Here is a 72089-nt window from a genome sequence, read left to right as displayed (position 1 = left end):
AGAAGACTACAGGAAATAGAAGAACAGATTAGTAAGCTGAAAGACAGACTAATGGAAAGCAACCAAATGGAACAAGAAAAAGAAAAATAAATAAAAGAAAGTGAGAATAGGTCAAGGGAACTCAGTAACACAATTAAGCATAATAACATTGGCTTTATAGGAATCCCAGAAGGAGAAGAGAGAGAAAAGGGGGCAGGAAATTTATTTGAAGAATAGTTGAAAACTTCCCAAATCAGGGAAAAGAAACAGAAATCCAGATCCAGGAGACATAGAGAGCCCCCCTACCAACATTTCAACCAAAAGGAGGTCCATACAAAAACACATAATAATTAAAATGGCAAAATGTAGTGATAAAGAGAATTTTAAAAGCAGAAAGAGAAAACAGTTACATACAAGGGAAACCCCTAAGGCTATCTGCTGATTTTTTTTCAGTAGAAACTTTGCAGACCAGAAGAGAGTGGCATGATATATTCAAGGTGCTGGGGTGGGGGCGGGGGGACTATAACCAGGAATACTCTATCCAGCAGGGCTATTACTCAGAATAGGACAGATAGAGTTTCCCAGACAAACAAAAGTTGAAGGAATTCATCAACATTAAACAAGGCTTACAAGAAATGTTAAAGCAGATTCTTGGAGTGGAAAGGAAAGACCATAATCATGAGTGAAATATTAAGACAGGAAAAAATTTCAAAGGCACATATAAAAATAATAAAAGTAGTAGATTAAACACTTATAAAACCAGTACAGAGGCCAATAAAGCAATAAAATCAAGTATATCTATTAAAAAAAAATCAGTCAACCGAGTCACAAAATAAAAGGATGTAAAGTATGACATCATATACCTAAACTTAGGGTGGTGAAGGGAGTAAAAATTGAGGGTTTTTAGAATGGGCTCAAACTTAGGCAACCATCAACTTAACATAGACTGTTACATGCACAAGATTTTATATATAAACCTAATGGTAACCACAAACCAAAATATGTAATAAATATGCCAAAAATAATAAGAAAGGAATCTAAGCATATCACTAAAGAAAGTTATCAAACCACAAGGGAAGAGAGTGGAAAAGAAAGGAACAGTGAAGAATTATAAAAACAACTGTAAAACAAGTAACAAATGGCAATAAGTACATCCCTATCAATTACTTTGAATGTAAATGGACTAAATGTCCCAACCAAAAGACGTAGGGTGACTGAATGGATGAGAGAAAGAGAGAGAAAGAAAGAAAGGAAGGAAGGAAGAAAGGAAGGAAAACAGACAAGACTCACCTATATGTTGCCTATAAGACATTCATTCCAGACCTAACGATATATGTAGATTTGAAGTGAAGGGATGGAAAAGCATTTATCATGCAAATGGAAGTGAAAAGAAAGCTGGAGTAACAATACCTACATCAGACAAAATAGACTTTAAAGAATGACTAACAAAAGACAAATAAGGACACTATATAATCATAAAGGGAGCAATCCAACAAGAGGATACAATTGTAATTATTTATGCACTCAACATAGGAACACCCAAATTCATAAAGCAACAATTAACAAAATTAAAGAAGAAATCAAAAATAATAAAATAATAGTAGAAGACATTAACACTCCACTTACATTAATGGATAGATCATCTAAACAAAGTCAAAAAGGAATCAGTAGCTTTGAAAGACACATTAGCCCAAATGAATCTAACAGATATATTCAGAACATTTCCTCCTAAAACATCAAAACACACATTCTTTTCAAGTGCACATGGAACATTCGCCAGATTGGAAATCATATTAAGCATCTTTTCTGACCACAATGCTATGAAACTAGAATTGACTGCAAGAAAAAATCTGGAAAGAGCATAAATGGAGGTTAAATAATAATGCTGCTAAACAATGAATGGCTCAACCAAGAAATCAAAGAGAAAATAAAATAATACATGGAGAAAAATGAAAATGCAAACACGATGTTGCAAAAATCTTTGGGATGCAGCAAAAGCTGTTTTAAGAGGGAAGATTATAGCAACACATGCATACCTTAAGAAGCAATAAAAGTCTCAAATAAAACAACCTAACCTTACAGCTAAAGGAGCTTGAAAAGACCAACACACAAAGCCCAAAACTGGGTGCCTGGTGGCTCAGTTGATTAAGCATCTGCCTTCAACTCTGGTCGTGATCCTGGGGTCTTGGGATTGAGTCTCTTGTTGGGCTTCCTGTTCCACAAGGAGTCTGCTTCTCCCTCTACCCCTCCTCCCACTCATTCTCTCAAAATCTCTTTCTCTCTCTCTCTCTCTCCAATAAATACATAAAATCTTTAAAAAGCAAAAACAAAACAAAAAGGCCCCAAACCACTAAAAGATAGCAAATAATGAAGATTAGAGCAGAAATAAATGAAATAGAAACTCTAAAAAAAAAAAATAGAACAAACCATGAAACCAGGAGGTGGTTCTCTGAAAAGACTAACAAAATTAACACGCCTTTGGCCAGATTCATCAAAGAGAAAGAGGACTCAAATAAACAAAATCAGAAATGAAACAGGGGAAATAACAACCAATACAACAGAAAATACAAAGGATTATAAAAGAATTATGAAAAATTGTGTATCAACAAACTGGACAACCTAGAAGAAATTTGAATAGACCAATTATTAGTAATGAAATTGAACCAGTAATCAAAACTCCTAACAAACAAAAGTCTAGGACTAGACAGCTTCACAGATGAATTCCACCAAACATTTAAAGAAGAGGTAATACCTATTTTTATCAAACTATTCCAAAAATAGCAGAGGAAGGAAAACTTCCAAATTCATTCTACAAGGCCTACGTTACTCTGATACTAAAACCAGTTAAAGATGATACACGGAAAGAAAACTCCAGCCAATATCTCTAATGAATAAAGATGTAAAAATCTTCAACAAAATATTAGCAAACTGATTCCAAAGCTACATTTTAAAAAATCATCCACCATAATCAAGTGGGATTTATTCCTGAAGCAAGGATGCTTAATATTTGTGTTTCAGTCAACGTGATACATCACATCAATAAAAGAAAAGATTAAAAAAAACATACAATCATTTCAATTGATGCAGAAAAAGCATTTAACAAAGGACAAACATCCACTCATGGTAAAAACTCTCAACAAAGTAGGTTTAAAGAGAACATACCTCAACATAATAAAGGCCATAAAAAAAAAAAAACACAACTAACATTATACTCAATGATAAAAAAAAAATTGAGAACTTTTTCTCTAAGACCAGGAACAGGACAAGGACGTCCATTCTCACCACTTTTATTCAAAATAGTCATAGGAAGTCCTAGCCACAGGATTCAGACAAAATAAACCCATGCTTACATGGTCAATTAATCTATGTCAAAGGAGGCACAAATATGCAATGGGAAATGCAGTCTCTTCAACAAATGGTCTTAGGAAAACCAGACAGCTACATGCAAAAGAATGAAAGTGAACCACTTTCATATACCATATCCAAACTGGTAAGGTAGAAGTAAAGCTTCACTACTTGCAAATGTCTAACACTTATATAGAAAACCCTAAAAGCTCTGCCAAAAAAACTACTACAACTGATCAATAAATTTGGTAAGGTTTCAGGATATAAAATCAGCATACAGAAATCTGTTGCATTTCTATACACTAGTAATGAAGAAGCAGAAAGAGAAATGAAGAAAACAATCCCATTTACAATTGCATTGAAAATAATAAGATACCTAGGAATAAACTTAACCAAAGTAGTGAAAGACCTATATTCAGAAAATTATAAAATATTGATGAAAGAATTAACACCACAAACAAATGGGAAAATATGATGCCAATGGATTGGAAGAACAAATATTGTTGAAATGGCTATACTACCCAAAGCAATTGACAGATTCAAAACAATTCCTATCATAATACTAACAGTATTTTTTGCAGAACTAGAACAAATAGTCTTAAAATTGTATGGAACCACAATATACCCTGAATAGCAAAAGTTATCTTGAGAAAAAGGAATAAAACTGGAGGTATCACAATCCCAGATTTCAAAATATACTACAAAGGTATAGTAATCAAGACAGTATGGTACTGGCACAAAAATAGACACCTAGATCAATGGAACATAATAAAGAGCCCCAAAATAAACCCATGCTTACATGGTCAATTAATCTATGGCAAAGGAGGCACAAATATGCAATGGGAAATGCAGTCTCTTCAACAAATGGTCTTAGGAAAATCAGACAGCTACATGCAAAAGAATGAATGTGAACCACTTTCATATACCATACACAAAAGTAAACTCAAAATAGATAAAGACCTAAATGTTATACCTGAAGCCATAAAATCCCTAGAATAAAACAGGCACTAGTCTCTGTGACATCAGCCATAAACATATTTTTCTAGATATGTCTCCTTTGGCAGGGGAAACAAAAGCAAAAATAAACTATTGGGACCACATCAGAATAAAAGGTTTTACATAGCAAGGGAAACCATCAACAAAACAGAAAGGCAACCTATGAAATGGGAAAAGATATGTGCAAATAATATTTCTGATACAGGGTTAATATCCAAAATATATAAAGAACATACATAATTCAACTAAAAAAAATCCAATTTAAAAAATGGGCAGAAAACATGAGCAAACATTTCTCAAAAAAGATATACAGATAAATGGTCAACAGGCACATGAAAAGATGCTCAACATCACTCAACATCATGGAAATGCAGATAAAAACCAATGAGACATCACCTCACACCTCTCAGAATGGCTAAAATCGAAACCAAAAGAAACAATAGGTGTTGGAAAAGACGTAGAGAAAAACATCATGCACTGTTGGTAGGAATGCAAACTGGTGCAGTCACTGTAGAAACAGTTCTCAAAAAATTAAAAATAGAATTCTAATTTTATCCAGTAATTCAACCACTGTGTGTTTACCCAAAGAAAACAAAAACACTAAGTCAAAAAGATATATGCACGCCTATGTTTATTGCAGCCCACAAGGCTAACTTTTACTTCCCTCTCTTTCCTTTGCCTGGCCATCTTCACTAGCTAAAATTACGTTAAACCACAGGCTGAGTGTAGTTAGAGAATTTCATGGCCCATACTTGATCTAAGTAAGACTTATGTATGTTTTTTCGTTCTACAGTCTCCTAGCCAAAGAACTCTGCGCCAAATCTCTATCCTCAGTACACAGCTTTTAGCCTATCTTCATTACATACTCAAAGAAGTTGACCTGCACTGTCCCAGCTCTCTAATCACCTGATCACAGATAGATAAATATTCTTAATGTCACCACTACTTAGGGATTGTTCACTTTGAGAACAAGAGTGATCACAAAAGCAAGAAACAACCTGACATCCCCAAAACCTCTGATGTATCTCATACTCTAACACCTGCCATCCTAGAAACATCCTCATTATACTTGCTAACAGGGTCCAAAGGCAAACTTTTACTATGCTGGAGAAGAAGTTTCAGAATATTGTGAAAATGTCTATGCTACCTAAAGCAATCTACACATTTAATGCAATCGCTATCAAAATCCCATCCATTTTTTCAAAGAAATGGAACAAATAATCCTAAAATTTATATGGAACCAGAAAAGACCTCGAATAGCCAAAGGAATATTGAAAAAGAAAGCCAAAGTTGGTGGCATCACAATTCCGGTCTTCAAGCTCAATTACAAAGCTGTCATCATCAAGGCAGCATCAAGGTTTACCTTTCTTTTGTTTTTTAAGGTGATCACATTAGAATTTTTTTAAATTCAATTAGCCAACATGTAGTACATCATTAGTTTCAGATGTAGTGCTCAATAATTCATCAGTTATATATAACACCCAGTGTTCATCAATCTTGTGCCCTCCTTAATTCCCATCACACAGTCATCCCATCCCCTCACCCATCTTCCCTTCAGCAACCCTTAGTTAGTTTCCTAGAGTTAAGAGTCTCTCATGATTTGTCTCCCTCTTTTATTTCTTCCCATTTGGTTTTCTCTCTTTTCTCTTATGACCCTCTGCACTATTTCTTACATTCCACATTTGAGTGAAACCATATGATAATTGTCTTTCTCTGATTGACTTATTTCACTTAGCATAATACCCACATCCACAATGATGTAAATGGTAGGTATTCATCCTTTCTGATGGCTGAGTAATATTCCACTGTATATATAAACCACATCCTTTTCCATTAATTTCTCAAAGGGCATATTGGATCCTTCCACAGTTTAGCTATTATGGACATTGCTGCTATGAACACTGGGGTGTAGGTGCCTCTTCGTTTCACTATATCTGTATCTTTGGGTGAATATCCAGTAGTGCAATTGCTGGGTCATAGGATAGCTCTATTTTTAACTTCTTGAGGAATCCCCATGCTGTTTTTGAGTGGCTGTATCAACTTGCATTCCCACCCACAGTGTACAACATTTGTTGTTTCCTGTCTTGTTGATTTTAGCCATTCTAACTGGTGTAAGGTGGTATCACATAGAGCTTTTGATTTGTATTTCCCTAATACCAAGTGATGTTGAACATTTTTTCATATATCTGTTGCCTATTTGTATGTCTTCTTTGAAGAAATGTCTGTTCATGTCTTCTGCCCATTTCTTGACTGGATTATTTGTTTTTTTATTTTAAGTTTGATAAGATCTTTATAGATCTTAGATATCAGCCCTTTATCTGATTTGTCATTTGAAAATATCTTCTCCCATTCCCTAGATTGCCTTTTAGCTTTCTTGACTGTTTCCTAGGCTATCTGGAAGAAGTGATTCATTCTTGGAAACTTATAAAACTGCAAAAATGGAAACAGGAAGAAATATAAAATATGAACAGACCAATAGTCAGAAAGAAAATTGAAGTAGTAATCAAAAACTTCCAAAAAAAAAAAAAAAGAGTCCAGGGCCTGATGGCTTCCCAGGGGAACTCTACCAAACATTTAAAGAAGAAATAGTACCTGGATGACTGGGTGGCTCAGTTGACTAAGTATCTGTCTTTGGCTCAGGTCATTGTTCTGGGGTCCTGGGATCAAGCCCCGTGTTGGGATCCCTGATCAGTGAGGAACCTGCTTCTCCCTCTCCCCACCTCCCACTCATACTGTCTTGTTATTTCTGTCTCTGTCTCTGTCTCTCTCTCTCTCTTAATCCTAAAACCACACAAAGACCCCATCAAAAAGGAGAATTACAGACCAATATCCTTGATGAACACGGATGCAAAAATACTCAACAAGATCCTAGCCAATAGGATCCAACAGTACAATAAAAGACTTATTCACCATGACCAAATAGGATTTATTCCTGGAGTACAAGGGTGGCTCAACATTCACAAATAAATCAATGTGATAGATCTCACTAACAAGAGAAAAGACAAGAACCATATGATCCTCTCAAATTGATGCAGAAAAAGCATTTGACAAAGTACAGCATCCTTTCTTGGTTAAAACTGTTCAAAGTGTAGGGATAGAGAGAGCATACTCAATTTTATAAAAGCCATCTATGAAAATCTCCCAGCAAATACCACTCTCAATGGGGAAAAACTGAGAGCTTTTTCCCTAAGGTCAGGAATACAACAGGAATGCCCACTCTCACCACTGTTTTTTAACATAGTACTAGAAGTCCAAGCCTCAGCAAGCAGACAACAAAAGGAAATAAATGTTATTCAAATTGGCAAAGAGGACTCTCTTCTTCACAGACGACATGATACTTTATGTGGAAAACCCAAAGTCCAAGCCTCAGCAATCAGAAGTCCAAGCCTCAGCAATCAGACAACAAAAAGAAATAAAAGGTATTCAAATTGGCAAAGAGGACTCTCTCTTCATAGATAACATGATACTTTATGTGGAAAACACAAAAGATCCTACCCCCAAATTATGAGAACTCATACAGCAATTCAGCAACATGTCAGGATACAAAATCAATGCACAGAAATCAGTTGCATTTCTATATACTAACAATAAGACTGAGGAAAGAGAAATTAAGGAATCAATCCCTTTACAATTGTACCAAGAACCATAAGATATCTAGGAATAAACCTAACCAAAGAGGTAAAGGCCCTGTGCTCTAAAAACTACAGAAAACTTATGAAAGAAATTGAGGAAGACATAAAGAGATGGTAAGACATTCCATGCTCATGGATTGGAAGAACAACTATTGTTAAAATGTTTATGCTACCCAGAGCAATCCCTAGAAAAATAATCATCAGCATTTTTCACAGAGCTGGAACAAATAATCCTAAAATTTGTATGGAACCAGAAAAGACCCTGCATAGCCAGAGGAATATTGAAAAAGAAAACCAAAGCTTGGGGCATCACGATGCCTGATTTTAAGCTATATTACAAAGCTGTGATCAGCCTTAATTTCCAATAATCATTTCCTTCTAAGAAACTGTCTACTATGGCTGTCAGCTTCTTTTTAGAATAAAAATGCCCATACCCACTCCCTGCCAATTCTCACTTATTGCACAAATGACCAGCCATGGAATACCCTCTGTCCCTAATATTGAAAAATCCTTCCTCTTTTGAAATGCCCTAAAATTCCTCATTTGTCCCCTTGCAGCCAACCAAGGATTGCCAAATATACCCAAAGAATTATAATTACAATTTGCTAGTGTTCTCTGGTTCTAAAATCTCACTTCAGAAAGCTTACCAATCAGACACTTAAAATTTTCTTTTTATGACATAAAAATTACTCTACTTTCTAAAATTTTTGAACCCATGCCAAAACAAAATGACAGTAGATGTGTTTCCTTGTCACAAGTTTATTAATAAACAGTCATTCTTAATTTTGTCTTGGACTTAGTTTTATCTTTAAAATTTCATTTATTAGAAGCATAGTTTTCTCAGAAGTGTATCATAGGCTTGAAAGTTCCCTAACATAACACCATAACTGTTCAAATGTCTCCTAGAGACGACTTGAAGAGCCCAGTGTACATTTAAATCAGATGCTCAATTTATTAACACTTTGTAGGAGTTGATAGAGAGGAACCCTCAAAGGATGGTAGCTGAAATCTTTTGTTCTCTGGACCCAAGTTCCAACCTCTCCCATTCAAACTCTCTGCTCTTTGACCCTTAATCTACCATCAAACAAGATAGGGTCAGTTCCATCTAGATTTCAAAATACTCATCCTTCACTTCCCTCTTCTTCATCTATCAGTGAAAAAATGTTGTAAGGTTGGAATAAATCAGACACTTGGATTTTTTAGAGAAGAATGACAGAATTAGGCATTTATGGTCCTTGGACATGTTCCTATAATAAGAAACTGCAAAAGATTTTAGAGAACCACATCATGAGAGGTCCCATGATAGCATTCTGGTGTTGAGATCCACTTCTGGAGCTAGTCAGAGAAGATCTCTCATGATAAGGGAATAAATAAATTCAATGAATAAACTTCCTCATTTAGATAAGGAATACCCTTCTTCCTTCCAAAGAAAAGCTATTCTTTTTAAGGATACTGCATAAAAAAGCAACAGGTATTTTTATCCCTGTCTAAGTTTTCCTATATAATTTAGGTCAAAGGCTAATTTGCAGTAAAAACAGCTTTAAGGAAAAAAAAAAAAGAAAGAAAGAAAACAATAGACATTCACCTTTCTCTCATGTAATGGTTCAACCAGACTATGTCATTCAGGGATGTGAGTTCTTTCCTATTGCTCTGACAAACTCCAAGAGTTGTCCTCATCTGCAGAGTTGAAGCTCAGTCATAGCCCCTTCCATTACCAAATCAGAGGAAAGAGAGAAAGGAGTCTAGGACCAGTTATTTGTTCTTTGTTCACATTTCATCTGTTCACATTCCATTTATGAGAATTTAATCACCAAGTCACACTTAGCTGCAAAGAAGACTAGGTAGTAAAATTTCTAGATGGACAGCTATGTGTTCATGATGAAGGAAAGAACAGAGCTGGAGTAAAAGCCAGGAGCTTGCCACTGTCTCTCTGGCCACCTAATTCCTGTTGGTACCTACAATCTAGACAGAACATATGCCCTTGAGGCACAACTCAGGATCCCAGCTGTACATCTAGCTCAAAGTCCAGAATCTCCAGGGGATATGCAGTTCAATGACCCATAAACTAAAAGAAACTACTCTGCCCTCCATACACTCACAAGTGGTGGAGATGGTGAGAAACAACACCAAAAAACTCCCATTTAGAAAATGAAGGATTGAGAAACACACAAAAATCAGAATTCTATATTGTCAGGAAAATCTGTCAAAAAATTGGAAATGGGCAAAAGAGATTACTGGTTGTCTTCCCAGTGGGAGTGGTTTAGTGTGCCCTCCTCAGATCATCAGATTCTATAACTGTGTACACCTTGGACTATCTTTGACTAAGCTTTGTACATCTCTGTAGAGACAGAACTTAAATTATACAAAGCGGAGAAGAATGCAAATGTTTCCCATCCATATCAATGAAAATTTTCAGTCTGTGGCAATGAAAATGAATTTTGTCTCTGTATAAAACATAAATCTCTGCCAGACAATTATAAGTTTGACCCATGTGATGTTTTACAGGTTCTCTCATAATGAATTAAATACACCTTTAATGTGTGCTCATTTTACATGTGTATGAGTGTCATTACTTTAACCCTTTTGAAAGTTATACTTTAACGATAGTGAAATCTTATGCTTATCCTGGAATATGTTCTTTGCTTTGACCTGTTGTATATGTTGGAAGGTGCTCCTTTGCGGTGTCCTTCCTGGTCCTAGTTTGGCCCTGGGAGCTCCTTCCTGCTCTTCATACTCAGTACCCACACTGGAAGTGGGTGTTAGAGTGTGTACTCTCCTCAGCGCTGTAGGGTTTTCATGTACTCACTACTGGTTCACATTAGGGGAGCCCCAAGGCTTATCTAGATGGGTATTGTGGTTTCTTTGGCAGTAATATTCCCTTGGGAATTTTTATGCTTTTTCTGTTGGCTTCTAATCTGCTCTCTGTCTTGGTAAACTTTACCAATGTTATTTCCTAAAGCTAATGTTGACACTTGTCTTTTATTTACTGGCTTCCTTGCTCTGTCCAAACATTCCTCCTTCAGTTTACTGGGGGCTATATTGAAGCCTCCAGTATTTCTGAGACAATGGGCTTGAGTTGGGAAGCTGGGACCTTTTACTTAGCTAATAAAGACACTGAGCAAATTTTGCCTTCAAACGTTTGAATTTGGGAGAATTTGTCTTTCCCACATAAAGTCTATTTACTTCCATCTATGATTGTAAATTACTAGTGTTTGCCTGAGCTCATGTCATTTTTATAGTACTTAATATAAAGCAGCAAGAAACAGGGGTACCTGGGTAGCTCAGTCAGTTATGCATCCGACTCTTGATTTTAGCTCAGGTCATGATCTTACAGTTGTGAAATTAAACCCCATGTAGACCCCCCTGTAGAGCCCCAGAGGCAGGCCCCACTCAGCAGGAAGTCTGTTCTCTCCCTTTCCCTCTATGCCTCCCCCACTCTCTCTCACTAAAAATACATAAAAAAATCTTTTAATAAATAATAAAAATAAAAGCAGCAAGGAACAGCCAACACCCTGACTCTTGGCAGTGGAACAGAAGAGTTTCACCAAATGATCACAGTGGGTCAAACATCACCTGTCTCCAGTTTTTCAAAAATAATCTATTCTTCAACATCCACTGCTCAACTCTTAAACCAATGTCATATATCTTAGATTTCTAGTATTAATTTCAGTAAAAAGTACTTCTAGTATTAATTTCAGTAAAAAGAAAAGACTAGGCTGACATAATTTTTTAATGTAGTATCTTTTGTAAGATTTTATTTATTTTTTGACAGAGAGAGATCAAAAGTAGATAGAGAGGCAGCCAGAGAGAGGGGGAGAAGCAGGCTCCCCACTGAGCAGAGAGCTTGATGTGGGGCTTGATTCCAGGACCCTGAGATCATGACCTGAGCTGAAGGCAGAGGCTTAACCCACTGATCTACCCAGGCACCCTTTTAATGTAGTATCTTTTTTATTTCAAATTTATTTATCTTTTTAACTTCAGTGTTCCAGAATTCATTGTTTGTGCACCACGCCCAGTGCTCCATACAGTACATGCCCTCCATAATACCCACCACCAGGCTTACCCAACCTCCTACCCCCTGCTCCTTCAAAACCCTCAGATTGTTTCTCAGAGTCCACAGTCTCTCATGGGTCATCTCCCCTTCCAATTTCCCCCAACTCCCTTCTTCTCTCCATCTCCCCATGTCCTCCATGTTATTTGTTCTGCTCCACAAATAAGTGAAACCATACAATGATTGACTCTCTCTGCTTGACTTATTTCACTCATCATAATCTCTTCCAGTCCCGTCCATGTTGATGCAAAAGTTGGGTATTCATCCTTTCCGATGGAGGCATAATACTCCATTGTATATATGGACCATATCTTCCTTATCCATTAATGAGTTGAAAGCCATCTTGGTTCTTTCCACAGTTTGGTGACTGTGGCCATTGCTGCTATGAACATTGGGGTACAGATGGCCCTTATTTTCACTACATCTGCATCCAGTAGTGCAATTGAAGGGTCATTGGGAAGCTCTAATTTTAGTTTCTTAACCCACTGAGCCACCCAGGCGCCCCTCTAATTTTAGTTTCTTAAGGAATCTCCACACTCTTTTCCAAAGTGGCTGCACCAACTTACATTCCCTTGAACAGTGTAAGAGGGTTCCCCTTTCTCCACATCCTCTCCAACACATGTTGTTTACTGTCTTATTAATTTTGGCCATTCTAACTGGTGTGAGGTGCTATCTCAATGTGGTTTTGAATTGAATCTCCCTGATGGCTAGTGATGATGAACATTTTTTCATATGTCTGTTAGCCATTTGTATGTCTTCATTGGAGAAGTGTCTGTTCATGTCTTCTGCCATTTTTTAAAGACTTTTATTTATTTATTTGACAGAGAGAGATCACAAGTAGGCAGAGAGGCAGGCAGAGAGAGAGGAAGGGAAGCAGGCTTCCCAACAAGCAGAGAGCCTGGTGTGGGGCTTGATCCCAGGACCTTGGGATCATGATCCAAGCTGAAGGCAGAGGCTTTAATCCACTGAGACACCCCGGTGCCCATTCTGCCCATTTTTTGACATGATTATCTGTTTTGTGTGTGTTGAGTTTGAGGAGTTCTTTATAGATCTTGGATATGAGCCCTTTGTCTGTACTGTCATTTGCAAAGGGAAATTAGAGAATCGATTCCATTTACTATAGCACCAAGAACCATAAGATACCTGGGAATAAACCTAACCAAAGAGGTAAAGGATCTATACTCAAGGAACTACAGAATACTCATGCAAGAAATTGAAGAAGATACAAAAAGATGGAAGACCATTCCATGCTCATGGATTGGAAGAATAAACATTGTTAAAATCTCTACACTACCTAGAGAAATCTATACTTTCAATGGCATTCCGATCAAAATTCTGCCAGGATTTTTCAAAGAGCTAGAGCAAACAATCCTTAAATCTGTATGGAATCAGAAGAGACCCTGAATTGTTAAGGAAATGTTGAAAAAGAAAAACAAAACTGGAGGCATCACATTGCCTTATTTCAAGCTTTACTACAAAGTTGTGATCACCAAGACACCATGGTACTGGCACAAAAACAGATACATAGACCAGTGGAACAGACTAGAGAGCCCAGATATGGACCCTCAACTTTATGGTCAACTAATCTTCAACAAAGCAGGAAAAAACATACAGTGGGAAAAGACAGTCTCTTCAATAAATGGTGCCGGGAAAATTGGACAGCTATGTGTAAAAGAATGAAACTCAAATATTCTCTAACACCATACACAAAGATAAACTCAAAATGGATAAAAGAACTAAATGTGAGGCAGGAATCCATCAGAATCCTAGAGGAGAACATAGGCAGCAACCTCTTCAACATCCGCCACAGCAACTTCTTTCAAGATATGTCTCCAAAGGCAAAGGAAACAAAAGCAAAAATGAACTTTGGGGACTTTATCAAGATCAAAAGCTTCTGCACAGCAAAGGAAACAGTCAACAAAACAGAGGCAACCTGGGAATGGGAGAAGATATTTGCAAATGACAGTAAAGACAAAGGGCTGGTATCCAAAATCTATTTAATGTAGTATCTTAAAGAAGATAATGGTCTGGCCATTCATGTGGTATGGCAGCTTTGTTTCCTCAGGACATTTAGAGTCCCAGATGCATTTTATTTTGTGTTTGCAGAAATTTTTTTTGTAAAGGGTCAAATATCAAATATTTAAGCTTTGCAGGCCATATAGTTTCTGTTACAACTATGGAATCCTGCTGCAAAAGCAACCACAAACAGTAAGTTTTAAAAAATGAGCACAGCTATGTTCCTATAAAACTTATTTATGGATACTGGAAATTGGAATTTTATATAATTTTTTCATGTCATGAAATTTTATTCTTCTTTTGAGTTTTTTCAACCATTTAAAAATATAAAAATAATTTTAAAAAACAGAACCAGATATGTCATATGGGCTGCAGTTTGCAGACCCTTGTGTGTGAGGGTTGTCTTCATCTGCATGGTTGAAAGTAAGTCATAGGCTTGTCTATGACCATTGCATATGACAGCAAAAGAAGAAGTCCAGACAGCCAAAAAAATAAATAAATAAATAAAATAAAATAAAATTAAATTAAAATCTTGCCATTTGCAATAACAGGGATGGAACTAGATCACTCATACGTGGAACTTAAGAATCAAAACAGAGAATCATAGGAGAAGGGAGGGAAAACTAAAACAAGATGAAATCAGAGAGGGAGATAAACCATAAGAGACCCTTAATCATAGGAAACAAACTGAGGGTTGCTAGAAGGGAGAAGGGTGAGGGTTTGGGGTAACTGGGTGATGGACACTAAGGAGGGCATGTGATGTAATGAGCACTGGGTATTAAATAAAACTGATGAATCACTGAACTCTACCTCTGAAACTAATAATATACTAGATGCTAATTAATTGAATTTAAATTTTAAAAAAAAGGATTCCAGAGGAAGAAATTAGTTTTAACCAATTTCTGTTTTAATTTCTTTTTGTTCATCTTCCATTGTTAAGAACTTGGTCACGTGGCCAAGTTTCTTTACATCACTGCAAAGAAAGCTGGAAAACAGAGTTAAAACTGGCTTTCTAAATAGAACTACCCTATGACCCAGCAATTGCACTGCTGGGTATTTACCCTAAAGATACAAACGTAGTGATCCGAAGGGGCACGTGCACCTGAATGTTTATAGCAGCAATGTCTACAATAGCCAAACTATGGGAAGAACCTAGATGTCCATCAACAGACGAATGGATAAAGAAGATGTGGTATATATACACAATGGAATACTATGCAGCCATCAAAAGAAATGAAATCTTGCCATTTGCGACGACGTGGATGGAACTAGAGGGTATCATGCTTAGCGAAATCAGTCAATCGGAGAAAGACAACTATCATATGATCTCCTTAATATGAGGGAGAGGAGATGCAACATGGGGGGGTTAAGGGGGTAGGAGAAGAATAAATGAAACAAGATGGGATTGGGAGGGAGACAAACCATAAGTGACTCTTAATCTCACAAAACAAACTGAGGGTTGATGGGGGGAGGGGGTTTGGGAGAGGGTGGGTGGGGTTATGGATATTGGGGAGGGTATGTGCTATGGTGAGTGCTGTGAAGTGTGTAAACCTGGCGATTCACAGACCTGTACCCCTGGGGATAAAAATATATGTTTATAAAAAATAAAATTTAAATTCTGCAAATAAATAAATAAATATAAATAAATGTTCTAAAAAAAAAAACTGGCTTTCTACATGCTCCCTGAAGAAGGGGAGAACATATGACAAAGAACTATCTGTTACACACACCTAAGACTAGTTTTGAGGAACCTCATTAGGGGTAATAGCCTGATGTACTTCATATAAAGGTGCCTGAGCCACTACTTTAATTCTACAGCTTCCTGCATCTAACTTTGCTTTAATGTCTCTTCCATACAGCTGCATGAGATGAAATGTTTTCCACTTCTCTATGCCATTCTTCTAACAATCCATGTCCATCTAGAGAGAAACTACAGAATTGTTCTTGGCTCCAGTCTAAGAGTCTACCATACACATGATGCAATGCTAATACTATGAAGGCTGATAAATTTTTAGTGCCCTAGATGAGCTCTCGTATGTAACACTTACAACTATATAGCCATTATATAGTAACTATAGGATAGTCAATAATAGTGGCTCATGTGTGTCCCACTTTAGTAAACTGCTTTAGCATCTCAAGTACAGCTAGATTTTTTCCAACCTACCACCCACTAGAGGTCTTATCCCCTCCCCAACAACCATAGAAAAGTATCATACTGTCCAATCAATGGCTGAGATAGTGGTGAAGATGGAGCAAAATCCTCTAAAGCTACAACCAGAACATCCATTGCTGATGCCCTGAGTTCAGGTAATGGGAAGTTGCCAGAACCCACAAATACAGTATCTGAGGGAAATCTCAAAAGTTTTTGGTCAATTACAGCCTTAAGAACAGTTTTAAGATCATTTTCAGCTACTGAAAGTTTACTATAGTATAACTAAAATTCCAGTCTTGTCCAATCCAATGAGAGAGGGCTTGATCCTTGGCCATTTAATGTCAGGGCTGACTACATGCACTCCCTGGCTCACCACTTACAACTACACTTACAGTGCTCCACTCTGTCATCCAATGATCCAAGAACTCTCTCATGAATTATGTGCCCACCACCTCCCAGAGGTTCTCTTACTACCTTTATAAAAGTGAGCTTGGAAAACACAGATCCCCAAGCATCTCCCCATCCCATTACCAACTTCCCCAACCTTTCTCACTCCACTCCTCCTGTCAGATTCTAATTTAGTTGGAAAGTGGCAGAGCCCAGAATTCTGAATTTTCAATAAGCCCCTGAGTGATTCTTTTTCAAAAAAGATTTTATTTGACAGAGAGAGAGACAGCGAGAGAGAGAGAACACAAGCAGGGGGAGTGGGACAGGGAGAAGCTGGCTTCCCACTGAGCAGGTAGTCTGATGTGGGGATTGATCCCAGGACCCTGGGATCATGACCTGAACCAAAGGCAGACAATTAATGACTGAGCCACCCAGGCGCCCCAAGCCTCTAAATGATTCTAATGAAAATGGCCTACAGATTGTTTGGAAAAAACATTGCTTCAAGGTATCTCTAAATAATATCTAACCAAGAAACACATCCTTTATTCCTTGGTTTCTGTACAAAATTATTTACACTCTCCAACACCCCCATTATTCAAATAACCCATATGACTTCTTCCTTGATTAAACAACCTCTCCTTCCCTCTCCCAAGCTTCTGGAATGAGTGGGTCATCATTAACTCCTCTAGACCTCTAAACTTTGCTCCACACTTTGTGGCTTTACCAAACTCTGACTTTATTGCAACCTGGCTACCCACTGAAGATACTAGTTTCCCTATAGCTCTCCCAAGTAAAAACTGTAGATCTTCCTATATTTCACTTACCCTGCAATTGGAAAATGAGGTTGGTATCCTCCTTTCTCCCAAAACCATGTCCACACCATTACTCTAGCACCTTCTTTCTTTTTTTTTGTATAAAGATTTTATTGATTTATTTGGCAGAGAGAGTTTACAAGTAGGCAGAGAGGCAGGCAGAGAGAGAGGGTGAAGCAGGCTTCCTGCTGAGCAGAGAGCCCAACACAGGGCTCTATCCCAGGACCCTGAGATCATGACTTGAGCCAAAGGCAGAGGCCTAACCTATGAGCCACCCCACTCCAGCACCTTCTCACAAATGTTCCTGCCTCCTTGAGACTCATGCAATTTGGCTATACATTTTATCTGTAAGCATACTCTACATCCGCCTTTTCTGCCACTGTCATGTACCAACCTCCTTCAGTGCCAATGGCACCCAGCTTGAAATATTCCTTTAATTCCAAATGCTGCTATCATCCTGAATTCTCTTGTTCTTGACTTTATCTCTTCCACCACTTCAGCTACCACTCTGCAGAAACTCCCTGGAACTTGTCATCACCTGGAAGCTCTCTATCTCTGAGACGCTAACTCAGACATCTCACTCTCAGCACACAAGCTCCCAGCTTTCCAGCCCACTCACTAATGACTCTTACTTCATGGGTTCTTCAACTTCCAGGGCAACTCCAGTCCATAAAACCCTCGACTTCATCTATCAGCTGCTTCATTTCATTAGTTCTGCCTTTATCCTCTTCAGTACAATCTCATCTCTACTCTTTATAGTGTTCTAACATCTCTTGCTCCACAGATCTCTCACTGCATCCACATCCAAATACTCCCATCCTGGATGAACCAAACAATTCTTCTCCCTTGTCTTTGTACTCTAAGTTTTAAATGTCGATAGAAACAAATCTCATTAACAGTGTAGATTGGTCCAGATATGTAGTTACCAACTTCAAAGGGGCCTAAATCACTTATCAGCAAGGCTACAATGCTTCTCTATCCTCCATAACAAGTATATTTAAGTATACTTCCTTATCCAAAAACCCTCAATCCTTCTACATCTCCCCCTTCTCAGCACAGGACTTCTTACTTCTCTAGAAAAACAAACAGATAAACCCTCCTATACCTGGATCAATACTTTCCCCCTATTGCCACACCCATTTGCAAAGGAAAACATGTTTCACTCTTCACAGGGTAGCCAGGCTGTGCAGCCAAAGTTAAAAAGTGGATAAGTGTCACTCAGGGAAGATATCAGTGTGTAACCTGACATTGGTGAGAACAGACAATGTGCAGGTTCAAGTGGTACAGCATTTCCTTATAGCAAGAGCAGAGAGTGCACAAGATCCAGCCCCTTGCAATGCATTGGTCCCTATTGGTCAGCACATCCAACCTTCAGCCAATATGGGCACTATGACTGCATATAACCCACTCTGTGTTACAATAAAAGGACCCTGAATCCTCCTTTCTGGGGTCTGAAATACAGAACACTTTGAGCATCTTTGAGGGTCATTAATGTACAAATGTAAGCAGAACAAACGAGCATACTTCTGACTCAGAACAGGGAAGATATTTCCTCACAAGGCAATAGGCTCATTACAGGCTGTTTAGAGTTCTCTCTTTGTAAGGAAATACTCCAGGCAAAAGACCATTCTTATATCTAGCTCATGCAACGGGTTACAAATTGTGCATGACTGTCTTTCCCAACAAAAATCATCGTATCTTCCACCCAAGGCCAATCATCTTATTCTGAACCAAAAACCTCCTTCAATCCCCACATCAACCTATAGATACTGCTCAATTTCCCCCCCTTCAATTAACTACTGTCGTTTCCTAATATTCTATTTATCTTTACCCCACTTCAATCTTGCTTCTACAACAAACACCATAAAATAATCTAGGTCAGTTTCAGCAAAGACTTCTCATCACTAAAATCAAAGAAGGCGTCTCTGTTATATCTTGACTGAACACTGTGCACATCCGACATTCTTGACCACTCTCTCTCTCCCCTGAGTTCCTTCTCCCTTTAGTGTCCATGTCACCACACTATCCCAATTTTATTCACTGGCAATACCCTGTTTTCTCCACTAGCATTCTCAACTCCACATGTCTCTTACATTTAAAGTACCCCAAGGTTCTGTCCTTTCCTCCTTGTAGAGCACAGGCAACTCTATTGCTTCTAGTATCCTCCCATTGATACAGTATTCCAAAAATATTTTATGAGCATCCTCTATGGGACAGGTGATATAGAAGGTGGCAGAATTCAGTGGCAGGACCACTTCACTCTATGACTCCAGAAGGTACCTTTCACCTAGAATGCTATGAAAGGCAGTAGCACTGTTTAGTGGTTCTCAGAGAGTGGTTCTCTGGTGGTCTGGAGCTGCCCAGACAGCCACCACTGTCATGGTTTGGGGTACAAGCAGGAGTTTCTGCGTCCCCAGGGACCGCGACTGGGAACGTGCTCTGCCAGCAGCCAAGGGGGAATTTCTGTGCTCTGGAGCACCCAGAGGGGAGCAGACTGAGGCTTCTCTCTGAGAGGGAGGTCTGGGTGCAGTTGGCTTTCCTCTAAGCCTCCAAACACCATCAAAAGTTGTCAAGGCAAAAAACAAACAAACAAACAAACAAACAAACCTCCAGAGAACAAAAGCCTAAAAAACCAGTTTCCTCAGAGCCCACCCCCTTGATGGGGGTGGGAGGACTTAACTCAGGGAACAATGCCTGAAAACCCACGTGGCAGGCCTCTCCCCCAGAAAGCAAACCGGAGGGGGAAAAAAAAAAGACAAGAAACCAACCACTACTACTTCATAGATACAACTTTTATTTTTAATTCATTCCCAACTATTCTGGCTCATTTTTTAATAGATAATTTTTTAACCTATTTACCATCACAGTGAGATATCCAGTACATCAAATTCCATAATAACCTTTCAACCTGAATTTTTTGATACATATACCTGTGTTTTTCTTTTGCTTTTCTATTTTTTAATTTTTTTTAAAATTTTAGTTTAGTTTAGTTTATTCTTTTTTTATTTTTATTTTTTAATATTCATATAGAGTTAAACTTCAAGGTAATCCCCTTTCCACAATCAATGCTACCCCTGTAGGTAAACCAATTTTTAATCCCCCTTTATCTTAGGAAAGTTGAGTCGGTTAACAAAGATATCAAGATACATCCAGGAAGAATCAAAATAACCTTCCTCGCCCACACTGAAAATTTATAACCACTCTCCCATCTTTTTCTTCTGCCAGTGTTTCTGTGCATTTGTTTTTGTTGTGGTACTATATAAATCTTATACTTGGGGTTCTTTTTGATGAGGTTCTTTTTTTGCATATATATATATATATATATATATATATATATATATATATTGCTTTTATATATATTTTTTTTCTTTTCTCTTATCATCTACTTTTATCAGCATTTTGTTTGTCTGTTTTTGTTTGTATACTTCATAAATCTTACCTTAGGGCCCATTTGGGCTGGCCCTTCTCTTTTATTTTAACTTTCTTTTTTTTCCTGTCTCTCTCTCTCACTTTTTTCTTTTGTCTCTCTTTCTTTTTTCTCTCATTTGTGTGGGGACTCTTGATTGCTCAAAAGCATTCCAGGGTGCACCTTGCCTGCACCACAGTTGATACATTCAGCTACATCCATTCAGCCATCTCTCACCAAAATGACTAGGAGGTGGAATGTCCAACAGAAGAAAAATTCAGAGGCTGGGCCTTCTGCAACAGAGATAATGGCTATCGACATAGACAATATGTCAGAAGGGGAATTCAGACTAACAATTATCCGGGCAATAGCTAAGTTGGAGAAAGCCATGGATGACAAAATGGAATTGATTAGGGCAGAACTGAAAGCCACCAGGGATGATGTTCACAATGTTCTCAATGAGTTCCAATCTAATCTAAATTCTCTAAAAGCTAGGGTAACTTAGACAGAAGATAGATTTAGTGATTTGGAGGACAAACAGATAGAGAGAAAGGATCAGGAGGAAGCCTGGAACAAACAGCTTAGAAGCCACGAAAACAGAATTAGGGAAATAAATGACACCATGAAATGTTCCAACGTCAGAATTATTTGAATCCCTGGGGGGTGGGGGGGAAGAAGACAAGAAGATATAGTAGAAAAAATTCTCCATGAAAATTTTTCCAATCTTGCAAATGGAACCCGCATTCATGTACTAGAGGCAGAAGAGTCTACCCCCAAGATTATAGAATCTAGAAGGTCCTCAAGATACCTAATAGTAAGAATGAGGAATCATATTTGTAGACAGGATCTCTTGAAAGCAGCTAGGACAAAGAAGCTCCTTACCAGAGGAAAGCCCATCAGAATAATGGCAGACGTGTCCACAGAAATCTGGCAAGCCAGAAAGGGCTGGCAAGATGTATTCAGGACACTAAATGAGAAGAACATGCAGCCAAGAATACTTTATCCAGCAAGACTGACATTCAAAATGGATGGAGAGATAAAGAGTTTCCAAGACCGGCAAGGCTTAAAAGACTATGCAACCACCAAGCCGGCACTGCAGGAAATATTAAGGGGGGTTCTATAAAAGAGGAAAAATCCTAAGAATAGCATTGAATAGAAATATATGGAGACAATCTACAGAAAGAACTACTTCAAAGGTAACATGATGTCAATAAAAAAGTATCTATCAATAATCACTCTCAATGTGAATGGCCTAAATGTGCCCATAAAATGACACAGGGTTGCAGATTGGATAAAATGACAGGACCCATCCATATGTTGTCTACAAGAGACCCATTTCGAACCTAAGGATACACCCAGATTGAAAGTGAAAGGATGGAGAAGCATCTTTCATGCCAATGGGCCTCAAAAGAAGGCTGGGGTAGCAATTCTCATATCAGATAAATTAGATTTTAAACTAAAGACTGTAGTCAGAGATACAGAAGGACACTAAATAATTCTTAAAGGGGCTATCCACCAAGATGATCTAACAATTGTAAATATTTATGACCCCAAAATGGGAGCAGCCAATTACATAAGAAAACTGTGAAGCAAGATAAAGAGTCATATTGATATGAATACACTAATAGTAGGAGATCTTAACATGCCTCTCTCAGTAATAGACAGATCATCCAAGCAGAAAATCAATAAAGAAACAAGAGCATTGAATGACACATTGGACCAGATGGACCTCATAGATATATACAGGACATTCCACCCTAAAACAACAGAATAGTCATGCTTCTCAAGTGCACATGGAACCTTCTCAAGAATAGACCACATACTGGGTCACAAATCAGGGGTCAACCAATACCAAAAGACTGAGATTATTCCCTGCATATTCTCAGATCACAATGCTTTGAAACGAGCTCAATCACAAGGAAAAGTTTGGAGGAACTCAAACACCTGGAGGCTAAAGACCACCTTGCTTAAGAATGCTTGGATCAACCAGGAGATCAAAGAAGAACTTAAACAATTCATGGAAACCAATGAGAATGAAGACACTTTGGTCCAAAACCTATGGGATACAGCAAAGCCAGTCCTAAGGGGGAAATACATAGCCATCCAAGCCTCCCTCAAAAAAAAAAAAAACTGAAAAATGCGGAATACACCAGCTGTCTCTACACCTTAAAGAACTGGATAATCAACAACAAATTAAACCAACTCTACACACTAGAAGGGAAATAATCAAGATTAGAGCAGAGATTAATGAGATAGAGACTAGAGATACAGTAAAACATATCAATGAAACTAGAAGCTGGTTTTTTGAAAGAATCAATAAGATCGATAAGCCACTGGCCACACTGATCCAAAAGAAAAGAGAGAAAGCTCAAATTAATAAAATTATGAATGAAAAGGGAGAGATCACAACTAACACCAAGGAAATAGAAACAATCATCAGAAGTTATCATCAACAGTTATATGCCAGTAAGTTAAGCAACCTAGATGAAATGGATGCATTCCTGGAAAACTATAAACTCCCATAATTGAAGCAGGAAGAAATTGACAACCTGAATAGACCAATATCTAGTACAAGATTGAAGCAGTGATCAAAAAACTCCCAAAAAGCAAGAGCCCAGGACCTGATGGATTCCCTGGGGAATCCTACCAAACTTTCAAAGAAGAAATAACACCTATTCTCCTGAAGCTGTTTAAAAAAATTGAAGCAGAAGGAAAACTTCCAGACTCTTTTCATGAAGCCAGCATTAGCCTGATCCCCAAACCAGGCAAAGACCCCACCAAAAAAGGAGAATTTCAGACCAATAACACTGATGAATATGGATGCTTAGATTCTCAACAAGATCCTAGCAAATAGGATCCAACAGCACATTAAAAAGATTATCCACCATGACCAGGTGGGATTCATCCCTGGGTTACAAGGATGGTTCAACATTCCCAAATCAATCAATGTGATAGAACAAATCAATAAGAGAAGAGAGAAGAACCACATGGTCCCCTCAATTGATGCAGAAAAAGCATTTGACAAAATCCAGCATCCATTCCTGATTAAAATGCTTCAAAGTATAGGGATAGAGGGAACATTCCTGAACTTCATCAAATCTATCTATGAAAAACCCATAGCAAATATCATCCTCAATGGGAAAAAGCTCACAGCCTTCCCATTGAGATCAGGAACACGACAAGGATGCCCACTCTCACCACTCTTGTTCAACATAACATTAGAAGTCCTAGCAACAGCAATCAGACAATAAAGAGAAATTAAAGGTATCCAAATTGGCAATGAAGAAGTCAAACTCTATCTCTTCATGGATGACATGATACTTTATATGGAAAACCCAAAATAATCCACCCTCAAACTACTAGAACTCATACAGCTATTCAGTAATGTGGCAGGATACAATGTCAATGTACAGAAATCAGTTGCTTTCTTATACACTAACAATGAAAATACAGAAAGGGAAATTAGAGAATCAATTCCATTTACTATAGCACCAAGAACCATAAGATACCTGGGGATAAAACTAACCAAAGAGGTAAAGGATCTGTACTCGAGGAACTACAGAACACTCATGAAAGAAATTGAAGAAGACACAAAAACATGGAGGACCATTCCATGCTCTTGGATCGGAAGAATAAACACTGTTAAAATGTCTATACTGCCTAGAGCAATCTATACTTTTAATGCCATTCTGATCAAAATTCCACTGGTATTTTTAAAGAGCTGGAGCAAATAATCTTAAAATTTGTATGGAATCAGAAGAGACCCCAAATTGCTAAGGGAATGTTGAAAAAGAAAAACAAAACTGGAGGCATCACGTTACCTGATTTCAAGCTTTACTACAAAGCTGTGATCACCAAGAGAGCATGGTACTGGCATAAGAACAGAAGCATAGACCAATGGAACAGAGTAGAGACCCCAGATATGGACCCTCAACTCTATGGTCAAATAATCTTCAACAAAGCAGGAAAAAATATACAGTGGAAAAAAGACAGTCTCTTCAATAAATGGTGCTGGGAAAATTGGACAGCTATATGTAGAAGAATGAAACTTGAACATTCTCTTACACCGTACACAAAGACAAACTCGAAATGGATAAAAGACCTCAACGTGAGACAGGAATCCATCAGAATCCTAGAGGAGAACGTAGGCAGTAACCTCTTTGACATCAGACACAGCAACTTCTTTCAAGATATGTCTCCAAAGGCAAAGGAAACAAAAGCAAAAATGAACTTTTGGGACTTCATCAAGATCAAAAGCTTCTGCACAGCAAAGGAAACAGTCAACAAAACAAACAGGCAACCCACGGAATGGGAGAAGATATTTGCAAATGACAGTACAGACAAAGGGCTGATATCCAGGATCTATAAAGAACTTCTCAAACTCAACACACACAAAACAGATAATCATGTCAAAAAATGGGCAGAAGACATGAACAGACACTTCTCCAATGAAGACATACAAATGGCTATCAGACACATGAAAAAATGTTCATCATCACTAGTCATCAGGGAGATTCAAATTAAAACCACATTGAGATACCACCTTACACCAGTTAGAATGGCCAAAATTAGCAAGACAGGAAACAACGTGTGTTGGAGAGGATGTGGAGAAGGGGGAACCCTCTTGCACTGTTGGTGGGAATGCAAGTTGGTGCAGCCACTTTGGAAAACAGTGTGGAGATTCCTTAAGAAACTAAAAATAGAGCTTCCCTATGGCCCTGCAATTGCACTACTGGGTATTTACGCCAAAGATAGAGAGGTAGTGAAAAGAAGGGCCATCTGTACCCCAATGTTCATAGCAGCAATGGCCACGGTCACCAAACTGTGGAAAGAACCAAGATGCCCTTCAACAGACAAATGGATAAGGAAGATGTGGTCCATATACACTATGGAGTATTATGCCTCCATCAGAAAGGATGAATACCCAACTTTTGTAGCAACATGGTTGGGACTGGAAGAGATAATGCTGAGTGAAATAAGTCAAGCAGAGAGAGTCAATTATCATATGATTTCACTTATTTGTGGAGCATAACAAATAACATGGAAGACATAGGGAGATGGAGAGGAGAAGGGAGTTGAGGGAAATTGGAAGGAGAGATGAACCATGAGAGACTATGGACTCTGAAAAACAATCTGAGGGTTTTGAAGGGGCTGGGGGTGGGAGGTTGGGGGAGCCAGGTGGTGGGTATTATGGAGTGCACATATTGCATGGAGCACTGGGTGTGGAGCATAAACAATGAATTCCATTATGCTGAAAAGAAATTTAAAAAAAAAAGAGCAGAGTTTCCGGGAGAGAAACAGCATGTGCCAACCACTGAGGTAGGACGGAGCATGGTATATTGGAAGGTCTGATAGAAGGCTACTGTGCTGAAGTGAAGGAGTGGGAGAGAAAGTGGTGTGACATGAACATGTAGGGACAGGCACGGGCTACATCATATAGACTCTCAAAGGCCACTTGAAGCATTTTACTCAACCTTGAGTTTTACTCTGGATTCCTAGGGAAATCACTGAAAGACTTTAAGTGGACAGAAATACAATAAAATCTGCACTTTAAAAAGTTTATTTGGGCTGCAGCGTGATCACAGTAGATATAGGGAGGCTGGTTTCAAGGCCAAAAAGGAGAATTATAGAGACTTACAGGCTGTTGGCAGTAGCTAGAGAGAAGCAAATATTTTCAAGATATAATTTTAGGAGGGCTCTTGTAAGAATGTTCTGTTCTAACCAACTGCCTATGCATTAGTACCTTTTCCTAAAAGGAGGAAACATGGGAGAAACATGTTACGGAAAGCAGCACAGTTCATGTTTGGACCTGCTGAATTTGAGATGTCTGAAGAGCATCACAGGAGAGAGAGACTGAGCGGCAGTTAGCTGTATGTTGTTTTGAGTTTAGAGATATGTTATTCTTCCCAGAAGGGATTAGTCCTTCTCAAAACACTCTTTTCCTCTGTTGTCCTCACCATTGCCTGTTCTTCCCCAGTTGTCCTCTTATCCATATATCTTGGACCCTGTTAGTCACTGGCGGTGGTGGGTTGAACAGTATCCCCTAAAATCTATTCTACACAGAACCTATGTATGTGACCTTATTTGTAAACAGGGTCTTTGCAGATATAATCAAGTTAAGAAAAAGTCATACTGGATTAAGGTAGGTTCTAAATCTAATAACCAATGTCCATATATGTAAAATGAGACACAGAGGAAAGAAGACCACATGGAGACAGAGGCAAAAATTGGATGCTCACAGCTACCAGCCACAGAATGCCACAGATTGCAAGCAACCAGCAGAAGCTAGAAAGAGCAAGGAAAAATTCTTTTCTAAAGCCCTGAGAGTTGATATCTTGATTTTGGAGCTCCAGCCTCCAGAACTGAGAGGGAATAATCTTCTGTTGTTTTCAGCCACCCTGTTGGTGGTAATTTGTTATGGAACTACCAGGAAATCAATACCTTGATTTACCCTTGGCTCCTCCCTCTCCACATGAATCCATCACAGATCTCTATTCTATCCATCCAGTGCTCTCAGATCCATTTGTTTCCCCCATTCCCACTCCCATCATCTCACACAAACCTCTGTCTTCTGTCATCTTGTTACTATTAAAAAACAACAACAAACGAACAAAAAAAAAAAAAAAAAAAACCACTTAACTGGCTCAATGGGTTTATTTTTGCCCTTCTTCAAACTTACTCAGTAGCCAGAGTGACCTTAAAAAAACAAATATGGACACAGCACTCTCTTGAATAAAATACATCTGGCATAATAAGGATTAAGTTCACCATCTTCACTATGGAAAACAAACTCTTCCATGATCCCACCAGCCTACACCCAAAGTCAACACTCGGCTCCCTGTTCATTATTCTTTCAACTCCAGCCATATTGGATTTCTTTAGGCTCCTCAACCTTGCCATGTTTTCTTACCTCTTCCTACTAACCTTCTATTGCTCACATACTTTTAGTTATGTATTTAATGCATAAACTCCAAGAGAGCACGGACTACATCTACCATCTAGGATATCCTCTGTGCCTAACATGTACCTAAGAAATACAAAGTAAAGTAAAACTTTTTGAAATAAGTAAAAAGTAAACACTTTTTAAAATAATGCCACAGAACGCAATCAAATTTCTTCAAGTTACATTAGACTAAATCTGATCAGATCAATTTTTCCAGAAATCCAAGTTTTAACTCAGGACATATTTTAATGGAAATAATGTATGAAAAATTTAATCACCACTTATAACAGTGTTTCTAGGGGGATAAATATCAAGTTTCATTCAACCAGCTTAAAAAAAAATGAACTTTTGAGAATTAGGAACTGTCTCTACTCCAAACATGCTCAGTCATTATCACCGGATCTTGTCATTAAGCCAAATCCTCAAGCTAAATATTCACTCAAGCCTGCCCTGAGAATGCCAAGTAGAAATGTAAGTCTTAACTCTTTCTGAAAGAGGGTGCTACTACCCTGGAGAGTTTGAAGACAGGAAAGAAGGACAAGGGAAACAAAGTCAATATTTCTCAGCCTGACTGGGGATTGCACTGCTCCATTTCCCCTTCCTGCCATTTGGTCAAGTGTTTCACACAAACACTAACATCAGCTGGTAGCTTGGAAGAGAAGTTCATCTCTATAAATAAACATGATCATGGTTCTTCTCTTTTCTTTCTCTGCCACCATCCTATTACTTGCCCAAAACACCAAGAGAAACTAATGCAAATCCTGTTCTACATTCACAACCGGGTCATTCAATACACTTGTGATAACAAAGCCCACCATTCCATACTCTGGTATTCTGCTATATGTAAAACTAATAGGAGCACTGTCATTCCTTTTAAATTCACAATAGTACCACCCAAATCTAACCTCCTCCTATGATCCTAACTCAATACAGGTATGCGTCATTTTATTGCACTTCACTTTGCTTCATAGATAGCTGCATTTTTTATAAATTGAAGGTCTATCACAACTCTGCATCAAGCAAGTCTGTTGGCATCATTTTTCCAACAGCATTTGCTCACTTCATGTCTCTGTGTCACATTTTGGTAATTCTCATAGTACTTCAAACTTTCATTATTATTATATTTATTATGGTGACCTGTGATCAGGGATCTTTGATGTTACTATTGTAATTGTTTTGGGGGTGTTACAAACTGCAGGCATACAAGACAGCAAACTTAATAAATGGTATGTGTTCTGACTGATCCACTGACCGGCTATTCTCCTCCTCTCCTCCTGTGTTCAAGCCTCCCTATTTCCTGAGACACAACAATATTGAAATTAGGCCAATTAATAACCCTACAATGGCTCCTAAGTGATCAAGTAAAAGGAAGAGTCACATGTCTCCATTTTAAATCAGAAGCTAGAAATGATTAAGCTTCATGAGGAAGGCCTATCAACAGGTGAGACAGACTGAAAGCTAGGCCTCTAGTGTCAAACAGTTAGCAGAGTTTTGAATCCAATGGAAAAGTTCTTAAGGAAATTAAAAGTGTTACTCCAGTGAGCACATAAATAAGATATCAAAACAGCCTTATTGATGATGTGGAAAAAGTGTGAGTGGTCTGGATACAAGATCGAACCAGCCACTACATTCTCTTAAGCCAAAGCCCAATCCAGAGTGAGAGCCACCCCTCTTCAATTCTGTGAAGGCTGAGAGAAGTGAAGAAGCTGCCAAAGAAAATTTGGAAGCTGGCAGAGTTTGGTCCATGAGGTTTGAGGAAAGAAGCCATCTCCATAATAGAAAAATACAAGGTGAAGCAGCAAAGTGCTGATGGAGAAGCTGCAGTGAGCTTTCCAGAAGCTCTGGCTCAGATACTTCATGAAGGTGGCTACACTAACCAACAGATTTTCAGTGTAGATGAAACAGCCTTCTATTGGAAAAAGACTAGGACTTTCATCTAGGACTTTCAGAGCTGGAGAGAAGTCAATGCCTGGCTTCAAAGCTTCAGTGGACAGGCTGACTCTCCTGCTGGGTTTAATGCAGCTGGTGACATTAAGTTGAAGCCAATGTTCACTTATCATTCAAAAATCCTACAGCCCTTAAGAATTATGCTAATCTGCTCTGTCTGTGCTCTGTAAATGTAGTAACAAGGCCTGAATGACAGCACATCTGTTTATGATACGGCTTACTGAATATTTTAAGCCCACTGTTGAGACTTACTGCTCAGAAAAAAAAGATGCCCTTCAGAATATAACTACTCATTGACAGGGCACCTGGTCAGCCAAGAGCTCTGATGGAGATGGACAATGAGATTCATGTTGTTTTCATGTCTGCTAATAAAACATCCACTCTGTAGACCATAGAGCAAGGATTAATTTGACTTCCAGTCTTATTATTTAAGAAATACATTTCATAAGGCTACAGCTGGCACAGATGGTGTTTCTTCTGATGGCTCTGGGTGACTCAACTGAAACCTTCTGGAAAGGATTCACCATTCTAATGTACACTCATAACTCATGAGAAGAGGTCAAATATTAACATTACCTGTTTTCCAAACAGCAGTTTGGAAAAAGTGTATTCCAACCCTCATGGATGACTTTGAGAGATTCAAGAATTCAGTGGGGGAAATAATTGCAGATATGGTGGAAATAGCAAGAAAACTAAAGTTAGAAGTAGAGCCTGTAAAATCAACAACACAAGAAACAATAGGTGTTGGTGAAGGTGTGGAGGAAAAGGAACACTGGTACACTGTTGGTGAGAATGCAAACTGGTTCAGCCATGTGGAAAATGGTATGGAGGTTCCTAAAAAGTTAAAAATACAACTATCTTATGGTCCAGCAATTGCATTATTTGGATATTTGCCCAGAGAATACAAGCACACTAATTCGAAGGGACACATGCACCCTTATGTTTACAACAACATTATTTACAATAGCCAAGATATGGAAACAACACAAATGTCCATCTACTAAAGAATGGATAAAGTAGATGAGATATATACAAATATATATACATCCAGTGTGTGTGTGCATATACCCACACACACAATGGAATACTATTCACCCTTTAAAAAATGAAATCTTGCCACTTACAGTGACATGTATAGAGCTAGAGAGTAAATGCTAATTGAAATAAGTCAGTCACTGGGTGCTTGGGTGGCTCAGTTAGTTGAGCATCTGCCTTTGTAGCAGATCATGATCCCAGAGTCCTGGGATCGAACCCCGCATCGGGCTCTCTGCTCATTGGGGAGCTTACTTCTGCCACTCCTTGTGCTCTCTCATGCTCTGTCAACTAAATAAAAATAAAGTCTTTTCAAAAAAGAAATCAGAGAAAGACAAATACCACATGATTTCACTCATACATAGAATTTAAGAAACAAAACGAACAAGGAAAGAGGAAAAACTAAGAGAGGCAAAGCAAGAATAGACTTTTTCCTTTTTTAATTATACAGAATAAACTGATAGTTCCCAAGGAGAGGTGGATGGGGGGATGGATGAAATAGGTGATGGGGATTAAGGAGTGCACTTTTCATGATGAGCACTGGGTAATGTACAGAATTGTTGAATCACTATATTGTTCACCTGATACTAATAAAATGCTATATGTCAACTAACTGGAATCAAAGTAAAAACTTAAAAAAAAAATGGAGCCTGAAGCTGTGGCTGAATTGCTGCAATGCCATGATAAAGCTAATGGATGAGAAGTCTCTCATGGATGAGCAAAGAAAGTGGTTTCTTGAGAAGGAATCTACTCCTGGTGAAGATGCCATGAAGACTATTGAAATAACAACTAAGGATTAAGAATACTATGTCTACTTAGTTGATAAAGCAGCATCAGGGTTTGAGTGGATTGACTTCAATTCTGAAAGAAGTTCTACTGCTTATTTACTGTGGGTAAAATGCTATCTATCTACCCATTTACTGTGGGTAAAATGCTATCCAATAGCATCACATGCCACAGAGAAATCCTCATGAAAGGAAGAGTCAATCAATGCAGCAAACTTCCTTGTCTTATTTTTAAAAGTTGCCACAGTCACCCCAACCTTCAGCAACCACCACCCTGATCAGTTAGCCACTACCCATAACGAGGCAAGACCCTCCACCAGCAAAAATGTTAGGACTCATTGAAAGCTCAGATGATGACTAGCATTTTGTAGCAATAAAGTATTTCTTTAATTAAGGAATGTACATATATAAAATTATGTACATAATTATATAATTATTATACAATATATAATTATAAATATATACAAATATATAATTATACAATATAATATGTTATTGTATATTAGTTATGTTATATATTATATAATTGTTATCTATATTATATATTATACAACATAACATGTTATATATATATTACATAACAATATAATTATATAATTATACAATATAACAACGTTATTGTGTGATGTTGTTATATATTATCATATATAATATATAGTAATTATATATTATTATATATTATATAATTATATGATTACAGCATGTTATATTATGCATAATATAGAATTAAATATATAATGCCATTACACACTTCATAAACTACAGCATAGTGTAAGCATCACTTTTATATACATTGGGGAACAAAAAAATTCATTCAAGTCACTTTGTTGTGATATTTACTTTACCCACCCAACTTAGCCATTACTGTTGGGATAAGAACTAAAATCTTGACTAGAGCCTACAAAAATCAGTCTGATTTTTTTTTTTTAAAGATTTTATTTATTTATTTGACAGAGAGAAATCACAAGTAAGCAGAGAGGCAGGCAGAGAGAGGAGGAAGCAGGCTCCCTGCTGAGCAGAAAGCCCGATGTGGGGCTCGAACCCACGACCTGGGATCATGACCTGAGCCGAAGGCAGCGGCTTAACCCACTGAGCCACCCAGGCACCCCAAATCAGTCTGATTTGATCCATCTCCCTAGCTGCGTCTCTTCCCACTCAACTCTTCAATTTCTAGCCTCCCGTCATTTCCTTGAAAATACCATGTTTCCTTATCTAGGAAACCACTGCATATTCTGTTTCTGCTAATGGAAGTGCTCTCTCTTTCATCCACTCTACATTTGCCTACTTCTACTCAGCTTTTTTTTTTTTTTTAAGATTCATTTGAGAGAGTGAGAGACAGCAGGAAAGGGGAGGAACAGAGTGAGGGGGAGGGAGAAACTTAAGCAGACTACACACTGAGTGCAGAGCCTGACCTGTGGCTTGATCTCCCAACCCTGAGATCAGACCTAAACGGAGACCAAGAGTAAGACACTTAAGTGACTACCCCACCCAGGCACCCCTCTACTCAACCTTTAGATCTCAGTGGAAACATCACTTCCTGAGAAGACTGTCTCCCTTCAGTCTCCTTCTGAGACATCACTGAACCATTATATACTATCACAGCACTGTGTGCTTTTCTTCTCAGCCCTTCCCAGTGCCTATTACAGCACTGGATATAGGAAATGCCAAACAATTATTTTTCAAATCAACCCTTGCTCTGGGGGTTTCAACTCACCAAAAAGAATAATACCTTGTTGTCTATTTGTCTATTCTGAATCTTGCTTCAGCTGCCACCTGCATACTTCTTAAAAAAAAAAAAAAAAAAAAAGAAAAAGTCATCAGACCAAAAATTTCTGTTCATGAATTTATGTCTATATTGTAGTTCTAATACTTGGGACAGTGAGATAATATTGTATGCCCTTCTTTTCCTTACTACAGATTTTAAACCCAGAATACTTACCAATGAACTTGACTATCTAAAACCTCTCTCAGATCATGTGGTAAATATGTTGAATGAGAGAAGTCTCTCCTTTAAAATTAATCACTGCCATCTGTGTGCTTTATACATGTACTTTGCTCAGACACTTTGTAATTTTCACATTGTTCTATCATTATTTGTTGACTTATAGGACCTGCTGAATATACCCATTTACAAACTTGTTCATCAATAATAGGAACTTTGTGTTGTTTTAGTAAACTCAGCTCAAGTTTGCACTTAGTAAACATCTAGTAATTCTTTATCATATAATAGATTGAGTCCCCTTAGGCTTCTGAGAAATCCTTAAGGTAAATCTTTTCTAGGGATGCTTTCTAGGTTAAGCATCTGCCTTCGACTCAGGTCATGATCCCAAGGTCCTGAGATGGAGTCCTCATTGGGCTCCTTGCTCAGCAGGGAGCCTGCTTCTCTTTCTGCCTGCTGCTCCCCCGACTTGTGTGCCCTCTCTCACTCTCTCTCTCTCTGACAAATAAATAAATAAAATCTTTAAAAAATAAGTAAATTTTGGGGATGCCTGGGTGGCTCAGTTGGTTAAGCCTGTCCCTTTAGCTCAGATCATGATCCCAGGGTCCTGGGATTGAGTCCCGAATTGGGCTCCTTGCTCAGCAGGGAGCCTGCTTCTCTCTCTGCCTCTGCCTGACACTCTGCTTGCCACTCTGCCTGCTTGTGCTCTCTCTCTCTGACAAATAAAAAAATAAAATATTTTTTAAAAAAATAAGTAAGTTTTAAAAATTCTTTCTAAGTAAGGTTTCTCAGAATATTCTGGGCTGCTCTTATATCATTAATATTACTGATTATCATTAATATTTCTAATTAATACTGCTGATATTAAGAATGAAAACAGCTGATAATTATTAGGCACTTATGTTTAGGCCGAAATCATTCACTGCCATATATTAAATAGTCCTTTTAAAAGGATTGCAGCCATAGGTTTCTACTTTGGATATAAATAAATGTGCTTATACTGGACCCAGACCTCCTGAAGATAACAAACAGAAGTTCTGCACAAAATGAGAGAAGGTAGGGAGGGAAGGAAAAAAAGAAAACCTGGAGCCTTGAGAGTGAACAAAAGCCTGCAGAATCTGGATGGAATCTATACCTGAGCTATGTGTAGAAGAATGAAACTTGACCATTTTCTTACACCATACACAAAAATAAACTCGAAATGGATAAAAGACCTTAACGTGAGACAGGAATCCATCAGAATCCTAGAGGAGAACATAGGCAATAACCTCTTCAATATCAGCCACAGCAACTTCTTTCAAGACATGGCTCCAAAGGCAAAGGAAACAAAAGCGAAAATGAACTATTGGGACTTCATCAAGATCAAAAGCTTCTGCACAGCAAAGGAAACAGTCAACAAAACAAAGAGGCAACCCATGGAATGGGAGAAGATATTCTCAAATGACACTACAGACAAAGGGCTGATATCCAAGATCTATAAAGAACTCCTCAAATTCAACACACACAAAACAGATAATCAAGTCAAAAAATGGGCAGAAGACATGAACAGACACTTCTCCAAAGAGGACATGCAAATAGCTGACAGACACGTGAAAAAATGTTCATCATCTCTAGCCATCAGGGAGATTCAAATCAAAACCATATTGAGATACCACCTCATACCAGTTAGAATAGCCAAAATTAACAAGACAGTAAACAATATGTGTTGGAGAGGATGTGGAGAAAGGGGAACCCTCTTACACTGTTGGTGGGAATGCAAGTTGGTGCAGTCACTTTGGAAAACAGTGTGGAGATTCCTTTAGAAATTGAAAATAAAGCTACCCTATGACCCTGCAATTGCACTACTGGGTATTTACCCCAAAGATACAGAGGTAGTGAAAAGAAGGGCCATCTGTACCCCAACGTTTATAGCAGCAATGGCACTGTCGCCAAACTGTGGAAAGAACCAAGATGCCCTTCAACAGACGAATGGATAAGGAAGATGTGGTCCATATGTACCATGCAGTATTATGCCTCCATCAGAAAGGATGAATACCCAACTTTTGTATCAACATGGACGGGACTGGAAGAGATTATGTTGAGTGAAATACGTCAAGCAGAAAAAGTCAATTATCATATGGTTTCACTTACTTGTGGAGCATAAGGAATAACACAGAGGACATTGGGAGTTGGAGAGGAGAAGGGAGTTGGGGGAAATCAGAGGGGGAGATAAACCATGAGAGACTGTAGACTGAGAAACAAACTGAGGTGTTTGGAGGGGAGGGACGTGGGAGGTTGGGTGAGCCTGGTGGTGGGTATTAAGGAGGGCATGTATTGCATGGAGCACTGGGTGTGATGCATAAACAATGAATTCTGGATCACTGAAAAAAAAATTTTTAATTAAATTTAAAAAAAAGAATTAAATTTTAAAAAAAGAATTCATGCACTGAAAAAACTCAAAGCAGTCCAGCTAAAGATAAAACAGCTGAACTGAGATGTGAACTGCTACCCAAGGGATAGAAATTATACTTTGATTTGAACCAAGTTAATTGTCTGGTGAAAAAAAACTTCCATACTTTCAGAGGCATACAGCAGAATTCAGAGTCTTTACAGCACAATGCCAAGGTGAATTCAAAAATATTCAATAAATTAAGGACCAGAAGAACATGAATTCATCTCAAGAAAACAGACAAAGGAAATTAACTCCAATATGACCCAGATGTTTCAATTAGCAGACATGGATTTGAGAGAAACGAGTATAACAATGCTAAACGAACTATTAGTGTTTCCTTGGCCTTACCATGATGAACAATATAATTGATCTCAACATTAAAATAGAAACTTTATAGAAATCCAAATGGAAACTATAAAGTTAAAAAATACAGTATCTGAAATCAAAAAGGCCGCTCTTTGCATGTACCACTTTCTTCCTCAAAAAATTCTTTGTATTTTTAATTTAGAGATTTTTTATTTTTATTTATTTACTTGAGAGAGAGAGAGAGAACATGAGAGAGGTCAGTGGGAGAAGCAGACTCCCTGCGGAGCACAGAGCCCAATGCGGGGCTCAATCCCAGGACTCCAGAATCATGACCTGAGCCGAAGGCAGTGGCTTAACCCACTGAGCCACCCAGGTGCCCTGTATTTTTATGTATAATAATCTCTTTTGTTTTGTTTCTCTGAAACGAATCTTAGCTGTCTAACTACTCAGTTCCTCCTTCTTTGAGTGTTCAGTGGCTAATCTGGTATTTAGAACAGATATAATCTCTCTGACTTGATTCCTGCCTTAATTTTATTCCACTACCCTAACTAACATTCTGTCTAATTTGACCTAACCCTGCATCCCATCTGCAGTAGTTTTAAAAAATGTCTATGGGAAACCTGGCTGGCTCAGTGAGTAAAGCATGTGACTCTTGGTCTTGGTGTTGTAAGTTTGAGCCCCATGTTGGGTATAGAAATTACTTAAAAATATTTTTTTTTTAATCCAGATTTCATGACATTTGCTCCTTCAAAAAGTAGACCATGATTCCCCCTCTTTGAGAGTGGAGTGGACTCAAAGAATCATTTCTAATAAACAGAATATGGCAAAAGTGATAGTGTGATTTCCAAGACTCAGTTGTGGAAGGCACTGAAGCCTCTTCCTTTCTCTCTTGAGTCACTCAACCTGAGGGAAGCAGCTGTCCATGTCATGAAGACACTGAAGCAACTCTACGGACAGGTACATGTGGAAAGCAACTGAGTTCTCCTACAGATAGCCAACAAGAGGTCTTCAGCCAAGAGTCATGTGTTATGGGTTAAATTGTGTCCTCCCTCACCCCTACAAAAGATTAGTTGGAGTCTTAACTTAGGTACCACACTACCTAAAAATATGACCTTATCTAAAATAAGGTCTAAAATAAAATACCTCTTACAGAGGTAATCAAGTTAGAATAAAGTCGTTAAGATGAGCCCTAATCCAATATGACTGATGTCCTTATAAAAAAGGGAAGAGACATGCACACAGGGAGAACACTATGTGGAGATGAAGGCAGAGATCAGGACAAGGCAAGCACAAACATGAGACTGCCAACAGACTACGGTGAGCTAGGAGAGAGGCATGGTATAGATTCTCCCCCCAGTTCTCTGAAAGAACCACCCTGCCAACATCTTGATCTTTCACGTCTAGCCTCCAGAACAGAGATGGTACATTTCTGCTGCTCTAAGCCATCAAGTCTGGGGCCCTTTGTTCCAGCAGACCTAGGAAAATAACACAACATGTAAATGAACCACTTTGGAGGCAGATCATCTAGTTCCAGACAAGCTTTTAGATGAGTGCAGCCCTAATCGTTATCTTCACCTCTACTTCCTGGGACCACCCTAGCTGGAACTGACTGCTAAGGGGCTGCTGAATTCCTGAGCCACAGAAATGAAGAGATAAGCATCTGCTGTTTTAACTGTTATTATGGACTGCACTGTGTCCCCACCCTATATTCAGATGTTGAAGCTCTAACCCCTCAAGTGACTGTGTTTGGAGACAGAACCTTTAAAGAGGTAAGTAAGATTAAATGAGACTGTTAGGATGGGGCCTTCATCCAATATGATGGGTGTCCTTATAAGAAGAGGAAGAAACTGGGGTGCCTGGATGACTTAGTCATTAAGCATCTGCTTTCTGTTCAGGTCATGATCCCAGGGTCCTGGGATTGAGCCCCACATCAGGCTCCCTATTCAGCGGGAAGCCTGCTTTTCCCTCTCTCACTGCCCCTGGTTGTGTTCCCTCTCTCACTGTCTCTCCATCTGTCAAAGAAATAAATAAAATCTTAAAAAAAGAAGAAGAAGAGGAGGAGGAGGAGCAATAAACACCAGGGATGGGCACACACAAAGAAAAGGCCATGTGAGGACAGAGGGAGAGGAGAAACCCACCCTGCTGACATCTTGACCTTGGACTTCCAGCCTCTAGAACTGTGAAAAAATAATGTTCTGCTGTTTAAGCCACTCAACCTATGGTATTTTGTTCTGGAAACCCCAGAAGAATAATACAGCTGGTAAGTTTGGGGATAACTCATCACACAACAATAGATAATAATATACTTTCCCACACCAGCGCCCCCAAACACACACGTTTTCCATCTCCATTTATCACCCAAAATTGTCTCAACAGTCTAGCCCCAAAGTATGCAAATTAGAAACGTCAGCAACATTTCTTTGAACAGATTTGGTATTTTTTTTTAAAGATTTTATTTTTTATTTATTATCTTGACAGAGAGAGAGAGATCACAAGCAGGCAGAGAGGCAGGCAGAGAAAGAGAGAGGAGGAAGCAGGCTTCATGCTGAGCAGAGAGCCCGATGCGGGGCTCGATCCCAGGACCCTGGGATCATGACCTGAGCCGAAGGCAGAGGCTTAACCCACTGAGCCACCCAGGCGCCCCCAGATTTGGTATTTTGAAACTTGATTCTCTCACAGATTATGGAAAAGGCTCTGTGCTAAATCTGTCAGGTGAGGAACAAGACTTCCCATAATGACCTTTAACCTTTAAGTGAAAGTAGTAAAAGATGACAATTAGCCTATGTGTGACCCTGTTTGATTTTAGACTATGAGCATGACCCAGATCATAATAGGAAGCTTATACTTCTAACCCAATGGGAAACTTGTGTCCATTGGAAAGAACCACTATCTTCTCTCTGCTTTCCTTAGCAGCTTGTATATCAGTTAAGGATGTTGAATTATATGAAAATGCTAACCCCTCAACCAGCAAACACTTGCTCTTCCAGACTTGTCTTATATTTTTAAATTTATTACAGTTCCTAGCACAGAGCAAGCACTCAGTAAATGTTTAGAGAATAACTGGGTCCAGAAAAACTGTGCCCTTTAATTCTATCCATAGGCAGTCCTATGCCAAGACTTTAAAAAGGCAGCACTGAGATGTGAACATTGCTCAGTCGTCTTACTCCCACGGGAAGAATTCCTTCTGCAGTCACTCGCGACAAATTCCAAGTCTGGTCTGTTTGATTTCTTTGGCAATCTATTTCCAGCTTCTGATTGTCAGGTAAGCCCCTAACTTAACTTAACTCTTGCCTGACCCTTTCCCATCACAGTAACCATTTTATGCCTTGGGTTTTCTGAACATAATCCTACAGTCCTGTACATTCCCTTTAGACCTCCCTCAAAGGACAGTTCTCTGTCCTTGTACCTGGCCTTAATCATCACCCCACTTATTCCAATCAGCACCCTCAGCCATCTCCCCTATCCAACTCCAGGGCAGCACCCCCCCCCAAAAAAAATTCAGCAAAGTGTTTAAGGTTGAGAACCTGTATCTTATGACTTGATGGCCTTAAATCTCTTTAGTTCGGGTTCCAGGAATTATATTCTACTAATGGGGAGGGTATTGGGGTGGGGGGGACTAGTTCTGCACTGTTCTTTTTAAAGATTTTATTTATTTATTTGACAGAGAGAGAGAGAGATCACAAGTAGGCAAAGCAGCAGGCAGAGAGAGAGGGAGAAGCAGACTCCCTGCTGAGCCGAGAGCCCCATTCGGGGCTCAATCCCAGGATCCGGAGATCATGACCTGAGCCAAAGGCAGAGGCTTAACCCACTGAGCCACCCAGGCACCCCATTAAGGTCTATATAATAGATACTATAAGAATCATAGAACTGTGCATGCACGTGGTTGCAAAAATTCGTCTTGAATGTTTTCTTAGCCCAAAACTCCAAACTGTTTTTACCCTTTCCTACTACCAAAGGGAAGTTCAGGTTTCTGTTAAGCATCTGAGGGAACCACACTTATTGGAGCCAAAAAGAAGCTGCAGTCACCAGTAACACCAATATTTCTAGTTACATTTCATATGCAACCCAGATCTATACTTTATTTAGATGTATTTCGAGCTCCTCCAGCTAATTTCTAGAAACATTCAGGGGCAAGCCTTTTTAAAATAGACAATCTCAAAAAGATCCTTAAGGTATTCATGAATTAACTAAGGACACAACTTGCCTTAAGAGTTGCCAAGTAGTTTCTCCAGCCAAAAATTTTTAGAGGCTGAGTATTTATATAAAAACATTGTAACCACTCATAATAAGAGCTAACATGTATTAAGTGCTTTTACAAATGTGCAGGTGCTGTGCCCATGTGCTTAATATGGAGTCTCTGGTTTAATCCTGCTGACAGCTCTGTGAGAAAACTCATGCACAAAAAAGTAACTTGTCCAAAGACACGCAGCTGGTAAACCATCAGATGGGATTTACTAATACCAGAAATACCCTTCTGGTATTTAGCTGCCAGCATAAAGATTCCACTGCTTATCTCAACCTTTTGTTGCCAGGACCATGCTAAGGATAGAAGTGACTACTAGACTAATCTATTTCTGTCTAGAAGAGAGCCCTCTGACAATATGTCAAAACTCATCCAGGATGTATTCAATAAATGTTTACTGAATGAATGAAGCCAGTTTAGAATTTGTTAAAAATAAGTAACTCTCTCATATATCCACCTAGGAATAAAAAGGAGAGGGGCTGTCTCAAAATCTTCTCCCATTGAGAGCTTACAGGGAAAACTGTGTTAGTGACCCCAAGAGATTAATCTAAGTCCTATATCTAACTGAAGTCCATAATGAATAGTCAGAAAATCCAAGGGGAGGAAACACAGTAAAATTTGAGGAGACACTCAGAGTGATTCTTCCAAAATTTGTTTCAACACTCCCCTCCTCGTTCTAAAATGTTCAGATCTTGGACAAAGTATCGTTGCAAATCATCTGGGTCGCCTGGGTGACTTCCTGGGATAGTGCTATAGGTATTTTAGGAAAGGTCAGTATGAAACACAACAGTGTTTTATGAGGTGAGACGCACCAGCTCCCTCGCCAGAGGACTCCAGGTAACCACAAGCTGCACGGAATTGTGCGTACCAGACCAAACGCAGTTTAGGAAGCCTGCTGCAGTAGACGAAAGCAGCCACCAGATGGCACTCAAGGATTAGACTCGGGAGACTTCCGGGGCATGCCCCTCTCCTCCCTCCCCCGCCCCCCGCAACTGGCCCTTCGGCGAGGTCCCAGGCCGGCGTCCACGCCAACCCGACCTCTCTTGCGGTGACTCCCAGCTGCGAGGTCAAGAGTCGGGCCCACTTTGAATGGACTCAGGCTCTGGCCCAGGACTGCAAAAGCCTCGCGGCCGGCCATCACCCTGCTCGCCCTGCGCGGTGGACGCTGACCCGCGGTGGGGAGGTGCGCAGGGCGGGCGGTCATAGGCTGAGGCGCGGGGCGGGAGCGGGCGAGGCAGGCTCCCAGCGAGGCGGGACCTGCACCGCCCCCAGCCCAGGCGGCCGCCCGAGGGTGCGGGGTGCGGGCCGCGAATGCGAGCGACGCTGCGTCCGCGGAGCCCCGTGCCGGTGTGCCAGCCGCCCCGGGCCCGCTCGGGACCCAGACGCGGCGCGCAGCCTCCAGCCCGGGAGTTTCGACGGCGGGTGGGTCCAAGCGAGTGGCGTTTCCAGAGTTCGGAGGCACTACTGGACGCGGCTATTTCGTTTTTCTAGTTTTCAGCTAGTATCAGGGACATGAATTACGCACGGTTCCTCACCCCCACGAGCGCAGCGAGAATGCCTTCTGCCATCCGAGTCGCGAGTGAGTCCTGGGCCGGCGCCCCTCCTCCGGGGGTGGGGGTTCCTCGCAGAGCCTCCAGCGGCGGTGCCCTTCCGCGCCCCTGAAACAGGGACACACTTTGTTCTCTGGGAACTGGGCTGGAACAGAAGGCGGGGGAATTGGGTATCTCTGCTCGAGTGTAGCCCGAGCAGCATTAGAGACACGGGCTGTTGGAGGACGCCTCCTTGGAAGAGAGAGGGTGTGCCCTCTAGAAAGCCTCTTCCTGCAGGGGTGAGTAGGTGTTAGGCACAATAGGCAGATGTGCGCGGCGTGGAGCGGGCCTGGGAAACCTAAGAGCAACGAGAAAGCCCTGAAGCCTAACGCGCAGGTGGGCGCTAAATGGAAGAGAGGAGGGTTTTCTGTCACAGCTTAACTTTGCTTAACTTGCTTGTTGCTCTGCCTTAGTTGGACATCTCCATTCTTTAGTTCCTCCGCCAGTGAGGTAGGTGCAGAAAAAAGTAATTTTACGTGTTTATTTTAGACTAGTATTTTAAAATAGAATTTCTTAAAGTAGAAATTGTTCAGCTTTACAGTTTCATTGATCATAATGCAATATATTGAGCTACCTCTGTTTATGAAAGTCTTCAATGAAAGTGTTTCCTCTTCTCTTCTGTATGTATTATAGCTGAGATACTGATAAAGGCACCGAAATCAGTCATCTCCTTGGCTACTGGATCACCAAACCCCAACACGTTCCCTTTTAAGACTGCTGTTATCACCATAAAAAATGGAAAGCCCATCCAATTTGATGAAGAGATGATGAAGAGAGCACTTCAGTATTCTCAAAGTGCTGGGTAGTTATCAAAAGAGAACATAATTTTGTTGGTTCATTTTCATGAGCAACATCCTAAGGCCCACTGATAAAGTAACGTGTCACTTTTAACTGGGTATTCCACAGGTAGGAAGGTTTGGGGCAGAGTTTTCAAAGATTAATTAAGAGCAACAGGTTTATTAAATGCTTCCTCCTCAGTGACTGCTTGACTTTAAATAATGGGGAGACTCAGAGAAGGCTTGTCAAAGGAAATACCATTGGAGCTGAGACTAGAAAAAAAAATTGAGGTAGCTAAGGGAAGAGAAGCAGGTTAGGAGGAAGGAGGAAAAGGACAATCCAGGAAGCAGCAGTTCTGGGAGAAATTTTGTAATTAATGTGTTCCCTTAATAGTTGCAGACCCCAGGCACCTGGGTGGCTCAGTGGGTTAAGCCTCTGCCTTCAGCTCAGGTCATGATCCCAGGGTCCTGGGATTGAGCCCCGCATCGGGCTCTAGGCTCCGCAGGGAGCCTGCCTCTACCTCTCTCTCTGCCTGCCTCTCTGCCTACTTGTGATCTCTGTCTGTCAAATAAATAAATAAAATCTTTAAAAAAAAATAGTTGCAGACCCCTTGTGCAAAAACTTTGCCCTCTGTTCAGATGTCTTTAATATTTTCTAAGATTTTATTTATTTGAGAGAGAGAGGGAGAGATAGAGAAAGAAAACAAGTGGGGGGAAGGGCAGAGGGAGAGGGAGAAGCCAGCTGCCCACTGAGCAGAGCCCAACCAAGGCTGGATCCCAGGACCCCAGGATCAGGACCTGAGCTGAAGGCAGATGCTTAACTAACTGAGCCACCCGGGTGCCCCCAGATGTCTTTAATTTCTTAAAAGCAAGCTGAAACACATGCTTTATGACTTTCCTTAGCTGATCTTCTTCCAATGATAAAGGGTAATGTATGGAGTGTCTAAAAATTAAATTATACTTTATTAAAGTCTTCTTTGTTCTGTGAAAGAAAAGTACATTGAAATATAACACATTATTTATATATGAATTATATGTAGTATGTACAATAGGCCTTTCTTTCCATGATACAAAGATCTTGAGACTGAACTTCCAGGTAGCCTAGGGAAATTTTCCTAGAACAAAGAATAGATTTTGCAGTGAGTACTCTAGTGTACAAGAAAGAGAAGAGGCTTTGTAATAAGATAGATGTAGATTCATATCTCAGCTCATTTAATCTGAGCTGATTGACTTTATGTGAATTTCTTAATCTCTAAGTCTGTTGCCTTGTCTTTTAAATAGGGCTATTAATATTGGCAAAAAGCATTTGAGGATTTTTAAATTGAATGAATAAAGTTCCTGGCATAAAGCTACCATTTAATTCTTGACTATAATTATTATGTTTTTTAATACTATAAATTTGAAAGTACATTTTATGCTTTAGAATTCCAGAGCTGTTGTCCTGGCTAAAACAGTTACAAGTAAAATTACATAATCCTCCCACCATCAATTATCCAACCAGTCAAGGAGAGATGGACATATGCATAACAACTGGCAGCCAAGATGGTCTTTGCAAGGTAAGACTGAAAGGAAAAGGAACCCCACATTAAGAATTAAATATGTTCATAAATATAGTCATTTCTCACCTACACATAAGAGGGTCATGTTTAATGAGTTACTGGTAGTCTATCTTGTCTTTATGTAGAATTTTAAGGGGAACTTAAAGACATTCACCAACCGGATTTTTCTTAAGTGTAGATCAGGTGGTTAATGTCCCAGAACTAGGAGTCATTAAAACAAGATTCCCATTAAGGAAGTACTCAAGTCCTACCAGAAGCTTAATGAGCACTGCTTAATGTCATCTGGCTCAGAGATTCAGGTTACATTTTGATGTATGTAGTTATGAAGTTTCACTAGGATTTTTAAAAATTTTTTTAGAAGGTGTATTCTGATACTCCTGAGAGGAAATGTTATTCCTTTGCCTGCCTGCTTAGTTCAACACCTGCGCTCACCACTGCTTATATCTGGTCGCCTCGGATGTGCTTTTGTAGATCTAGGTCTATGTCTGTCCCTGACGTCTCTCTAGGTTAGTTCTGTTATCTCCACACTCCACCCCACCTCCCCAGTTCCCTTTCTCTCTCTCTTATTCCATCTGCCTCTCTCCTGGGTTCCAGCAAGCCCACAGATGTATAACCACCCCTGGGGAGTTCTCACAAGAGACAGCATCAGTGGTTCTCAGTCTCTTCTGTTTCTTTTTTCTTTTCCTTTTCATCAATAATTAGTCCCAGATAAAGATTCTCTATATTCAGCCTTCACATCTAGACTAAAAAGGACTCTTATTTATGTTAAACCAGAGTAGCTTTGTTTTTCTTTTTAGGAAAATGTAAAAGCTGCAATCTAGTTAGCTTTAGTGAATTTTAAATTATTTTTACAGAATAATGTATTGAACTAATAAGAATATAATTTTTCCTCCCTCTTTTTGTATTTAATTGGAGAAAAGGGGGGAATTAGCTACTGTTTGAGTGTTTGCTTGAAGACAAACATTTGTGATTCTATAGATTAATATGAAAAAAGTTCTTTTTAATTAAATTCTTTTTTAAGAAGGTATACTATGAACTTTTCTCTCAGAACGATGCCCAAGACGATTTTTTCATTATCTGTCACAACATCAGTCATAACAAAGGAAGATAGCATAGGTGGCCAGAAATACCAATAACTCACTTACTTACAGACATGCTTATTACAGAGGACTTCATGGGAATCTGGTCTACTATTCCTTCCACTTTGTTCTCTAAGATAGATGTTACATTAGGCACCTGTGTCTCTGTCTACCTCTATTAAACAGTGCTACCAGATAATAAACAATCCTTCTTTTCATTTAGAATATTTGACATTTTCATGTTCCCCAATTGACATGGAAAATATATTTGATTAGATTTTCATTTCATTTATTGACAACACACATGCCACCCAAGTAATTTGTTTGGTCCTAGGATGTCCTCTAAAGCCTGAATCACTTAGAAATGTTTCGGAGGAGGATGCTGCTTCTCATAAAATGCCAAAAGCTCATAAGGAAAAGGTGAAGGGAACATTATAGGCCAAATCGGAAACAAAAGCCAGAATGTCTATCTCAGTTGATAATGCCCATACTGGTTGTCATGAGATACAGGTTGTTAAAATGATAGGAAGGAGAGGCTTGAACTGAAGATTGTGACACACCACAAGGAAAGAAAAGATGATGCCATCAATTATGTAAGATTTCGTTATAATGGACCCCCCTTTGATTTAGGAGAGAAGTATCTATTATCTAGATCATATTGTCTGCAAAATCTCTTAAGATTTGTGGAGCCTGTCTTATCTAACTTCTAAATATGCTTTCACATTGTTGATCTTACCATCCTTTCTGAAACACTCGTCTCTGGTTCTCCGAATACCTCATTGGCCCAGTTTGCCCTGCCTTTGCAGTGTCCTCCTCCTCTGCACATCCATCATTTATCAGAGTTCCTCAAAGCTCCATCCTCAAAACTCTTCTCTCCTAAACCCACGAACTCTCCCTGGGTGTCTCCATTCACACCCATGTGCTTGATCCTATGCTAGTAACTTCCATGCTCCTTCCAAATCCATGTGTCCCATCTGTCTACCTGGTGCCATGACAGAATGTTTTAAAGGCATCTCAAACCAAAACACCCTCCTCACCTTGTTCCTCTCTCTGAGAGTTTGTGGTTCTGTTTTTCAGTAAACAGCATCACTCCCTCCATCTGTCTAACTCTGTGGCCAGAAGTCTAGGAGTCATTCTTCATGCCTCCCCTTCATCACTCCCCTGTAATCCATAATTGTGTTCTGTATTTCCTAAATATTTCTCAGTTCTCCTCTCCAGTTCCATCATCACTGTCTGTCAGGCTATATACCCATATCTCTCCCCAAAATTGCAACAGGAGGGTCCCAGATAATCCTCAGGCTTCCTAGACCTTCTGCATACATTCCCACTCACCTTTCATTCTTTCATAATGAAGCCAGAATGAGCTTCCCAACATGAATATCTGATAATCTGATTCCCCCTTCCCAGCCTCTACCTGATATTCTTACTCGCCTCATGCGGCTTAAACGTCTACCTGGTGTTTCTCTGCCTACTTCTATCTGATCTCACTCCACCCTCCTCTTTACATTTCCTCTTCAAGCCACTGAATTCTTTCAGTTTCTCAAAATGTACCTATTGTGATCCTCTATACCAACTCATCACTTCTCAAGGAAGCCTTCCTGGATCCCCAGAAGTCCCCAAATGCCCAAGCCCTCCTACAATGAGCCCTTAAAACCTCTGCATCTATACTTAACAGCACTTGTCATTGTTTTTAAATATACACTTAATTGAGTAATTATTTGGTTAGTGTCTAGCTTTCCCATTGGACGAGTAGCTCCATGAGGACAAGAACCATGTTGCTATGCTCGTCATTTTGTCTCCATACCATACACAGGCTTGACTTACAGTAAATATTCAATGCATTTTCAAAGAAGGTATGAAAGAAATATATGAATTTTAGGAGCCAAACCAGTTATCTTACCGTAGAACGGAGTTTGGGAAACTATGGCTTGAGAGCCAAATCCAGCCCTCATCTGACTTTATAAATAGAGATTTATGGGAACTCAGCCACACCTATTGGTTTGTATATTGCCTTTGGCAGCCTTCTCACTCTAGAGGCAGAGATAAATAGTTGCAATGGAGATATTATGGCCCCCAGAATATGTACCATCTGGTACTTTACAGAAAATTTGCCAGTTCCTACTGTAGAATCCTAGAATCCTCAAACTGAAAAGGAGATCTAAGAATGGAAACAATAATATCCCAACTAACCTATGCTTCTTTTGTTAGGTGTTTGAAATGATCATTAATCCTGGAGATAATGTCCTCCTAAATGAACCTGTTTATTCAGGAACACTTCAAGCTGTGAGTACACATTTTTATAAAATGCAGCTCTCTTTTAATAAATAAAACATTACACCTTTAAAATTCTCTGTCTATGGAAAAAGAAAATAGTATCTTCCATCTGTAAATAGGAGAATCTTAAGTGATGTTTGCAAAATATGTTAAATGTACCCTCTGCTTTATACATTTCTTTTTATAAAATCTAAAAGTGTAGGTGCTGAAATTAAGCTGTGCGAAATCACATCTAGCTTTCTTAATATTTCATGTGACATGCAACTTCATTTACAAAAAACTTAACTTTTTCTTTACTTTTGTTACCATACGTCTAAGTATAGTCACATTATATGTCAATTTAATATAACTGTAAGCCAATATGGTGTAATTAGGACTTTCCACTCCAGTGTTAAATTAATGGGACTATAATGTCCAGAAGGAGGAAGCTGGTCATCCAGCTTTGCTATGCCCTAGTGAGAACACACCACTGACAAGTAGGATTTTCTGGGGCACAATACTTTAGGGTAGCCATGGACTGATTTGTGCAGGTCCTTAGATTCATAGGCCTCGAACCAAAGGGTGAGAACTACAGGGAAGCTATTTCAACTCAATATAAGAACTTCCTAGCCATGAGCCTTTACCTGACTCCTGACTCCCTAAGGAAGGAAAGCACTACCCATCACTTCAGGTGCCCAGAGTTACTCTCAGTTGTCATCTAACACCTAGCTTAAAGTAGGGGAGTGAATGAGGTGACCTTTATTTATGCTCTGCTGATTCTAACTTCACAGATTCTCTTTTTTTGGTCAAGTTTAATATTATCTTAAACAATTAATATAGAAAGCTTTTAGCTAGTCTTAATGAAAGGCAGATTTTCTCAAAACTCCTAAGTAGAGATGAAATTGATACTATAAAAAAATGCTTTTCCAAGTGAACAATCTGAAAAGGAAATTAAGAAAGCAATTCCATTTATAATAACAGCCAAAAGAATAAAATATCTGAGATTAAATCTAAGGAAGGAGGTAAAAGAGTTGTACATTAAAAACTATAAAACACTGCTCAAAGAAATTGAAGAAGACCCAAATAAATGGGAAAACATCACCTGTCCATCAATTGGAAGACTTAATATTGTTTAGATATCAATACTACCAAAGCAAACTACAGATTCAAAACAATACCTATCAAATTCCAGTAGACTTTTTTGCAGAAATAGAAAAGCCAGTTGTCAAATTCATATGGGACTGGAAGGAATCCAAATAGCCAAAACAATCTTGAAAAAGAACAACAAACAAGTTGGAGGACTCCCACTTCCTAATTTCAAAGCCAGCTTCAAAGCTATACTAATCAAAACTGTGGTACTGGTACAAGGATAGACATATAGACCAGTGGAATAGAATTGAGAGTCCAGAAATAAACCCACACATCCGTGGTCATTTTATTTCAACAAGAGTACCAGAACTATTCAGTACAGAAAAAGTAATCTCCTCAACATAAGGTTCTGGAACAACTGGATTTTCACATGCAAAAGAAAGAAATTAGACCCTTGGACTGTGTAAAAGTTTAACTCAAAATGGATCAAAGACCTGAATGTAAGAGTTAAAACTATAAAAGCCTAGAGGAAAACATAAAGACAAATCTTCCTGACCTTGAATATGGCACTAAATTCTTAGATATGGCACCAAAAACACAGGCAAAAAGAACAAAAAATAGATATATTGGACTTCATCAAAAATTAAAAACTTGTGTGCCCTGAAGGACATTATGAAGAAAGTGAAAAGACATCCTACAGAATGGGAGAAAATACTTGCAAGTCATATATCTGATAAGGATTTAATATCCAGACTATATAAAGACCTCCTACAACTCAATAACAATAACAACAATATAAGAACCTATTTGAAAAATGGACAAAAGTCTTGAATAGACATGTCTCCAAAGAAGATATTCAGGTTGCCAGTGAGCACAGAAAAGATGCTCAACGTCATCATTAGTCATTAGAAAAATGCAAATCAAAAACACAGTGAGATACTGCCTTATATCTACTAGTACAGCTACTTCTTTCATGCAACATAACAAGTGTTACTGAATCTGGTGTTGCTGGTGGAAATGTTAAGTGGTACATCCACAGTGGAAAAACAGGTTGTCAGTTCCTCAAAATATTAAACTTAGAATTACCATCTGACTCACTAGTTCAACTCCAAGTATATACCCAAAAAGAATTGAGAACTGGAGCTCAAGCAGATAATTGTACACAAATGTTCATTGCGGCATTATTCATAATAGCCAAAAGGTAGGAGCAACTCAAATGTACATCAACAGGTGAGTGAATAAACAAACTGTGGCATATACATATGATGGAATATTATTTGGCCATGAAAAGGAACAAAGTTTTAACACACACTTCAACATGGGTGAACTTTGAAAACATTACACCAACTGAAAGCAGCCAGACACAATACAACAAATACCGTATTACTCCATGTATTTGTTTCTTATACCTAAAATAGGCAGAGTCACAGAGATGTCAGTAAGTTAGAGGTTTCTGGGGCCCGGAGACAGGGGAGAATGGGGAGTTACTGCTTAACGGGTTTCTGTTTGGTGAAGAGAAGTTTCGGAAATCAGTAGTGATGATGTTTGCACACATTGTGAATGTGATTAATGCCATGAACTGTACACTTAAAAATGTCAAAATTTGAAGGGTGCCTGGGTGGCTCAGTTGATTAAGCGTCTGCCTTTGGTCATGATCCTGGGATCCTGGGATCAAGCCCTGTGTGGGGCTCCCTGCTCAGCACTCAGCAGGGAGTCTGCTTCTCCCACCCTCTCTCCCCCCAACCCATGCTCTCTCTTGCTCTCTCTCAAATAAAGTCTTTTAAGAAGAAAGCAAAATTTTTGTCATATCTATTTGCCACAAAAAAAAACTAAAGTAAAATAATTGCTTTTTCTTAATGATTGGATACTAATTTCAATCTGATACTAATTACTTTACTAAACTCTTTATGTAATGCCTATGAACCTGAAACCAGTGTCTGTGTCATCAGCATCACACATGCGTGCACAGATGTTTCCACATACCCAGACAGAAACTATGTGCCAGGCTATGAGGAGATTTGCTAGTAAGGAACATGTGTTTATTTCATGGCCCAATATTACTTTGTTTAATCATGGTAGATGTGTTTCCTCAGCCTAAGATCTTTTAACTTTGTCATAAAGTTGTATGGATTATTCCTACTTAGTACATACTTCCACATTTGACTGCTAAAAGAGTATCTGCTTACCTTTGAAAAATTTTTCTTCTGAGAACCTCACTCAAATTATTATTTCTAAAGTTCCATTTTTTTTCTTTATGTTCATCTAAGAATAAGATTCCACAAGACTTTTATAAAATTATGTCTATAAGCAAGGCCACTCCTTATGATTTCAGGCTTAGCCTTTGGTAAATACAAAATACTTCCATACACCTTGGTATGCTGCTGCCCTGTTCCCCTCTGTGCCCATCATCACCCTGGCTTCCCTGGCCCCACTCCTAAGACCACCCAGAACTTGCCATGATACGGAATTAATGCAGGGCCCCTAGGACTCTCTTCCTGTCAGGTACTGTTTCTGATGGGCCTGTGCTGTATCACATGTTAAATATTTTGAATATCACCTCTGCTTGTAACTATTTTAGGTATTAACATAAAAGATGCTTTCTATGTTCAACGTCCAAAAAAAAAAAAATTGTTAATATACATCTCTTTTGGAACCAGTTCTGATCATAATTCTAATGATAATTCAGTCAGGGGCTAGGTTATGCACTATAACAAACCACCCCAGTCTCCATGGCTTATGGCTAGAAAGTTTCTTTCTCCCACATTCTACATATCTACCAAAACGCAGCTGCTCCTCTCTTCCACGTCATCTCCATACCAAGCCCCAGGCTGATAGAAGCAACCTCTGTCTGGAGCATTGCCGGTCTTAGAGCAAAGGGAAAAGGGAACAGAGAACCACAAGCTGGATTTTAAAACTTCTGCTTGGACGAAACACACATCCCTTCGGCTTACAATTTACTGGCCAAAGCAAGACATATGGCCAATCCTGACATACAAGCAAGGAAGTATGGGAACTGATGGGGAATATTTTTGAACAATAATGGAATCTACCCCAGGGCAACAATGAAATGAGACTATACCACCTCAAGCCTTTGAGTGTAGAGATGAGTGCAGGTTTATACATTAAAGGGTATAAATGGTAACATCCTTGGTTATTAGAAGAACCAATGACACATTTTGTAATCATGTCTGAATCTTGGCCTTTTCTTTTTATTTGTGCTCAACAGCTTAAGCCACTGGGCTGCAACATCATTAATGTTGCCAGTGATGAATATGGGATGATTCCGGACTCCCTCAAAGAAGTACTTTCCAAATGGAAACCGGAGGAGTCAAAGAACCCTAAAAAAAACACCCCCAAATGTCTTTACACTGTCCCAAATGGTAACAACCCTACTGGAAACTCATTAACAAGTAACCGCAAGAAGGAAATCTATGAGGTATTTTAAAAGAATACGTTCTATGGGTATGTCCCTATTTATTTTTGACCTTTGAGAAGAGTACTGTGCAAGCTCCATTTCTTATTTCTTATTATTACAAGGAAGATAATTTTTAATATAAAAAGAAGTCATCTGGGACGCCTGGGTGGCTCAGTTGGTTGAGCAGCTGCCTTCGGCTCGGGTCATGGTCCCGGCGTCCTGGGATCGAGTCCCACGTCGGGCTCCTTGCTTGGCAGGGAGCCTGCTTCTCCCTCTGCCTCTGCCTGCCACTCTGTCTGCCTGTGCTCACTCTTGCTTCTCTCTCTATGACAAATAAATAAATAAAATCTTTAAAAAAAAAAAAAAAAAGAAGTCATCTATGCCTGAGGGTCCTAATAAATTGGAACACAAGAAATTACTCCATCCTTGGCTAACTATGAGATTTTTCTTTTCCCTTAATTGATACTTTCATAAAAAAGAAATAGCATTTTTGACCTACTGTTAAATTTTATGAGTTTATGTAATCAAACCCCAAGTTGATTTTCATTATTTTTATATTTTCCTCCTCTCTCTTCTCTTTCCTACTCCTTAGCATTTTAGGTTACAAAGAAATTCTTTAAAAATAAGAGGCATGCTCTTTTGTCAAGTCTCTTTTAGGTAGTCTGACTATGATGTCTAAACTTTTCATAGCAAACATTTTTTTTAAAATATCAAACACATACCTAGCGGTACAAAAATCTTTGAAAAATAAGAGAAATGTGCCTTTAGTAAAGTCTCTTTTATGTACCTTACTGTGCTCCCTAGACTTTTGCTACTAATAGCTTTTTAATATAAGTACCAAAGCCATATTAAACTATATAGAATGTGCAGTAGAATCATAAAGGAAGATTTCAAATAGCTTCTTTCACTCATTTTTGTGTGTCTGTGTGTGTCAAAATATTGTCTTATTTTTCACATACTCCAGAGTTCTGTCCTGTGTTCTTCTCTTATTTACATACTACCCCCAGATAGTCTCATCCATTTCTATGGCTATAAATTCCATTCTAATTAATAGGAATGCCTTTCCCCTGAACTCCAGGCTTCTGTATCCAACTTCTCCATCCACCTTCTGTTTCCAACATCGGCCATGAATGTCTAATAGACATTTCCAACCTACCATGACCAAATAGAACTCTCGATTTAGTCCAGCCGCACCCAATCTCCAATCCCAACCCCTCACATTCCCCATCTCTGTAAATAGTACTACTATGAACAGTGACCCTTTATTCCTCTCTTTCTCTTCTCTCCCCCCACCACCCCCTACATCTAATCCATCTTGTGGACTCCACTGCCAAATGCATCCAAATCCACCTGTTTCTCTCTTTTTGCCCTTACTACCATGGTCTTCCCAATCACCACCTTCCTTCACTGGGCTATGAGGATAGTTTCCTCATTGGACCCCGGCTGCACTCCATTCTCCATCTCCAGCCATTCTTCACAAGCAGCCAGTCATATCCTTCCCCACCTCCCCCGAAATATAAAGGTAAAGCCAGTGTTGTGGTCCTGTTTACAATCCTCTAGTGGATTCCCTTTGCAGTTAAAATAAAACCAAATTCCTTCATCTGCTCCACAAAGCTATGTGACTTGGTAGTCTAATCTCAGACCCTGTCATCTCTTATCTTATCATCCTTCTTGCTGCAGGCCACTTTGTCCTTCTGAGCTCTTGTGTTATCTTGTCAGGAAGGGCTTCCCAATGATTCAGACTGAAACAGCTACCCAATCTCTCTCTCTCTCTCTCTCTCTCTCTCTCTCTCTCTCTCTCTCTCACACACACACACACACACACACACACACACACACATCACCCTGTTTATCACCCTTCCTAGCCCCTAAAACCTCCTGTGTAGTATTTCTTCTCTTCATTGTCCATTGGCTTATGTATATTGTCTTTCCCAGAACCTTGAATTTAAGTTCCGTGAGAAGAGCCTTCAGTGAGTGCCTTGTTCATCTCCGTCTTATCTTCATTGTCTAGGACAAAAGGCACTCAGTAGCTTCTTGAATGAATGGATGAGTGAATGAATGAATGAATGAATACAAAGAATTCCAAGTGATTTTCAGATTAGATGGTTCTTAAGAATTAAATATACTACTTCAACCTTTTTTAGCTTGCAAGAAAATATGATTTCCTCATCATAGAAGATGATCCTTACTATTTTCTCCAGTTCACCAAGGTAAGTGATGATGTGAATTTATTTCACAATGAAGATAAACATGTAAGTTATTACACTGACTTGACTTTAGCCTGGTTTTGAAGTGGGAGCTAATCTATGTTTACATTGAAATTAAGTAAATTATTAATAATTTAGATGGAGAGGAGAAGGGAGTTGAGGGAAATTGGAAGGGGAGGTGAACCATGAGAGACTATGGATTCTGAAAAACGATCTGAGAATTTTGAAGGGGTGGGGGGTGGGAGGTTGGGGGCACCAGGTGGTGGGTATTGTAGAGGGCACGGATTGCATGGAGCACTGGGTGTGGTGCAAAAATAATGAATACTGTTATGCTGAAAAAATAAAAAATTAAAAGTGAAAAAAAAAGCATTTAAAAAAAAAGAAATGGGAACTTCAATAGATTACCTCTGCATTTATAATTAATATGCCTAATTTAAGAGTATTAAAGGACAGGATTTTTTCTTAACTCAAAAAAAAAAATTATTAATAATTTGCTACCACTCCAATCTTTAGTCTTTCAGTTTTATCATGGAATTAATACTTGTCATGTCTGGTATTACTGCCCTTTCCAGAAACGACTTACCTTTAAAATAGTAGCTAATGCTCTATACCATGCATTTGGGCAAACAAAGTGAGTCAAGGCTGATGGTCTTCTCAAACTCCAGATCCTAGTGCATGGTTTTTTAAACATCATACCAGGGATGTGAAATAGGTTCCATTTTGGGAACTACAGTCTCTTGGCAGTGGCTGACTGGAATGATGTCTGACAAGGATCTAAAAGAGAAAGATGGTGGTGCTCAATTAGCAGTGTCCATTAAGGACTCGGGGGAATGCGTTACCAGCAGAATGCCACGTATTTAGCATCTCTGTCACCAAAGGCCTGGATCTTACCTGCAGAATAATAGATTTTTAGGTTCTTTTTCACTATATATGCCACTTTTCATGATCTCGGTCTCCTAATAGACAGCAGTAGTGGCACAGACTCCCACTGATATCTTCAAAATCAGACATTGTTTTTATTTGCTCTCAGGGCTGCAGAGAACATCTACTTGGATTCAGTGCTCCCTTTAAATCTACCGAAAAAGAACAAAAACCCTTGATTTTTCTGTATAGTTTGCCGACTATCACGTCTACCTACCTACTCCCTACCCTCCACATGACCTGGCCTCTTTTGCTGTTTGCATCTACTTTTGAAGTAAATACTCAAGTCCATATTGCAGATTGACTACATTTCTCATCTTGTTTTATCTTTCTAGCTGTTCTAAGGATCATCATTCTCTCTTGAAGCAACCCTGAATGCTGCTGGCCCTCTTCATTTTGATCTAATCCAAATGAGTTTTTCTTGAATCCTTCCTCTAAATCTGTTAATTCTGGATCTCAACCTTTGAGCCTTGGAGGGCCTATTTGAGGTTTCCCTAAATTCATACTAATAACATCTTAAGCAAATGAGTAAACTCTTGTTTTTGGCAGAAAAGCAGCGAAGCTAAGCATGTACTCACTAAAAAGCATGCATCTCGGTTTCTTATTCCATTTTTTTTTTTTCTTATTCCATTTTAAAGGTTGAGACTAAGGTAACAGAAAAGATGGTTGTGTTACTGCTCTCAGAATCTACACCCTCTCCGTTCCCTACACAAAATAATTACACAGTCACTTAGAGTTCTCAAACAAACAGTATGTATTTTTTCCATTTCAAGCCCCGGGCACCAACATTTCTTTCCATGGATGTTGATGGGCGTGTCATCAGAACGGACTCCTTTTCAAAAGTCCTCTCCTCTGGGTAAGGCTTTGTGTCTTAATTTATGGCCAGATCTAAAAAAGATAGACTATACCTGAGTGTCTTTTAGTCCAAATATTTCTCATTTAAGATGCTAGTATTCCTACTTACTTTAAAATATCAGTTTGATTATTAATTTTAATATATGCCTTTTCTTTCTTTATCCATCTGCAGTAATCAAAGGTATTTGGGTGTTAATCTAAAGTTGTAGTGGGACTGGTCAGGTTTTGAGTTTCGTATATAAAAGAACACATTTCAAAATACTTGGTCAGACTTATATTCCATTTTAAATGTACACTTAAATTTGGATTTTAAATAACAAGTAGCTAGTTTTATTAGAATGTTTTAATTGTCTAGGCCCATTTGTCCCCAAGTCACAACTGTCTTCCTAATGAAATCAGTAAAGTAACATGTATTAATTGTTAACACAGAATTCGTCTTGTGCCTTTTCTCTTTTTGTGTAGGTTGAGAATAGGGTTTATAACTGGTCCAAAATCCTTGATAGAGAGAGTTGTTTTTCACACACAAGTCTCAACCATGCACCCCAGCACTTTGACACAGGTAAGGACAATGTCAGAAATAGGAGGGTTTGGGCTTATTTTTTTTTTTAAAGCAATCAGAATAGAAAATATATGTTAGCAAGTAAGACTGAGTAAAGGTGGCAGGGAGAGAAATCACTGATACAGAATCTCGTGTTCCGATATGGACTGTATTAGAAGATAAAATACCACAGATGTTTACTCTAAAAGGCAGATGAGATTGGGCACCTGGGTGGCTCAGTGGGTTAAAGCCTCTGCTTTCGGCTCAGGTCATGATCCCATGGTCCTGGGATGGAGGCCCGCATCGGGCTCTCTGCTCAGTGGGGAGCCTGCTTCCCCCCGACCCTCTGCCTGCCTCTCTGCCTACCTGTGATCTCCATCTGTCAAATAAATAAGTAAACTCTTAAAAAAAAAAAGGCAGATGAGAATTGAATTAACCTACTTTACTTTGTAGCATAAAGATGTCCCCATGTCTTATCAATTTAGGGGTTTTTTCCCATATTTTTTGTGCCTGTTATCAACAAAACTTCACTACCCATCTATAGTATTTAGAACTTCCATTTTATATAGAAAAATCACTGAAAATGTTACACAACACGTATCTACTATGTATTTTTTAACAAATTTAGAGAAGCGATATAGTATGGCAACTAATAGCATGGATCTGGAGCTGGACAGTCTGACTTGAATCCAGGTTCTGTCTCTCACTAACTGTGTGACCTTGGGAAATTTCATTTAACCCTTGTACCTTGGTTTCCTCATCAGTAAAATAGAAATAATAGCCTAATAAGGTTATTACAAAAATTAAATTAAAATGTATTACTATATTATAGTAGTTTCTGGCCCATAGCATGTATTACATAAATATTTATTATTTTATTGTCACTGTTATTAATTAACATTTATTATAAATCACTGTGTAAATCTTGGTTCAGTTTGTTATATATTCTTGTGGTTTACAGGTAATCAAGAGTGATTTGCTTTTTATATTTAGCAAAAAAACAACAAAAAAAAAAACATTTAGAGGCCAAACCATAACATTTGTTATTGTCTTATCTCTTTTAGCTTCTGATCTCACAGCTTCTACACCAGTGGGGAGAAGAGGGTTTCCTGGCTCATGTAGATAGGTATTGCATGTTAGCTTCCATATTTTACATAGATACTGGCTTCCCTGTGTTAATTTTCATTAGAATTATTCCAAAATGAAGGGAAAAAATGCAATGGTAAAAATTTTGCCACCAAACAGGTCAAATAAACATGCTCTATTCATTTTTCAAGCATTCAATGTTTTAATCAAGATAGAAAACAGATTCTTATAGACTAAGCTCCAAAGCCTTCTGGTGTCTTCAGTCAGTGAACTAAACACATGCTTTTCATTGTTTTCTTCTTCTAGGGTTGCTGATTTCTATAAGAACCAGAAGGATGCAATAGTGGCAGCTGCAAACAAATGGTTAAGTGGTGAGTGGAATATCCATCCTGCCCTGTGATAGACACCAGCACTTTGACGAGTGGGGGGTAAACACTGCATAGTTATTGTTAATAATCTTGGGAGAAGGGAAACAAGTGTGCAGGAGTATTCTTGTCAAGTACTGTCACCCTATAAGCAATCTCAGAAGTAATAGTCTGCAAACCCTGTCACTGTTCTGCCTATCTCTACTTTACCTGTTTGCTGCAAAGAATTTGTGGCTTAAAAGGGGGAAAAAAGAACTTTTAGTCTAAAAATCAGCTAGCAATAACTTAAAGCTAAATGATGGCTATACTCAAAGGTTTTAGAGTTACTTCAAATTTTCCCCCAAACAGGAGAGGAATTGTCAAACAATTTTCTAAGACTGTATTAAAACCAAAATAGTATAACCTAAGGCAGTTCTCTCATTATAAATTATTTGCATTTAAATCGTTCGTGTCATTTATCTGTCTAATAGTATTTATTGCTAATTTGATTGCAGGATGGTTTAGATTTAATTTTCTATTAATGAATTATGTATTTTTTTAAGATTTTATTTATTTATTTGACAGAGAGAGAGATCACAAGTAGGCAGAGCAGCAGCCAGAGAGAGAAGGGAAGCAGGCCTCCTGCTGAGCAGAGATCCTGATGTGGGGCTCAATCCCAGGACCCTGAGATCATGACCTGGGCTAAAGGTAGAGGTTTAACCCACTGAGCCACCCAGGCACCCCGATGTGGTTTTAATTATATCATTAAAAAAAGCTTTTGGTGTGAATAATAGTAAATAAAAAATCAGTTCCTTATTTCTGCATATCTTATTCCCTATAAATTCCTGCTAAATAGAGAACTACCTTTTTAATAAGAGTACTATTTACCACTTTGTACAGTGGCATTAAAGATCAGGTTCTAAGAGCATCTGGGTGGCTCAGGCAGTTAAGCATCTGCCTTTGGCTCAGGTCATGATCCCAGGGTCCTGGGACTGAACCCCTGTGTCAGGCTCTCTGCTCAGTGGGGAGCCTGCTTCTCACTCTGCCTCTGCCTAATGCTACCCCTGCTGTGCTCCCTGTCTCTCTATGTCAATTAAATAAAATCTTAAAAAAAAAAAAAAAAAGAACAGGTTCTAATCAAAAGCAAGTTTTAAAATAATTGTCCTTCCTTCTTGGTTTCTCTATCCTAATACTCAGTGAAACATAAAGCCTACAAACACTTCTGGAATGATTGCATTTTAAGTACTTCTTTTCATAATCAATTACATTCTGATAAAAACTTTAATCCATCAGACTTCAAAACTATTGTGTAAATGACAGAATTTATTGAAGCACTGGAAGAATCTAGAAGGAATCAAAGAATATTCTCCTATAATTGAAAGAGCTATAGTTGGCTTCAGTATGGTTCTAACTAAGGGAAGTAGACACAGGCCTTAGAGTCCTTTGCACTACCCTAAAACTGACTAAATTGGAAATATATACATGAGTCTCCCTCTCTCCCTTCATCCCAGTCTCCTTTTTTTAAAGAAAAAAAAAAAAAGATTGTGTGTATTTATTTCATGGAGAAAGAGACAGCTAGAGAGGGAACACAAACCAAGGTAGAGGGAGAGGGAGAATCAGACTCCCCGATGAGCAGGGAGCCAGGTGTGGGACTGATCCCTGGACCCTGGGATCACGACCTGGGCTAAAAGCAGACACTTAACTGACTGAGCCACCCAGTCACCCCTAGTCTCTTATTTTTGAAATAAACTCAGAACTTCAATTTTCAGGACTCATTAAATTCTATGTTTTAAAAATGCTATCCCCACAGGAACTTTTTTGGACATACTAGTTGACAGTTACTGCAATTATGCATTAATTGATATATTTTATATCATCTAAAGTGGTTTTAACATTTATTTATTCTCTTTTTTGCTTTGTAGGTTTGGCAGAATGGAATGTTCCTACTGCTGGAATGTTTTTATGGATTAAAATTAAGGGCATTTCTGATGTAAAACAACTGATTGAAGAAAAAGCCATTAAGAAAGAGGTAAGGGGGGGTTATGCTTTTTCTTTAAAGTGATTTTTCACTTAAAATAAAAATGAAGAGAGATATTTATCATTGCCTTCTATCCCAACCCATAATATTTTAATATCAGATGTTACTTCATATTTCTATATCTTATATTTCTAATAATATTGTCTCATTGTTAAAATCAAAATAGATTTTTGAGGTATGTAATTCTTCTGGTCTACATTAATGGAAATATAGTCATTCATCTCAACTACCGCTTAGTTTAGTGGCTAAGAGCAGAGGGTTTTTTCCTCTGATTTAAGTAAGTAAAGCATGCTAGCAAACTTGGAAAATTCATGACAGTATAATGAAAAATGTTTAAGTACCCCATTATTTCACCACCCCAATTTTGTGACCATTTGTGGTATATTTTCTTGAAGAGCTTGTCTATATGTAGTATTTTGGCTGTGTAGTTATTTTCCATGGTTAAAATTACACAGAAAAGTTTGTATCCTGTTATTTTCACTTAAAATTAGGTTGTAAGGATTTCTTCTAGGCTTTTCTTTCTCTCCTTTTGTACTTAAATCTACTTAGTTATTCAGAGGCATTGACTAATGTGGAAAATCTAAATATTTTTCCATGTAGCTGTCCAATTGACCTAACAGAGTATCCTTTCTCCGTGAATTAATGCTTTTGTCATGTTTGCCAGTCTTTTGTAAACTAAGATATGTTTCTAGGATCCCTTTTGTTTTGAAAAGTAGTATAAGCAAACAGATTGTGTTGACACTGGCGCAGGACCGTGCTACTGCATGAGAGATGAGGTAGTGTGGATGCTAGAAAATTGATGGCTAGAGGTCAGACCTGGGACAGGTCTGGGAGCTGACTACCTGGACTTCAAGTCAAGCATCCACTCTAACCATCTTACTTGAGGGCAGGACTCCTGCTTCATTCATTGTTCTAATCCTACTAATTCTATACAGTAGGTACTCAGTAAATACTGACTTATTTCAAAGAAATACATTTTAGCATCATAAATCAGTTCCGTGGGGCACCTGGGTGGCTCAGTGGGTTAAGCCTCTGCCTTCGGCTCAGGTCATGGTCTCAGGGTCCTGGGATCAAGCCCCGCATTGGGCTCTCTGCTCAGTGGGGAGCCTGCTTCCTTTCCTCTCTCTGCCTGTCTCTCTGCCTACTTGCGATCTCTCTCTGTGAAATAAATAAATAAAATCTTTAAAAAATAAAAAAATAAAAAAAAATCAGTTCCATGTTTTCTTTGCTTTTCTGTCAATGCCATTATCATCAGGATTATTTGGTAAGTGGCTATTTGTATGTGTCTCTGAGGTAGGTGCTAAGGACACAGAACTCAAGACTTTCTCATCATTTTTTCGGTGCTCTCCATCTATCCCATATATCCTGCTGCATTTACCTTTACTTTTTCTAAATAATCTTTGACCTTACAGCTACAACCTTAGCCCAATTCTGGTCATCTTACAAGGAGATTTTCACTCTTCCCACCTTCTCTTACAGCTCCTTGCTTGTAATATACACCCCAGTATTTTCCACTATATTGAGAGAAATGATGATTTTCATTTGATTGTTAATCAAGACAGAAGCCTATCTTCTGCCTTGAAATCTCTTCCCCAGAATGCCCCAAACCATTTCACTCCCGAATCACCTTACTCTAGTAGACAGTGTGCAGATGGACTCTACATAACAACAGTGAATGCTCTCAGAGTACGTGATTGTACTACATAATAATCTCAAAGACCTACCACACCTGAAGTTTATTTCTGACTCACATAAAACTTTCAAAGATGTGACCTTCAGCCACCTCTGCCCCAACCAGCAATTCAGAGATGGTGAATCTTTCCTTCTTGCTGCTCTTCAGTCTTCAGTGCATGGATTCCACAATGGCTGTAAAATGGAAAGACTGTGATGGATCACACCGGGGATGATTTCGCTGGGCAAGGCCTAGAAGTGGCATGCATCACTTCACATCCATGGGCTAGGATTCGATCATGTGGCCACACACAACAAGAAAGAAGCTGGGCAACAGAATATATTTGTGCACCAGGAAACAGAGGGAATGGAGTTTGCAGTTGCTGAGCCATGCACCACAGTGCTCACGTCAAGAATACTAGTTGTTCCCACTACTCAGTCTTGACATACTTAGTCACATTTTTAGTCATCCATTCTATGTATTTAAATTCTTATCTCCTTTCAGTTCTTCAACTGGACCAATTTTCTTCCCATCTCAAGGCCTTTACACTCTCCTTTCCCTAAAATACTCTTCACCCATTTTTTGCCCTGCCAACACCTACTTACCATCCAAGTCCCCACTTAAAAGCCACTTCCAAATTCGATAACTTAAAAATGGTCTCTCATTATTTGAATTTATGTTACTTTCCTAGTTGGTTTACCATTTATTCATGTTTATTACCATTTCTATTTCTTTTATAAGCTGTCCTTTGCCCATCAAAGCTAGAATTTTTGTCTTTCTTCTCAGTTTCTGTATATTCTTTAGATGGAGAAGAGGAAGAATTTGCCATATTTATTATAAACATTTTTCCAGATTCTGTGCTTTTGTTTAGTTTTGTTTAATGTAGGACATACAGATTTTTTATATAAAATGATTTCTCTTGTGATTTTTTTAAATTGTTTTTAAATGTAAAAAGTCTTTCCCCTCTCTGAGATTGGATCTACCTATATATTCTTTTAGTAATTCACTTATTTTCCATAAACTCTCCTAGATATTAATGCTTCCTGGAAATGTTTTCTACGTCGATAGCTCAGCTCCTAGCCCTTACTTTAGAGCATCCTTCTCTTCAGCTTCTCCAGAAGAGATGGATGTGGTGAGTACAATATTCTCTTCAGAGTAACACTAGATATCAATTCTGTTTTTTGGTGCATGTATTCCTTTTGTGAGTTACAACATTAATGTCCTTTTGGGTTTCTGAAAAACAGGTATCACTTGAAAATTCATGAATTACTATTAAAAGACACACTTTAATGGCAGCAAATAGACAAAGGCATGAGACCAAGTTGGAGTTAAATTTCATCATCTTCATGAACTGTTTTCAGACTTGCTGAACCATGCTAGCAGATTACTAACAAGTTATGAAGAAAACTTCTTTCCTCCCTTCATGGAATTAGTCTGAGCTAAATTCATCACACATTCATGAAAGCCATTAGTCCCTTTCTATGAAGAAAAATTTATCAGCAAGAGTCAAATACAATAATATACTAAATTAATTACAAGTCTGGGCTTAGCCAAAATAACAAGAAGCAAAGAAACGAGTTCTTAAGGACTGAATGTCTGGGGGTCTAAATAGAAGAGGCATAAATTGAACAGTGCCATTAACCTTGAGAAGAGTCTACTTGCCCTTGCAGATGGATTGGTTCTTCATGTTCTCTATTTATTTGTTTTTTCATATCATTAAATATGCTTTTCTTAAGTTATCTCTGCTTTTATATATGAATAAAGTTGATATAGAATGCGTATGCAGGTGAGAGAAATATGAAAAAATAATTTGTGTTGTGGGGAAAATGGAAAACAATGATTTTTTTTTTTAAAGATTTTATTTATTTGACAGACAAAGATCACAAGTAGGCAGAGAGAGAGGGGGAAGCACACTCCCTGCCGAGCAGAGAGCCCAATGTGGGGCTCGATCCCAGGACCCTGGGATCATGACCCAAACCGAAAGCAGAGGCTTTAACCTACTGAGCCACCCAGGCGCTCTGGAAAACAATGATCTTGAGGGCTGTAAGAACAAACAAAAATCCTGGGAATCTGATATGCTTATCTCTATATAAATTAGTGGACATTGATGGCATCCTACCCAGATAAACCTGATGTTAAATTTGACTTTTCATTGCCTTATCTCAACTAAAGATGAATACTCTTCATTTGAATTTTTTAAATTATCACAGACGTTTCCTAAATAGCATCCTAATTTCGTTAATTCTTATCTCTTTTCTATTTCAGGCCTTCCAGAGATTAGCTCAACTTATTAAAGAATCTTTATGAAGAAATCAAACTCTATGAAGACATCAAAATGTTTCATGGATTTTTCAGATAAATTTTTTTAGCTTTTAGCAAGAAGAAATCATTGGCTTTACACTTACAGACTGGATTTCAAGAAGCATGTCAAATCTGCAGTAATTGAACTAGACAACTTTTAAGGTGCCCTTAAATTCATCAGATTGACAAAATATTTTTATAATCAACTTATACCTTTTGATAAATTTTCATCCTGCAAAAATTATTCTTATCCTGGATTTTACTGTAAAGAATTCTAGTTGCTTTATGCTTTCTCATAAATCTTCCTTGAAACTAACATTTTATAATAAATTATTTTGAAAATGTAAGAAAATAAATTCAAAATGGTATATAATGTGGACTTTTTCTATTTTTAGGAAGGTTTAATGAAAGCTAATTATAAAAATTGTTAGAATTTGATCATTATAAATGATTTTCAGTTAAGAGTACCACAGACATTATATTGTGCCATAGAAATCCCTTTAAAATAAAATTCTGAAACTAAGCACAGCTAAAGGCATCAGACCTATTAATTCTAAATAAGGAAGAGAGATCAGAGACTTAAAAAACTTTGCTACAACACTTTGAGGTACTTAGGCTATACTTTTTTTTTTTTAAGGGTATACTTTTTTTTTTTTAATTTTATTTATTTTTTTTTAATTTTTTTATTTTTTTCAGCATAACAATATTCATTATTTTTGCACCACACCCAGTGCTCCATGCAATCCGTGCCCTCTACAATACCCACCAAGGGGTATACTTTTTAATGATTTTCTTTCTCACCTTTTCAGATCTTTATTTTTCCCATCTAATTGTTAAAGCAATATATGCTCATTAAAAATTTTTCGAACATAGAGCATAAGTGATAAGTAAATACCAATTGTTATCTCACCCCCAGTGATGTATCTGCTGTCAGCATTTAGCCTCCATGCTTGTAGATGTTTTTCTATATGTGTGCATGTTATATGTAAAAGAATGGGATCTCATTACAACAGGGTATCATAAATACCCCGTATTTGCTTTCTGTTGCTGTGTAACAAACTACGGCAGTGTTCCAAGATCCAGTAATTATAAAGTCGTAAGTTTCTTTAAGGAATTAGGAAGTCATTGTCATTTAGGACTTCCTTTGTGTATACAGGCATACCCCAGAGATGTTGTGGGTTTATTTCTAGACCACTGCAAAAATAGCAAATACCACTATAAAACAAGTCAAGTGGACTTTTTCATTTCCCAGATGCATGTACAAGTTAGGTTTACACTATACTGTAGTCTCTTGCATGTTCATAGCATTATGTCTAAAAAATAATGTACATGCGTTAAAATTTTTTTAATCAAAAATGTATAGGAAAATTTACTAGGAAAGATCATAATTGTAACATTGTTTATAAAAAATTTAAAATAAGTAACCTTGTTTATAATTAGAAATAACAAATATTTCAAACATGCCTTAATTTAAAAATACTTTATTTCCCAACTGATGAATTACTGAATTCTACATCAGAAACTAAGGATGCACTACATATTGGCTAACTGAATTTAAATAAAACAACAACAACAAAAAATATTTCTAAGAAAAAATGCTAACCGCCATCTGAGCTTTCAGCAAGGAGTAATCACGAATCACATATATTAACATAATAATAAGTTTAAAATATTGCAAGAATGACCAAAACAGGACACAGAGACATGAAGTGAGCAAATACTGTAGGAAAAACGGTGCTGATAGACTTGTTGGACACAGGGTTGACTGCCATAAGCCTTCTGTGTGCTGAGCGCTATGCAAGTGAAATTCTGCATTTCCAGATGCCCTGGCAGCTATGGTTGCAGGTGTGAGTTAAGTTCTGTCACTCAGATGCCTGGATTCAGAGCGGAGGTTAAGAGGGGAGCAAGGCAAGACGCAAGGTGCCCATCCTGCTGGCATAGCTAGGGCCACAGGGTTTTATCACAAGCAGCTTCTTGGTTTGGGGGTTTCTGATTCCAGCAGAAGTGAAATCCTGGAACTAGAAGTTGTTTTTAGAAGCCCCATTTACTTTTACACCTATTCCAACAATTTTGGAAGCCACAGAACACATAATAAAGACTTCGCTTAAACCGGCTAGAGGAGTTCCTGTTATCTGCACCTGAATGCCAACCAGGCCAGGTGCCAGGGTCTCCAAGAGCACCCTCAGGCTTCATGGTCCCTAAAAGGACCCAGAGGATCCAGAAGTTGTTGTATTCACAGTTGCCATTTATTGCAGCAAAAAGGATAGAGTAAAATCTCCAAGGGAAAAGGTACATGGGACAAAGCCTGGAGGAAGGCAGGCAGGGGCCTCTAAGAGTCCCCTCCTAGAGGAGTCACATGAGATACTCATTCAGCAATGATGTGTGACAAGTGCAAAGTGTGGTCAATGAGCCTGGTTGCCCAGGGTTTTTATGGGGGGGGGGGGGGCGGTCAGTCACATAGTCATACAGTGTCCACATAATGGACCTCCCTTACTAATAAGCACCCACGGGGGAAAAATCAAGTGTTTGCTATAAATCACATTGCTAGTGTAAACTATCTAGAAAAACATTTACCGCCTGGCTCAAGCCCCAGACATGCAAAACACTCATCAGTGAGAATATTCCAAGAGCTCAGTTCCAGGAGCCTGTCAAGGGCCAGTCACAAAAAAAAAAAAAAAAAAAAAAAAAAAAACAGCCTTTTCTTGGGAATGTGCCTTGTTTGAGTGACTCAAAGCAGCTGACTTAACCCTTTCCCACCTACCAGGAACCCCACTTATGGACACTTAATAGTAAAGAATTACTCAAAATATGGAAGAAAGTAAAAAAATATGAAGATAGTAATTATAATTTAAAACGGCAAAAAGAGGCGCCCGGCTAGCTCAGTCAGTAGAGCATGAGACTCTTAAAACGGCAAAAAGCCAGGGGTAGAGGGAGAGGTTTTGTGACTGAAGGTCTCAGGATAAGAAAACAGTTATGTCAGTTGTGGTTCATCTGCTTAACCAAGTTCTAGGCAGTCACTAAAACATGATTATGAAGCAGTATCATTCATTTTATGAAGAATTCGGGTAAAATAATTATATATAATATGGAAAGAAAATTCAGGATATGAAAGTGTTTGTATGCTCTAATTAAAACTACATAAAAACTGGGAAGACATCTACCAAAAAAGCAACAACCGGGTAACTTTTTTCTTTATTTTCAAAATATTCTGTAACATAGCTCTTTACTTTATAATTTAAAAAAAAATAATTTTTAATACCTCAAGCAAACTACCACAGGTTTTTGCTTTGCTTGTTTGTTTTTTTTTGTTTGTTTGTTTCAGTTGGATAAGCATTTCTAAAGGCAATGGTAAAAAGATCTAGGGACACAAGGAGGGAAATCAAAATCATATCCATACCACCATAGTCAATTTGGATCTGGTCAAAAATTACATAGGTTTAATTTCCAAGTATTAGTCTATGGAACTTCTATGTGGAAACCATGGTATCACCAAACACGGTCCACAATGAACAGAAGTGGCTGGAACACTGGGTCTGGGTGGTAATTCAATATGTATTTCAAGTGGGCCTAAAATGGGAGTTGTCACTTGGTATGGTTTCCTTTTGATTTAAATTTGAATATTCATCAACTTTAGCAATTTCCTCTCCTCCATCTAAGAAAGTCCTTAATGTTTTCCATATAATATTTGTTCAGCATGGTTTATGTTCACAGTCCTTTTCTAATGTTAATTAAATCTCTAGTGGGGTAAATTATTAACTTTATCAAATTAGGTTTAATTACATTTTTTAGAGAATCTAAAAGTCTTAATAAAAAAATCAATGAAATTGTAACTGGTGATGCATGTTTATTAAGGTTTTTAAGTTACCTGAAATTTAAAAAAAAAAAAAAAAAAAAACCAAAACTCCTTTCTCCAGAATGGTAATTAGGAGAATGCCATTAAAAAAAAATAAATAAAAAAAAAAAAAAAAAAAAAAAAAAAAAAAAAAAAAACGGGGCGCCTGGGTGGCTCAGTAGGTTAAAGCCTCTGCCTTTGGCTCAGGTCATGATCCCAGGGTCCTGGGATCGAGCCCTGCATCGGGCTCTCTGCTCAGCAGGGAGCCTGCTTCCTCCTCTCTCTCTCTGCCTCCTTGTGATCTCTGTCTGTCAAATAAATAAATAAAATCTTTAAAAAAAAAAAAAGGTATTATAAGCATGTCTTTACAGTTACCCTACTTGTATGCTTTAGGATTTAAAATTTCATTTATTCATTTTATTCATTAGGTGAGCAAATATTCATTGAGTGTATACTTATTCCAGGCATTCAACATACAGCAGTGAACAAAACACAGAGCCTACTGTTGGGGTAAGAGTTGGTGAGGGAAGATGGACAACACAGAAATTTAGTAATAAAGTACTTTACATAGTGATAAGTGCTTACAGGGTGGAAGGAAAGGTAATGACAGAGTAGGGGTGCTATTTTTAAAAGAGAGCTCAGTAAAGTCCCTGGAACAGGTCACAGTTGAGCAGAAAGCAGACCTCAATGAGGGAATGGGCCAGGCAGCTATCTGTGAAAAGCGTTTCATGCAGAGGGAACTTAGGTCAAGGCCCTAAGAAGGGACAGTACTTGATTTGTGTGAGGAATTACAAAGACCTCAGAGAGGCTAAAGAGTAAACCAAGGTGTATTAGACTGCTCGGCTGCCATGACAAAGTACTGCAGACTGGTGACATAAGAGAAATTGATACTCTCACAGTTCTGGAGGCTAAATATCCAAGACTGAGTTGTCAGCTGGGTTGGTTTCTTCTGAGGCTTCTCTCCTTGGCATATAGATGGTCACCTGACCCTAATCCTAACCTTATTTTAATGGCTCCTAGAGGGACACCCAGAGTCTGACACTCCCCTTGACCCATGCCCTCAACTCAGACCCCCCATCAAGATAGGAACAGCACCAGCAGATCAGGCCTGCCATCCCCTTAGGCCCTAACACTAAACCTAGGTTGGGTCTGAGCAATCCATCCCCAGAATCCTGACTTCAAAGCCAAAGGGACTGGGGACACTCGAGTAATACCAGAGGACTCAACATGCCACCCAGAAGGAAACTGTGTCATTTGGAACTCTGGAAGGGATTCAGAACACCAGAAATCTGCATGCCCAACTCTGGCCACCCCCCACATTCAGCTGGCCCATGGACACAAACCTGAAGCCCGACATTCACCCTGAACCTGGCTCTCAACTCAGTCCTCCAGTGAAGATAGAGCACTTGCAGACTGGGCCTGCCATGCTCCTAGGCCCTATTGCTTATCATGGCTTCAGTTCTGAAGCTCCTATCCCCAGAAGGCTGGCATGAACACCCTACAGTTTTGGGACACCTGAGCAATACCCGAGGACTCAGCCTGCTCCCCAGAATGAAACTGTGTCATTTGGAACTCCAGAAAGAATTCAGAGAAGGTGAAATCTAAATGCCCACCTCTGGCCACGCCCACATTCAGTGACCCCTGAACAGGAACCCAGAGACTGACACCCTGAACTATGCCCTCAACTCAGCTCCATGTAAAGATCCAACAAGTTCTGGCAGACATGGCCTGCCATGCCCCTAGGCCCTTACATTAAACCTAGGTTCAGTTCTGAGGGTTCTGTCCCCAGATGCATGTCACACAAGCACCCAGATTGGGGACAACAAAGCAATACCAGATGACTCAGCCTACCACCCAGGGGAGTGGGGGGAACAGGTCATTTGGAGCCCTAGTAAGGATTCGCAGGAGGAAAAATGTGCCTTCCAAAGGAGGCTACCCCCACACTCTGTAGCCCCTGGACAATAACCCAGAACCTGATACTGACCCTGACTGGGGCCCTCAACTCAGCCTCCAGGAGACTCAGCACAGAGCTTTCAGATCGGAACAGCCAAGGTCATAAGCCCTAGTTCTATTGGGGACACTCGAGCAATACAAGAGGACTCAGACTGCCACCCAGAAGGAAACTGTGCCATTTGGAACTCCAGAAGGGATTCAGATTAGCAGAAAAATACATGCCCAGCTCAGGCCACCCTGACATTAAGCCAGCCCATGGACATAAACCTGGAGCCTGACACTCACCTTGAACAACATGCTCAACTCAGCTCCCCTTAAAGATCAAAGAAGCACTGGCAGATAGGGCCTGCCATGCCTCTAGGCCCTTACCATAACCCTAGATTCAGCTCTGAACCTAGGTTCAGTTTTGTCCCCAGAGGCATGGCACACAAGCTCCCTGAGAACTCAGCCTACCATTCAGGGAAAAAAAAAAAAAAAACAGGTCATTGGTAACCCCAGTAAGCATTCACAGGAAGACAAATATGCTCCCCCAAGTGAGGGCACCCCCACATTCTGTGGTTCCTCATCAAAAACCCAGGGCCTGACACTAACCCTGACTGGGGCCCTCAATTCAGTCCCTGGGAGACTCAGCACAGTGCTTTCAGATGAGAGCAGTCAAGATTGTAGGCCCTAATGCTAACCCTAGATTCAGTTCAGAGTGGTCTGTCCTCAGCAGCCTGGCTCCAAAATCCCAGGGCTTAGGGACACCTGAGCAATACCAGAGAACTGATCCTGCCACCCAGAAAGAAACCATGCCATTTGGAACTCCCAAAAGGATTCAGATTAGGAGAAATCTTTATGCCCACCTGAGGACACCCCTAATTTCCAGTGCCCCTGGACACAATCCTGGACTCTGACAGTCACCCTGAAACAGGCTCTCAACTCTGCCCCCCATAAAGATCAAAAGAGCACTGGGAGACCATGCTGGCCATGATCCTAGGCCCTAACCCCAACCATGGGCTCAGTTCTTCTGCTCCCAGAGGTCTGGCACAAAATCCCTACAATTTGGGCACATCTGAGCAATACCAGTGGATTCATCCTGCCACCCAGAAGGAAACCATGCCCTTTGGAATGATGGAAATGATTCAGAGCAGGAGAAATCTACATGCCAACTGTGGCCACCCCCCACATTTGGTGGATTCCTGGACACAAACCCAGAGCCAGACACTCACCATGACCCACACCATCAACTCAGGCCCTCCGGAAGCTCCTACAGTGCCATCACTTCGGACTGACCATGCACCAAGGCCCTATCCAAAACACTAGGTTGAATTCTAAGAGTTCCATCCTCAAGGGCCATGCCCCAAATCCCCAGGTACTGGGGACAACTGAGAATTACCTATAGACTCAGACTGCCACTGAGAAGGAAACTGTGGCATATGAAACTCTGGGAAGGATTCAGGGCAGGAGAAATCTGCATGGCCACCAGAAGGATGCACGCATGTAGTAGACAGGGGACACAAACCTGCCACCAGAACTCCCCTCTGATCCATGCCCTCAACTTATCCCCCATAAGGATTGAAACAGTGCCTCTAGATCAGGCCTGTCATGCCTTTAGGCCAAAACCTTAACACTAGGTATAGTTCTGAGAGGTCCATCCCCAGGCTCTTGGCTCCAAAGCCCCAGCTATTGGGGACACTTGAGCAATACCAGAGGAATGCCACTCAGACGGAAACTGTGCCATTTGGGACTCCAGAACAGATTCAGATTAGCAGAAACCTGCATGCCCAGCTCTGACCAACCCCACATTCAGCCAGCCCATGGACACAAACCCAGAGCCAGACACTCACCCTGAATAATGCCCTCAACTCAGCCCCCCTTAAAGACTGAAAGACCACCAGCAGATCAGACCTGTCATGCCCCTAGGCCCTAACCCTAGGTTGGGATTTCAGGCTTCTGTCCCTAGAGGCCTGGCCCCAAGACCTCCACACTGGGGATACCTGAGTCATACTGTATGACTCCACCTGCCATGCAGAAGGAACCTGTGCCATTTGGAACTCCAGAAAGGATTCAGAGCAGGAGAATTCTGATTGAAATAATCAGCCAATCCCCAATTATGTATATGTTTGTTACCATACTGAACACAAACCCGGAGCCTAATACTCTCCCTAGCTGTCTGTACTTGTTAAATCACACTTCTG

At 39.1% G+C, this 72089-nt stretch overlaps 1 protein-coding gene across 4 annotated transcripts; it reads left to right on the top strand.

Moving 5' to 3' along the window:
- Positions 1–39302: 39302 nt before the first annotated feature.
- Positions 39303–64494, top strand: AADAT (aminoadipate aminotransferase). Of its 4 annotated transcripts, none has more exons than XM_047717395.1 (14): positions 39303–39421; positions 41901–41981; positions 42625–42793; positions 44191–44323; positions 47614–47688; positions 51974–52183; positions 54307–54372; positions 56058–56146; positions 56608–56704; positions 57748–57809; positions 58076–58140; positions 60036–60142; positions 62854–62955; positions 64089–64494. In XM_047717395.1, the coding sequence occupies exons 2-14, from the start codon at positions 41915–41917 to the stop codon at positions 64128–64130; spliced, it is 1284 nt and encodes a 427-aa protein (XP_047573351.1). In that variant the 5' UTR covers positions 39303–39421; positions 41901–41914; the 3' UTR covers positions 64131–64494. The 4 variants fall into 4 exon arrangements, with proteins under 4 accessions (XP_047573351.1, XP_047573352.1, XP_047573349.1 ...); XM_047717393.1 differs by lacking the exon at positions 39303–39421 and adding an exon at positions 41397–41585; XM_047717394.1 differs by lacking the exon at positions 39303–39421 and adding an exon at positions 41398–41585 and having other exon boundaries at positions 56064–56146.
- Positions 64495–72089: the final 7595 nt, after the last annotated feature.

Source organism: Lutra lutra, chromosome 2 (assembly GCF_902655055.1).
Source record: "Lutra lutra chromosome 2, mLutLut1.2, whole genome shotgun sequence".
NCBI classification, from domain to species: Eukaryota; Metazoa; Chordata; class Mammalia; order Carnivora; family Mustelidae; genus Lutra; species Lutra lutra.
The sequence above is the reverse complement of the archived record's forward strand: the minus strand, read 5'-3'. Positions and strand labels throughout refer to the sequence as shown.

Coding starts and splice junctions, on each gene's coding strand:
- AADAT (XM_047717393.1), top strand. CDS start 41,492: ATGGACTCAGGCTCTGGCCCAGGACTGCAAAAGCCTCGCGGCCGGCCA. Junction 57,810..58,075: donor TTCCTGGCTCATGTAGATAG/GTATTGCATGTT, acceptor TTCTTCTTCTAG/GGTTGCTGATTTCTATAAGA. Junction 58,141..60,035: donor TGCAAACAAATGGTTAAGTG/GTGAGTGGAATA, acceptor TTTGCTTTGTAG/GTTTGGCAGAATGGAATGTT.